Source organism: Aotus nancymaae, unplaced genomic scaffold (genome assembly GCF_030222135.1).
Source record: "Aotus nancymaae isolate 86718 unplaced genomic scaffold, 86718_ANA_hifiasm-v0.15.2.pri h1tg000059l, whole genome shotgun sequence".
Taxonomy (NCBI): Eukaryota; Metazoa; Chordata; class Mammalia; order Primates; family Aotidae; genus Aotus; species Aotus nancymaae.
In genome coordinates, this window is record NW_026988473.1 from 53,974,793 (window position 1) to 54,028,447 (window position 53,655).

The 53,655-nt window shown below is 35.2% G+C and overlaps 3 protein-coding genes across 3 annotated transcripts; 1 reads left to right on the top strand and 2 right to left on the bottom strand.

Annotated features, from left to right (window-relative positions):
• Positions 1 to 6,929: 6,929 nt before the first annotated feature.
• LOC105720124 (olfactory receptor 52N5) lies at positions 6,930 to 7,903 on the top strand. The gene is given in 2 exon segments (XM_012456425.2): positions 6,930 to 6,971; positions 6,974 to 7,903. Coding segments are annotated over 2 exon segments (972 nt in total).
• A 10,012-nt stretch (positions 7,904 to 17,915) lies between these two features.
• LOC105720125 (olfactory receptor 52N4) lies at positions 17,916 to 19,630 on the bottom strand. The gene is made up of 2 exons (XM_012456426.2): positions 19,569 to 19,630; positions 17,916 to 19,179 (listed from the first exon to the last, which is right to left on the bottom strand). Exon 2 carries the CDS (start codon positions 19,130 to 19,132, stop codon positions 18,167 to 18,169), a length of 966 nt encoding a protein of 321 aa, XP_012311849.2. The 5' UTR covers positions 19,133 to 19,179; positions 19,569 to 19,630; the 3' UTR covers positions 17,916 to 18,166.
• Positions 19,631 to 34,403: 14,773 nt separating this feature from the next.
• Positions 34,404 to 35,372, bottom strand: LOC105720029 (olfactory receptor 56B1). The gene has a single exon (XM_012456342.2). It carries the CDS (start codon positions 35,370 to 35,372, stop codon positions 34,404 to 34,406), a length of 969 nt encoding a protein of 322 aa, XP_012311765.2.
• Positions 35,373 to 53,655: the final 18,283 nt, after the last annotated feature.

Consider the following 53,655-nt stretch of genomic DNA (forward strand, 5'->3'; position numbering starts at 1 on the left):
AAATACTACAACATAGATAAATTTCAAGAAGATTATCCTGAGCCTAGCAACCCAGACACAAAATCCCATTGTATGATTTTATTTATATGCAGTCCAAAAACAGGTAAAATGAATCTTAAATTAATAGAAATTTTAAAATGACATCCTCTGAGGAGGAGTAATGACTCATAGGAGCAAGATGGAAATTTCTAGGAAGATAAAAATGTTGTCTATCCTTTTTTATGTGAGTAACATTATATAGATATTTGTGACTGTCAAAACTGATCAAATTGGTCTGAGCACAGTGGCTCACACTGGTAATTTCAGAGCTTTGGGAGGCTAAGGCAGGAAGATCGGTTGAGGCCAGGAGTTTGAGACCAGCCAGGAAACGTGGAGAAACCCCATCTTTACAAAAAAAAAAAAAAAAAACAGATAAACAAACCCCCCTGAAAAGTGGATCAAACTGAACACTTAAAAGCTGTGCAGCTTATTGTGTAAAATATACTTCAATAATAGAAAAAACCCACAAACTACTGGTCTAATAAAGGGTATATAAAATTAACAATAAGCATTATAGTTATGAACTGTTAAAGGCAAAGGCATTCCTTCCAAGTAGCTGTGATTACAGGTAACTGCCACCACGCCTGGCTAATTTTTTTATTTTTAGTAGAGATGGGGTTTCACCATCTTGGCCAGGCTGGTCTTGAACTCCTGGACCTCAGTAATCTGCTTACCTCAGTCTCCCAAAGTGTTGGGATTACAGGTGTGAGCCACCGTGTCTGGTCCCAAAATTACTGAAAGTTAAGTGGAAAATCTTCAAGCTCAGGAAGGTAATTTATTGGGAAGTTAAATCATAATTTCACCACACCAAGAAATCCAGTATAACAATGACCCCCAGTTCTGACTAACTGTAAGGTTGGTCCCACTTACATCTACTTATGACCTTTTCTATTTTACTTCCCATTGTCTGGCACCTACGGCTGGGGGAGACCAGTTATTTATAGAGAACCTTACTGAATAAGGTGGCATATATACTCGGATTGTTTTCAAGAGCATAGAGTACAGAGCTTTGGTGCAATCTTTCTGGGGGGAAAATCTAGCAATATAAAAGCTTTAAAGTTCGCATTTTTTTTTTTTTACTCAATATCTATTCAGGTCTATCAATTTCCCAATGTAATTATCATGGCTGTGTTGATATTCACCACAATGTTGCAATATATTGGAAATTAACTGAATGTTTTAAATTTTAAAAATACATAAAGGAGGCCGGGTTCAGTGGCTCACGCTGTAATCCCAGCACTTTGGGAGCCCAAGTGGGGGCAGATCATGAGGTCAGGAGATCCAGATCATCCCAGCTAACATGGTGAAACCCTGTCTCTACTAAAAATGCCAAAAAATTGGCCAGGCGTGGTGGTAAGTGCCTGTAATCCCAGCTATTCAGGAGGCTAAGGCAGGAGAATCGCTTGAACCCGGGAGGTGGAGGTTGCACTGAGTTGAGATAGTGCCATTTCACTCCAGCCTGGGTGAAAGAGCGAGACTTCATCTCAAAAAAAACAAAAACAAAAACAAAACTTTAAGTTTATAGCCATACGGTAGCTTTGCTGACTTTGACACTCACACTGTAGAAGAGTCAATGAGTGAAATATTCATGACATATTTTTTACTGGAAGTAACCATGATAAAATATCCTCTAAACTATGATGATTTTGAAAATTGTGATTTTCAAAAGAAATTTACACATACCTGGAAATATAAGCACACAAAATCCTAACAGCAAGTGTTTCTGAGTATCTGAAGTATGTACTATTCAAAAGCGCCTTGATTACTTTTTTCTCTTTTTCAACTAATAAGCATTTACTATTTTAGAATTCACAATAATAAATAACAAAACACGGTATCACACACATGAATACATCTTTTATTTATTTTCAATTGCCTTAGACAAGAATTGCCAACTTCTAGTCCTAATGGTGGGATAGCTGCGGCATGGGATTTGCTTTCCTGACTGCTCTTTTTTGGAGCCCAGCTATGGTTGGAGATGTTTTTTCTCTCAGATATAGGAATCTTTCCCTTAGGGCTCTGTGGTCTCTGGGGTCTCTGAGGCACAGTTTCACACTGGGTCTCTTGAGCATATTAGATTATGCCTGTTTCCTGTGGGAACTCAGCTGGACTAAGCACTTCCGACCAAACTCTATAAGCTGAAGCCAGGGTCCCGCCGTCACATACATTCCTGGGCCCGCTCCCTGGCATGAACACCTTTCACATCGCTTCTTGTCAGGAGCTATATTGTGGGTAAGGGATTTCTGCCTTCCAGACATTCTTGTATGACAAAGTCTTGTCTTGTCCTAGCCGGTTTGGGTCATCATAAGGATCAAAGGCACTGACTTACAGAAAATGTCCTTGGTGATTTCTTAGTCTGAGAAAATTAGGAAGACTATGTTCATTCCACATTCAAAGCAGAGATAGTACTTATAAGAGATATGTGTTCTCGGTGGACAAGGTACAGGTTAGATGCCCTCAAAAGCTCCTTTAGAGTATAAGGAACACCTCTCCTCATATTTATTCTTTTTTTTTTTTTCAAATATGCGCTGCAATACCAGAGTCAGAGAATTAGACAGTAAGAACTTTACTATCTCTTAAATAAGGAAAAAACAAATAGCTACAAACCTTTCCCTTCAAGTCACTAACCCAACCTTTTCCAGTCCCTCCCTTTTCTTCAACTGAGTCATACAACTTGGAGTCAGTCAATACAACTCCAATTTTTTTGAGTATTCTTTTTTAAGCTGGGTACTGTCCTCACTCATGGGATGAAACAGATGGCAGATTTGGCCCATAGACTAAAAGAGCTCACAGGTTAGTAAAGAGACAGGATAAATATAAATTGTTTGAGCACAGGTGCCCAAGTTATCATCATCATGAAAAACGGAGAAAATACAAGGGTAGCAGAGAGGAAGAAAGGTGAATTTCAAATAATGATTCTGGTTTGGTTTAAGAGAGATGGAGTTGTGCCTCACCATATTTAGTGTAGAGAGCACAAAATTCTGTATCTCTGGAAAGCTATTGAACAAAAAGATAAAATGATTAGATAATTTTAATTATCATATGTGGTCTAAGAATGTGATTAAATTCACAAGTTAATTTAAACATTAAGTAAATATATTAAGCAAGTAAATATAAACAATCAAATAGTACTACTACTACTTTTTTTTTGTCTAGGCATGTGGATAAATATTAGAGTTGGTATGCAAAATTATGTGCAAGGTAAATCTAAAAGCACCAGAGTAGAGACAGAGAAAGTCCTTCTGCTAAGTGCCAAAGGATACATTGGCTGGCACAGATATGGTAGATAATATATATATTTTTAATTTTACAAATGAAATATGATGTTTGATTTAATTTAGAGTTCATACACTTGAGACACTCAGATTCAATTACAGCATTTTGTGTCCTTGAGAGTTGATTTGACATTTCAGGGAAAACATTTTAGAGCAACAACAGCAGAGATAAAATAGTAACAGAGAATCTAGAAGTCTCTTTTCTGGATCCAGCTTTTTCCTGACATTCCTCTCCAGGATATCAACAGTAGATTGTTCAGATGCCTGATAGGATTTTATTCTGTGTACTGGTTCCTAAATTCCTTGAAAAAATGCTGTTCCGAGTCATCACTAGAGAAGCATAGCAAGGAAGTCAAAAGGAGGCAAAAAAGCAAGTCTCCTTGGCTTTCCTAACTTCTAAGCAGTTCCTGATTCATCCCAATTTTCTGAAAGTTAGTATAAAGCGGTAATTCAAGGAGTCTGTTTTCTGTTGTGAACAGCCAGAGGCAACCATGGGTGCTACATATGCTTCGTGTCAAATGGCTGCCCAGTGTGGGATGAGGAAACAGCATAGGATGCAACAGTGATAGGATCAATTACTGCACCCTCCTCCAGATACTGGAGGCATAGACACCTACATCAGGTAATGGAACCCATTGTCATCAAGGATGAACGAGGAATTGTGATTGACATAAGGTGGTATGTTGCAGCATAGTGTAGTATGCTGTTTTGTTATTATTATGCTTCCAATGTGTGCCTATATTCTGTTGCCTTTTTTACTTCCCCAGAACCACAAACAAGAATAAGGAAGTCAGGTAGGCTCAGGGTAAGTCTGCATAGTACTTGTAACCAAATTACCTTCTCCTTTGAAAGAAAAAAATATAAATCATCCCACATAACTCTTTTGCTATTTACCTGAACAATTACTGGAATGCTGGACAAGGAAGAAATTGTAAGAAGCGGGAGCATTAGAGGTCACATGTTAGAAACATGAAGCCTCATCTTCCTCCAGAGAAAACAAAGAAATGGGAAAACAAATACAAAAATCAAACAAATGAGAAAATAAATCACTGATCTACTACATGTTAGTCCACAGCATCTGCATTAATTGTTTTTACATGGGATTTGGTTTAATGGAACATATGTGAAATCTGATCTAAGGAAGACTATGTTTCATTCTGAGTTAATCACTAATAGCCTTGGTCAAGCAAGTTAAACATCCTGTATCTAAATCAGAGTATTTAATGACAATAGTTCTCTCTGGACTCGGGAAACCACAGTCTTCTTCAAAGAAAGTAACATCCTATCTCAGTGTTCAAAGAGTCATTACAGTAAGTATCAGGCATTGAAATCTTTAATATATTTTAAGTTGATTTTTGTATATGGTGTGAGATAAGGGTCTAATTTTATTCTTCTGAGTGTGGATATTCAGTTTTCCCAACACCATTTCTTGAAGACACTGTCTTTCCTGATTGTGTTTGCTTGGCACCTTCGTTGAAAATTTTTTGGTTGCAGACACATGGGCTTATTTCTGGGCTTTCTATTTCTCTTCCATCTGTCTTTCAGTCTTGTTATATTATTGAGTGAAATAATTAATCCATTTCTTCTACCTTATTCAATTTTTTAGTGTATAATTGTTCATAGTAGTCTCTTATGATCCTTTGTGTATCTGTTGTATCAGTTGTAATGTCTCCTTTTTCGTTTTCTGATTTCATTTATTCGAGTTTTCTCCTTTTTCCCCTCAGTTAATCTAGCTAAAGATTTGTTAACTTTTTTCTAGGAAAGCTACTCTTATTTTTGTCAATCTTTTCTATTATTTTTCTAGTCTCTATTTAATTTATTTCGGCTATAATATCTATTCTTTCCTTAGCAGAGGTATTTTCAAATAAGTGATAGAAATTGAGAAAAGTCAATGTAGACTTTAAGTATATGTGTTTTGGGGGGATTAGCAAGTACTTAAACCCGAAATGCTAAACTACGTTGACCATATAATGCATTGTCTAAGCCAGGATACTTATGAGTAGCTAGAAAATGGAAAGCAATAAAACGGAAAAGGTAAGACCAAATTTCCTTTTATTAAGTGTCATGCCAAAGAGTTTGAGCCCTGTTCTGAAAGTCATGGGAAGACATGGAAGATTATTAAGCAGTGGATTAAAACATCTTCAAAATTGTACTATAGGAAAAATGCTACAAGAAATACTAAAGAGGCAATGCCAATAAGTAGATGGATGTGGCTAGCTGGTCTTTACACTGAAAGTGGTGATAGAAAGGAAGAGCTGATACTGGAAATTTTCTGAATTAATAATTTTTTGTCTGAAGATAGACTACAGAAAATAGATGTGTTGATGTGACCTGGGTGGAGTAACAATTTGGACACTTTAAGCTGTAAATGAATTATATCCAAGATGAGGTGAAGGAATACCAGGGAAGATCATAAATATACTAGTTTAGGTAATGTAGTAGATAATGACACTATTATCCAAAAGACAGAACTTAGAAGTGAAGCCTATGTTTGGCAGAGGTCGAGGTTGAAGTGATAAGTGTAGTCTTAGACATAGTAAATGTAAAGTGTTACGGATATTTCTGATGAAAATATTTAGCATGCATTTAGAAGGACTCAACAGCTATGACATAACTTATTTATACAAGTAATTTTCTGAAAATTATCTTCGTGTTGGTTATACTCAAGGTCATAAGAGTAAAAACATTTCCCAAAAAAGAGAATAAAGGGAGCATCTAGGGAACATGCCTCTTGAGAATTATATAAAAGGAGAAAAGGAGAAGATATGGAAAGAAAATAGATAATCTCAATTACATTGAAGGATTATAGGTTATTCAAGAAAAAGAGGTTTTTTTCTTCTTGGAACAATCAAATCAGATTGATATTTGTGGTCATTATTCTTGACTTTTATATCCATTTTGTACTTATACCTGCATTTTGAATAATTAGTATATCTAATCCATCAGAATATTAACCTAGGAGTAAATAAATTTCTGATTATTTTTCAGAACTCTTTGAGGTAGGTATCACTTGCTTCCCACTATAGATGAGCAACTGAGGCTTTGACAGTGACATAAAGCTTATCAAGTCACACAGTTTGCATAGAAAAAGCTGAAATGTGAATAATGTGCTGTTTGGTAGAAATAACCGTAATCTTCCCATTGTGTATTGGCATATAACATTGATTTACTGAACAAATTTTGGGCCATGCTTCACAAGCTGTCATAGGATATGTCTTCTGTGAAGCCAGAATGCACGGTAAAAAGACTCCATGGGTGTTGAAGTCACATATGAATACTGTTTGTGTTCCTGAATCTAGTTATGTGACAGCGAATATTATTCAATCTTTCTGTCCCTCAGTTTCTACTTCTCTTTGGTTGTAAAAAATACTTATATAACTTTTTACTTATGGCTATAGAATTACATTTATACTGTTTATGACACTTTTAAAATGTTACTGGAATATAGTATTATTCAATACATTGTGTATTTTCATAGTCACTATTATTTATAATTGTTGGTGCCATTTTAACCTTAATTTTATTCTGAATTTGAGTTTGTATTTGCAAGGAAAATTTGAGTGAAATTTGTTTCTTAATTCCTTCTCCTCAGGATGAAACTTCTGGAAAAATAGAATGCCTGTATTTAATTCATTATGCTGGTTTCCAACAATTCATATGTGGCTCCCCAATTTTTTATTCTTAATGGAATACCAGGTCTGGAAAGAGTACATGTATGGATCTCCCTCCCACTCTGCACAATGTACATCATCTCCCTTGTGGGGAATCTTGGTCTTGTGTACCTCATTTATTATGAGGAGTCCTTACATCGTCCGATGTATTTCTTTTTGGCCATGCTCTCCCTCATCGACCTCCTTACCTGCACCACCACTCTACCCAACGCACTCTGCATCTTCTGGTTCAGTCTCAAAGAAATTAACTTCAATGCTTGCTTGTCCCAGATGTTCTTTGTTCATGGGTTCACAGGTGTGGAGTCTGGTGTGCTCATGCTCATGGCTCTGGACCGCTATATAGCCATTTGCTACCCTTTACGTTATGCTACCATACTCACCAACCCTATCATTGCCAAGGCTGGGCTTGCCACCTTCCTGAGGGGTGTATTGCTGATGATTCCTTTCCCATTCTTGGTCAAGCGTTTGCCTTTCTGCCAAAGCAATATCATCTCCCATACATACTGTGACCACATGTCTGTGGTAAAGCTGTCCTGTGCCAGCATCAAGGTCAATGTAATCTATGGTCTAATGGTTGCTCTCTTGATTGGAGTGTTTGACATTTGTTGTATATCTGTCTCTTACACTATGATCCTCCAGGCAGTGATCAGCCTCTCCTCATCAGATGCTCGGCAGAAGGCTTTCAGTACCTGCACTGCTCATATATCTGCCATCATCATCACCTATGTTCCTGCATTCTTTACTTTCTTTACTCACCGTTTTGGGGAGCACACAATTCCCCCTTCTCTTCACATTATCGTGGCTAATATTTATCTTCTTCTTCCACCAACTCTAAACCCCATTGTTTACGGAGTAAAGACAAAACAGATAAGAGATAGTGTCATAAAGTTCTTCCAGGGTGATAAAGGTGCAGGCTGATACAAGGCAACTTAATTCAGATGGAAGAAAGAGAAATAAAAAATAACAAAGAAGAAACTTATGTGTGATATTTTACATTTATTCATGTGTAGTATCATACATTTTTTATTATCTCTCCCAGCTTCAGGACAGAGTGAAGTATTAAAGCATATGATAAAATAATCAAACCCAAGTCACTTCCCATGAGTACCCAACCCAGAAGTAGCTGGTTAATACTATTAATTTTCCAGTCATCACAAGATAGGCTAGTGACTCCAAAGTTAGAACAAAGACAGTGCTCAATCTGATTCCGGGAGCAGTAGTGTCTCTGAGCAGCCAACACAGGCACTGAGATGGGACATAGGCTGTTTCTCAGTGCCATAAACACAGTTGCTTTGAACACAAAAGATTCAGTGATGATTGATGGATATCGCAGTGGCTGACAAATGGCTACATATCTATCAATAGCCATGCAGACAAAGATACCTGACTCCATGGCCACACAGCAATGTACGGCATACATCTGAGCAAAGCACTCCCGGAGACTGATGGTTTTAGCATTGAACCATAAGATGGCCAAAATCTTAGGCATGATGGTGGTAGCCAGGCCCATGTCCACCACAGCCAAGATGCCCAGGAAATAGTACATAGGCTGGTGCAGTGCTGCCTCTTTGTTGATGATGATCAGGATAAGGATGTTGGCACTGAGAGCTAAGAGGTAGAGCAGAGCCAGGGGCAGGGAGAGCCAGTGCTGCCAGCTGTGAATGCCAGGGAATCCCATCAAGATGAACTCAGAGACCTGGAACTTAGAGGTGTTGGAATCCCTGCGCTCCTGGAGTATCCTTTGCCAAGAGGAATAATCAACATTATTATTCTTAATTATCTTCCTGACAGCATTTGAAAGGAAATTACCCAGGATTATGACATTAAGAGAGATTGAGAGACCAGTATTTTCATATTACCACTTAGATCTATTGGACATTTATTATGAAACAGGAACTGTGCTTTGTGGGACATTCTGTATCTTAATTCACGTATCAACAGCTTTAGTGATCTCTAAAACCCTGTAAGGCAGGCCACACTTTTTTTCCACTTTCTGATAACTGAAGGATAGAACATTAGAAGAAATCAGGACATTTTTCATAATTCTCTGTTTATTTACCCAGGGAAGCAGGACAAGTTTAAAATGATCTGTTATCACAGCCTTAGTTCTTCAGTTTTGCTTTGCTAATGAGTTCGCTTTTTTAGATATTTATTGTATAGACTCAGAATAAAAGTATTTACTCATTGAGACTTTTAATGTAAAAGATTATATTGTATAATACATGAAACAAACTACAATTTATTCTTTTTTTGTTCTTCACATATTCACACACGAGAATATGGGAAATACTGGAATATATATTTAATTTTCATTGAAATTTATGTTAGTATACACATAAGAGAGGTAGAGTCTCTCTACTGTGATTCACTTTTCCACCACGCTTCCATGAAGCAAAAAGCCACCCAGAGAGCACCTTGTTTTTCCAAAGCCCTGGAGCTAACAGGGGGAGGGGCCGGGAGGTGGTGACATTGGAGAAAGCTGCAGTCATTTTCTCAGACCTGAGACTGAGAGGATGTCATTTTCAATCCAAGGGCACACAGCGTCAGTCACTGTTTGGTTACCTGGCAGCGGCAGCCAGCATAGGCATTTTAGTTTCCTGCTGGAGACTGGAGCACTTCCTCTGGAGCAGGAAAAGGAGCCCCAGAGCCAGCAAGTGTGGGCAGCAAGTGTGGCCTGTGTGCACCAGCGGTAGGCGCTCCACTTGGGCGACTAATATGGAGTGTGTGCTCCAGCAGTAGACACGGAAATCGGACTCTCTCCAGCGGCTGGCTTGTAGCCGGATGTGAGTTGCGAAAGCTGTGGTTTCGCCTGGGTAGTGTGATTTGCCACAGGACTAACGCTGCAGTCTAGAATGGTCCGTGTCTGCCACTGCTGGTACCTCAGCCTGTTCTTTTGGTCTGTCAGGGGGTTGTGCCCAACCAGTTTCAAGGACTGAGAGGGAAGCTGACCCCATTTCTCCTTGCCTGGAGGGAGTCTAGGCAACACCTTCCATCCCTTGCGAAGAACTTGGTGCGACGGTGCTCCCTCTGCTGTATACCTGGTATTTCCTCGCATTCGGCACATCCCCTTGCTTGGAATAGGGGCCTCAGCCATCCCTCCCTTTCCTGCAAGGACCTTTCTGCTGCAGTATTTACTCCACTTCTCAGCAGTTCCTCTGTTCCTCACTGAGGGATATATTTCCAGGCATGTTGATGCACCCACTTGCCTCGATTAGGAACCTAAGTAGCCCATCCTTTTCTGTGCAGCGATAATGGAGCAGCAGGGCGCTCTCCACTCAGCGCTAGGGCATAATTTCAAGCCTTCAGCAGACCCACGAGACTAGAAAAGGAGCCTGAGCTGCCCCTTTCTTCAGGTGTTTTGATGCTGATGCAGCAGCATCCTCTTCACTTCATTCCTGCCATATGTTGAGGCATTTGAAACATCCGCTGTTCTGCATTGGGAGTTTAGGCCTCCCATCCCTTCCTGGACAGACAACTTGGGGCCACAAAGGTATCTCCACTCCACACCCTGGAAGACTCTGGGTCCTTGGTGGCTGCCCCAGGATCCACCCTGAGGGGCTGGTGCTTAAGCTTCCAGCTTGGGGACATGTAGGTGAGCCTTCCAGGTCCAGTTATTGGCATAAAATAAGTTAAAATATTTGATTTTATAGTTTTCATATTTGCAGTGAGACACTAAGAAAAAGGTAGAGTGAAGTTAACATCACCTTGAACTTGCACCTGAGCTTCTATAAATCCCTTAATGAGTTAATCAGTTTGGGAGTCATTTACAAACAAAACAATTTATGACTATTTATACTGGAATGCCTAGGAAATTGGTGCAAAAAGGAAATAGAAATGAACCCAGAGATATGTTAATATGAAGAAATGCAGAAGGAAAGGAAGAAGAAAAGTCTAGGAGAAGTGTTCAGTGAGAATGAAGAATAACATAGTGTGTGGTATGCTCCAGAAGTCAAGAAAAGGTACTGTTCCTAAATGAACTAATTAATAATATTCAATATTGATGAGAGTCATTTTTCTTTTTGAAATTGACAAAAGCTATTTCAGTGGAATGATGAGATGAAAGATAGCCTGGGGAAAGCCGAAAGTGAGTAAGAATTATTTTTTCTTTAATTTTTAATGTTATTGGTGCATAGTAGGTGTCTTTGTTTATGGGGTACATGAGATATTTTGATACAGGCATACAATGCATAAAATCACATCAGGGTAAATGGGGTGTTGATAACCTCAAGCATTTGTCCTTCCTTTATGTTAACACTCCAATATACTTTTTACGTTATTTTTCAATGTACAATAAATTGTTATTGTTTGTATTCACATTGTTGTGTGAATATTAAATATTAGATTTTATTTATTCTATCTAATTATATTTTTGTACCCCAAACCATCCCTACTTCCATGACCACCCCCACTACCCTTCCCAGCATCCGGTAACCATCATTCCATTCTTTATCTCCAGCAGTTCAATTGTTTTAATTTTTAGCTCCCACAAATCAGTGAGAACATACAAAGTTTGCCTTTCTGTGCCTGTCTTATTTTACTTAACATAATGACCAGTAGTTCTATTCACGTTGGTACACATGACAGGTTCTCATTTTTTATGGTTCGAAGGTACTCCATTGTGTATATACTGCATTTCCTTTATCCATTCATCCATTGATGGACATAGCTTGCTTCCGAATCTTGGCTATTATGATTACTGCTGCAACAAACATAGGAGTGCTGATATCTCTTCAATATTCTGGTTTTCTTTCTTTATCATATATACCTAGAAGTGGGATTGCTGGATCATATGGTAATTCTATTTGTTATTTTGTGAGGAAACTCCAAACTGTTCTCCCTAGTGGTTGTATTAATTTACTTTACCACCATCAGTGTGTGAATATCCCTTTTCTCCACATTCTGACCATCATTTGTTATTGCTTGTCTTTAGGATAAAAGCCATTTTAACTGGGGTGAGATGATATGTAATTGTAGGTTTGATTTGCATTTCTCTGATAATCAATATTATTTAGCACCTTTTCATAGAGCTATTTCCCATTTGTATTTCTTTTGAGAAGATGTTCTTGTGAGAAATGTTTGTGCAGATGTTTCACCAATTTTTTAATCAGAATATTAATTTTTCCCTCCAGTTGTTTGAGCTCTTTATATATTCTAGTTATTACTCCTTTGTTAGATGAATAGTTTGCAAATAATTTCTCCCATTCTGTGGGTTGTTTCTTCTCTTTGTTGATTGTCTTCTTTGCTGTGCAGAGGCTTTTTAACTTGATGTGATTCCATTTGTCCATGCTTGCTTTGATTGTTTGTGTTTGTGGAGTATTACTCAAGAAATCTTTACTCCAATGTCTTGGAGAGTTTCCACAATGCCTTGTTTTAGTAGTTTCATAGTTTGAGGTTTTAGATTTAAGTCTTTAATCCATTTTTATTTGATTTTTCTCTATAACGAAAGATAGGGGTCTAGTTTCATCCTTTTGCATATGGATATCTAGATTTCCCAGCACCATTTATTGAAAAGACTGTCCTTTCCCCAGTGTATGTTCTCAGAATTTATGTTGAAAATGAGTTCAGTTAAGATTTATGGATTTGTTTCTGGGTTCTCTGGTCTTTTCCATTGGTCTGTGTGTCTGTTTTCATCCTAGTATCATGCTATTTTGGTTAAAATAGCTCTGTAGAATAATTTAAGTCAAGTGATTTCTTCAGTTTTGTTTCTTTTCTTAGGATAGCTTTAGCTATTTTTTGTGGTTCCATATAAATATTAGAATAGTTTTTTTTCTTTTCAGTAAAGAATGTCATTGACATTTGATAGAGATTGCATTTAATCTGTAGATTTCTTTGGGTAGTGTGGACATTTTAATAATGACCTTGTCTCTTTTTATAACTTTTTTCTTGAAATCTATTTTGTCTGATATATGTATAGCTACTTCTGGTCTTTTTTGGTTTCTAATTTCATGGAATATCTTTTTCTGTGCCTTTTCCTGCAGTCTGTTTGTTGTTATAGCTGAAGCATGTTTCTTATAGGCAACATATTGTTGGGTCTTGTTTTTTTTAATCCATCAGCCACTCTATGTCTTTTTATTGGAGAGTTTAGTCCATTTACCTGCAACGTTATTATTGATACACAAGCCCTTACTCCTGCCATTCGTTATTTGTTTTCTGATTGTTTTGTAGTCTTCTCTTCTTACTTTCCTTCTCTTGTGTCTTCTAAAAGTAAATGTGATATTCTATGGTGGTATATTTTAGTTTTCTGCTTTTTATTTTCTGTCTTTATTTCTTCTTCATTGTCAAATGATAATATCACTGGGTATACTGTTCTAGGATAAAAGTGTTTTTCCTTCAGAATTTTGAATATGTCATGTGTTTTCTGATCTGTAAGATTTTTACTGAGGAGTCTGCTATCAGATGTATTGGAACTCCTTTATATGTTATTGGTTTCTTTTCTCTTGCTGCTTTTAGGTTCCTTTATCTTTGACATTTGGGAATCTGATTATTAAATGCCTTGAGGTAGTCTTCTTTGGGTTAAATCTGCTTGGTATTTCTATAACCTTCTTGTACTTCGATATTGATATATTTTTCTAGGTTTGGGAAGTTCTCTGTTAAGGTAAGAGTTATTTAAGGATGAGAAAGTGGAGAAATGAATAGTGGCATTCATTAAATAAATTTTTCTACCAAGATAAAGAAAGAAAGAAAATATAAAGAAAGGTTGATTTTGTGATGAAATTTGCTTTATTCATTTTATAAAATGAAAAATTCTAGAATATGACTCAAAAATATGAATAAAAATTATTAAGCATAAATTTACAACATCAGAGAAAAGTATGTGAATTCTTGCAAATAGGACAGGAAGAATTGACTCTAATTCTTTTCACGGTTTCTTGACATCGCTATAATCCTGCTATTATTATTAGTCTCTCACCTCATGTTAATTTGTCAGGACCTTGATATGGAAAGTGTTCAAGTAATTTCCTCAGTTTCATTCTTAGTTCAAAAGAAGAAAAGTGGACGTCAAAACTGTCGCTGTTTGCAGATAATATGATTGCATACCTAGAAAATACTAAAGACCCCTCCAAAAGATTCCTAGATTTGGCAAACAAATACAGCAGTCTCAGGTTACAAAATCAATGTGCACAAATCAGTAGCACTGCTATACACCAATGGTGACCAAGCTGAGAATCAAATTAAGAATTCAATCCCTTTACAACAGCTAAGAATATACTTAACCAAGGAGGTGAAAGTCCTCTATAAGGGAAACTACAAAATACTGATGGAAGAAATTATATATGACTCAAACAAATGGAAACACATTCCATGCTTATGGACTGGAAGAATTAATATTGTGAAAATGTCTATACTGCCCAAGCAATCTACAGATTCAATGCAATTCCCATCAAAATACCACCATCATTTTTCACAGAATGAGAAAAAAATCCTAAAATTCAATGGAATCAAAAAAGAGCCTGAATAACCAAAGCAATCCTAAACAAACAGAACAAATGTGGAGGCAGCACATTACCAGACTTCAAATTATATTATAAGGGTATAATTACAAAACAGCATGTGCTCTTATAAAAGTAGGCACATAGACTAATGGAATAAGAGAACCCAGAAATAAAGCTGAATACATACTGTCAACTGATCTTTCACAAAGCATACAAAAACATAAACTGGGGAATGGACACACTATTTAATAAATGGTGCTGAGAAGACTGGCAAGCCACATATAGAAGAATAAAACTGGATCTCTATCTCTCACCTTATACAAAAATCAACTTAAGATGGATCAAAGACTTAAGTCTAATACCTGAAGCCATGCAAATTCTAGAAGAAAATATTGAAACAAGTCTTCTAAACAACTCTAAATGTCTAGAAGTGTTTATTTGTAAATAAAAGTTATTTATAAATAAGACCCAAAAAGCAAATGGAACAAAAATAAAAACAAGTAAATGGGACCTAATTAAACTAAAAAAACTTCTGCACAGCAAAAGGAATACTAATCAGAGTAAACAGACAGCACACACAATGGGAGAAAATATTTGCAAACTATACATCTGACAAAGAACGGGTATCCAGAATCTAAAAGGAACTCAAACAAATCAGCAAGAAAAAAACAAGCTCATCAAAAAGTGGACAAAGGACATAGACATTTCTCAAGAGAAGACATACAAATGTTCAGAAAGTAAGTGGAATAATGCTCAGCATTACTAATCATTGGGGAAATGTAAATTAAAACCACAATGAGATACCACCTTACTCCTGTAAGAATGATCATTATTAAAAAGTCAAATAAACAACAGATGATGGCATGGATGTTGGGAAAAGGGAGTGCTTGTAAATCGCTGGTGGGAATGTAATAACTAAATATATTGATTTTTTTATTTCCAGCTTTATTACACTCAGTCCGAAATGTTATTTTTATTATTTATTCTTTGTGGACTTTATTGAAGTTTGCTTTTTGATCAAACACAATTTATTTGACATCATAAATGCAAAAATTTTGTGGATTCTTATATACACTAGAGAAGAAAGAATATTGTCTATCATCGGTACATAAAACACAATTTGTTATCTTTTATTTACAAGTTTTACCTATTTTTCTATTATTTTCTATTGGTCAAAATCTCCAAAACTATCAAGTAATGCTTTTGCAGTTGTGTATATTTCCAATCTGAAAAATATAAATTCCACAAAATTTAACTTTTAGGAATGATGCTGTTTAAACACAGAAGTATTTCATACTACCAATTTACTCAGTACTATATGGTTATATTTCATATATTCAATCCATAGAAAGTGGGTAAAAGATGGCTTATTAAAGGAATTTTGAGTCTAATAAACCTGAATTCACATCTCAGTTTTACTTTTTACCATCACTATGAACAACCATTTACACTGCCTAATACTTAATTTCTGAATTTGCAAAATGGAGATAAAAATACCTTTTTAAAATAATTATTATGCAAATCTAACAAAATATACATTGTATATCAAGTGCAGGACCATAAACCCAATTTTGGTACTCAATTAAGGTTATTCTTACATCAAAACTTTTCCAAAAGTATTTCTATACATATATTTATCTAATTATTGAAATTTACACTGTATAGCATGTCTCCCCTTTATATGAAAGGTGTAGTATTTTTTTCTTGTATTTCCTTTCTTCTCTCAACCCTTTCCATTATTATTGACTTGTAAAGCTCAATTTCTTCCTTCTTGTGTTTTAACAATATTTCAAATATAATTCAAGTATATTTAGTATAATTATTGTATTAAAATTAATAACATAACCATGTACCCCATTTTTTTGAAATAGTTTATTTTTTCTCTCTCCTTTTCTCTTTCCTCTTTTTTCCCATTTCCTACTTAGCCATTTAGAAGTGCAAATATAGGCTTTACCTCCCCTTCACTAGACACTGCCCACAGGGCAAGGAAATTTCACCCACCAGCCAGTTGTCTTGAGAGATAACAGTCAATTTATAACCCAAAGTATGTCTGCCTAAGAAGATGCCAGCAGTAACCAGCTTGACAGTCCGGTAGATCAGCCACCAAGCTAACCCAGAGATCTGCCACCTGTTTGCTTCCCCCACCTGCCATGAGCTTGCCATTTATTGTAGGCCTCTTTTAAAACCGCTCACTTTCTGCTCCAAAAGCAAAGTGGTATCCTTAGGCAGGAAGCCTATGTAAGAAAAATAGTTCTCTGAACCTTAGCTTCCTTTGGGGAATCATTAGATTCATAGCCAATACTTAAGACCATGATATTAAAGGAGAACACCTAGGAAGAGAATGTAGAAAATAAATCAAAGTTAAACAAAGTGTATGACATAAATGAAATATGTAGTGTCTCTGGAGTAAATGAAAATGATAGTGTTTCAAGACATTGGAAATACTGAATTGCAATCAAAATTACTGAGAGAGTGTGAGGTGAGCAAAGAAGGAGGCCTATTTAATTTGTTAACATGGAAAAAGCATTGGTGAAGTTGACAATCGAAATTTTAGATAACAAATGGAATAAGAGAAAAACAAACTAGGAGAAGAGTGATGTCAGGCTGAGGAAGTAAAGACAATATTGACAACCTTTGGCTTTAGGATATACCAAATATTGAAATAGGGTGATACATGGAGGATAATTATATTTTAGTGGGTGCTGCTGTTTTGTCAGATTGTAAGATGCAAAATAGTCAAGAAGGATTCACTAAGTAAATAAATGCAATTTGACGACTATAGTTAACTAAATTTTAGGGAAATATGTCTCTTCTTAGCAGTTGGACATGGAAAAATAGCAGTAAAAATTGAGTTTATATTCCTTTGGCTTAACTTGTGAGATGTTAATATAAAAGTACTATCTTCTATAGTTTCTCAATTATTTTTTAATTTAGATAATTTTAAATATTAGAAATATATACTCAATTTTTCTTATTAGATTCACAATTAGAGATAAAATAAAACAAATAGATTTTGATCCCCTTTCACAGAGATCTTAGAAGAAAATTATACTTTTTTTTTTTTTTTTGGTTAGGAGATCTATCTCTCTTTCCAGACTCTATGCTTTTTTAAAAGCCCCTTTAAAGAAAATGAAATATCTAATTGTTCTGTTGTGAAATAATTATGTGACCTATTCAGCCTAATATTATTTTAGTTAGATGCTTAGAGACTTAAAACTCATTATGTTAATGACTTTATGGGATACATTCTAGATTCTTTTTCAGGAAAATGTCAATGAAGAAACAGAGGTTTTTGATCATTATGAGAAATATGTAGCTCATGTTTTCCAGAAAAAAGTAGTAACTGGCTGTTAAGCTGAAAATCGTGATACTGAAAAGAGGATCCAGACAAAAGTGGTAACTGGCTGTTAAGCTGAAAATCGTGATATTGAAAAGAGAACTCAGATCATCTCCTTCTATTTAGGTTTGTCTTTTCATAAAAAATGTACTCACTAGGCTTTGTTGAAGGAAATATGGTTTAATTATTAGACTGGTCCTTCACAGGAGTGAGAAGGTAACAAATATACAGAAATGTTGGTGGACATGCCAGTGATGTTGAGATTCCCAAGGTACTTACTGAGAATGCACCAGCCAACAAACTCCTTATTTGTATGTATGTAGTACTTCCAGAAGGATTTTATCAACTCCTGCATAAGAGGCAAATAGAAGTAATTCTATCCTTTTCTTCTCACTCCTGCCAAGTGTTCATTCACATGCTATAGGATTTGGTATCCTTAGAACCTGAAAGGATCCTTATGACACAGTCTCGTATCTGCTTGGTTTTCACCCCATAGACAATAGGGTTCATAGTGGGAGGTAGGAGCAGATAAATATTGGCTACAATGATGTGGCAAGAAGGGGGGATTGTGTGTTCCCCAAAGCGGTGGGAAAAGAAGGAGAAGAAAGCTGGAGTATAGGAGAAAACAATGGCACAAATGTGGGCACTGCAGGTATTAAAGGCCTTCTGTCTAGCATCTGCTGAGGAGAGGCTGACCACTGCCCGGAGAATCATGGTATAGGAGGCTGTGATACACAGTATGTCAAAGCCCCCAATCAGGAGGGCGACCATCAAACCATAGATGGCATTGGCCTTGACATTACCACAGGACAATTTGGCTACAGACATGTGGTCGCAGTAGGTATGGGGAAGTATATTGCCTCTGCAGTAGGGCAGGCGCTTGGTGAGGAAAGTAAAGGGAATAATGAGTAGTACCCCTCTCAGGAAGGTGGCAAGCCCAGCCTTTGCGATGAGAGGATTGGTGAGGATGGTTGAATAGCGTAAGGGGTAGCAGATGGCCACATAGCGATCCAGGGCCATAAGCATAAGCACCCCAGACTCCATCCCTGTGAAGGTGTGGATGAAGAACATCTGAACAAGGCATTCATCAAATCCAATGTCCCTGAGATGAAACCAGAAGATGCAGAGGGCTTTAGGGATTGTACTAGAGCACATGACAATGTCAGTAAAGGAAAGCATGGCCAAGAAGTAGTACATGGGTTTGTGCAGGGCATCCTCATAGCGAATGAAGTAGAGAAGTCCACAGTTCCCTACCATAGCCACAACATACATAGAGCAGAATGGGAAGGAAATCCAGAGTTGTGTGTCCTCCAGTCCTGGGACTCCACTCAGAATAAACGAAGCTGGTATTAGGTCTGTTTTATTCAATGTTAGCATGATAAATCTGGTAGTTATGAAGTCGCTTAAATTTTGTGTGGGTTTTCCTAGAGCTAAAAAAAAAAAAGACAAGAGAAAATATAGGTTATGTTTACTGTCTCCTTCTCCCCTAACTTTAAAAAATTCCCTAATGCGTTTTCATGGTCCAACAACCAAATTTCTGAACGCCAAGGAATAGTTTGGTTTGTCTGTTTATTTTTATGGATTGATTAATTCCTTGATTAAGTAAACAGTTCTTATTGGGAAGTCTAAGTTTTCATCACAGATGCAAGTCAAACATTAATTAATTTGTAAAAAGACATATTCCCAATCTCATAGATTAATAATCAAATATAATTCTAACTTTTCAATGGTATTTTTACTAGTGTATCTTACTTAACTACAACTATACTCATCTCAATATAGATGTTATTTTAAAGAAAAGTAATTTGATTACCTCACTGATGATCCAAGAGATGAGATATAGACTTTTTAATTTTTATTCTTAATGAATATCTGGTATTCATTCTTGGGTACTCAGACACTGTTCAAAGAATTTTGATATTTTAATTATTACTCAATGAAGCTTAGGGTCTCAAAAATTAGTAAACGTATTGGGTGTCTATAGTCAATAATAATTTAATTATATATTTTTAAATAACTAAAAGAATATAATTGGGTTGTCTGTAACACAAAGGATAAATGTTTGAGGTGATGGATACCCCTATTTACTTTAATCATATTATTATTATTGTCATTATTATTTTAAGACGGTGTCTCACTCTGTTGCCCATGCTGGAGTGTAGTGGTGCAATCTTGGCTCGCTGCAACCTCCACCTCCCAGGTTCAAACAATTCTTCTGTCTCAGCCTCCTGAGTAGCTGGGATACCAGGTGCATGCCACCATGCCTGGCTAATTTTTGTATTTTTAGCAGAGACAGGGTTTCACTATATTGGGTAGGTTTGGTCTCCAACTCCTGACCTCAGGTAATCCACCTGCATTGGCATCCCTAAGTGCTGGGGTTACAGGCGTGAGCCACTGCGCTCAGCCCTTTAATGGGATTATTGCACATTGTATGCTTCTATCAAAATATCTCAGACACCCATAAATATATACACCTACTATGTACCCACAAAATTTTAAAATTTAAAAAAGTCAATGAAGTTTTGATTCAGTATTTTCACTTTTCAAGATATCTTTCTTGTTCTTTATGTATCCAGTCAATACAAACTAGAAGATATCCAAATACATACATACACAAAATATATGAAGCACTTCAACAACATCAGTAAGAAAAAGTTGCGGGAAGAAACATACACTTCAAAAGAGGGATAAAAGTGCCAACAAACATTTAAAAAGGCACAAACTTCTATATTAATCAGAAAAACAAGTAATTGTATCTCTCATGACAGAGCACATTTTTTTTGGTATGTAGTGACTTATCAAACTGGACAGCGAAAATGAAAAGGACTAAAAATACCAAGCATTGGCAAAGATGTAGAATAATTGGAATTCTCATTTCTTATGGGAAGACATGTAAATTTGAACAACTGTTAATTGGATATCTCGTTATGATAAACATACATATGACCATCATTTACATTTCTAACACAACAGTGTACATGTATTTACTAGAATACATCAATTAGAATGCTTATTGCAACATGATTCATAGTGTAGCCTAAAACTGGAAAAAAACTAAGTGTTCATCAACAGCAAATGGGTAAATAAATTTTGGTACATTCCCACAATGATATACCATGTAACAATGAGAGTTAACCATCTACGACAATATGCATAATATAGACTAATCTCACAATCTGTGTTAATTTTTTTAGAAAAATTTAAAATAGCAGGTAACATTTTGTGTTCTTTCAATAAAATACAAAAATGGATCAAATTATTCTGTGCTATTAGAAATAGAAAAATATTTTTACAAAGTGAGAGAGAGTGATAACTGAAAGGCAGTATGTGGTAGAGGGTCCTGTGAGTTGCTGGTCATATTCTCTTACTTGATTTGGTTGTGAGGTATACAAGATGCAGGTTTTAAAAATCAATCAACATGTAATTGGATTAATTGTAAAATTGCATATGTATCTTAGAATTTATAATAACAAAAATTAAATTGCCAAGAGGATTAAGGGATGCTACCTCATTTTAAGTGCTCAATACCCATATTTGTATTTTCTTCTTGGGCTTGCAGCCATTTTGGCAGTGCTTAAAAAATTAACGCCTTAGGAATCACCAGTGCCACCAAATGAGCTCTCTTTTGTGCCCCGTCAGAGGAGGTATTCATCCTGCCCTCCATTAATAAAATAAACTCTTTTACGATTATTATCTGATAAGAGTTAAAGTTTCACATAAAAATTCTGCATCGAGTAACACCAAGAGGACAGATCAGATGTCTCAAAAGCCAACTTGTTTTGAAAATAGTAGAGAAACACAGGTTAAACTTGTTAATAGGCATACTCCTCAAAGATGTGTCCTTGAGTCACTACAAAATGGGGAGGGATAACATGGGGAGAAATGCCAGATATAGGTGATGGGGAGGAAGGCAGCAAGCCACATTGCCATGTATGTACCTATGCAACAATCTTGCATGTTCTTCACATGTACCCCCAAACCTAAAACACAATAAAAATATATATATATAAAAAATAAAAAAATAAAAATAAGTAAAAATGTTAGAGTTATACGAGGTGTCATAGGAGCACCCGTGTGTCTAACCTAGCTTCAGGAGATGCCCCTAGAGAAGAGGACAGATGCTCCCAGACCTGGAGCATGATTAGAATTCTGACAGGTCAAAGTGGTAGGAATAGTCTTCTCTTCTGTTGCTGTTTGCTATTTCCTACTCATATCACACTGACATTCTCAGCTTTGTGATAGGCAGGCCTCTAACTCTTTGGTGCTCCCTTTACCCACTCCCCTCAAATGTAGCTAATCCCTACACATTCTGCAAGCAAAACCGTCATCAGTAGATCTCAAATGTCCTTTAAACATGATAGTGACCCATCCTTTAAATTATTATAAGATAATGTGGCTTACCAACAGCCATGATTAGGGGTACGAAATTGGTTTGTTTAAATAATTATTCTCTTTAATTATATTTACCTCATGATATTATGAAAATCAATTTATATTTAGGAGTTCTTCAAAATTCAGTGAAATCACTGATGTAAGGACAGTGTCTGGTAAATCATCCTCAGAACTGAGCAAATCAAATCTCTCAGATAATAAATGTCAATTTTAAAACAAATAAATAAATGAATAATTGAAGAAGTGAATGAATCACCAGACACACTTTATTTTGAGAATTAATAAATTATAATCTAAATATTATTAGATTGGTGCAAACATAATGTCGGTTTTTACCGATAAAAGTAATAGCAAAGCCACAATTACTTTTGCACCAACCTAATATTATTTAGAAAATATAAAATAAACCACTAGAAGAAAAAAAAGAAAGTTTTACTTAAGATTACTAGATAAGAGAAACAAAATAATAATCCCTCTCATGAAGTAGAAAAACAAAGAGGATGCAAAGTGGGAAGAAAAAAATAAGATGACAAAGGCAGAACAAATATATTGGTTTTGGAGTAAAAATAATTTAAACATTCCATCAAGTTGAAATAATTCCAATTAATTTTTTTAAATTACATATGCAGTATAATACTTCATCAGAATGAAAACTATACATAGAGGTTTAAAATATACACAAACTTACCTTTTTTTTAGTTTAACAGTACATCTACTTAGAGATGATATATTAACAGTATAAAAAAGAATTCAAAGCAAAAACACTCAAGCCAAGATCACTTTGAGAAGGTAAAACGCTTTGCGTTGTGTGAGTGTAATTAATGTAATTGTACCAAATTGTTGTTTTTCTAGGTTTCATAAGGTTTTCTATAACACAAATGAGGAAAAACACTTAAATTAGTATTCTCACTTTGTTAATTCTGAAGGACAATGTTAATATGAGGACTTATCAAAGTTACACTTATATTACATAGCAGCTTGTAAACTAATTTTTAATTTTCTAATTAAGGAAAGTGGATGATTCAAAAACTGAAATTTTAGCTTTGGAATTTTAAGAATTGTGTGTTTTTTTTTTAAGTAGCATAAAAGATAGTCTTTTCAATACATGAAATGTTTTTCCTTGAAAACAAAAATTACAAGATTCTGTCATTCAGACAGAATTCATAAACTATGAATCTATATTTTATATATGTAGTCACCATTAGATTTTTCAGATTTCTTACACATTCCTCATTTTTCAGATGTTTTACAATATATTATTAAGCAAAAATAACTAACAATTAGTGACAGTTGTGATAATTCATTTATAAAACTACTCCCTCCATCTCACTTTAATATGTTGAACGGTATCTTAAATGTGATGCTCAATCCTTGTTTTGGGCTATACATTGCTTTGTAAATTGCAGTTCAGGATGCAATTTTGCAGCTTCTCTTGGAGTTAAAGTGACTATTTCAAGTAATGGAAAATACTATGTTTAATGTCTTCATGACTTATGTGCAGAAAGAACAATTACCTGTGTGGAGAAAAATATACTTGCAGATCTATATTGAACCTGCACATATCCATGTAGGTGTTCATGGTTCTACTGCATTTGAAACTAGTATCCATGTGTTAGAAGTAGGTAGAGAAATTAGGGGAAGTATAAATATTTCCTAAACCAAAAATAGAATATCTTTTCTTCTGAGATTACATGCACATTTTTATCCAAATGCTAGTCAAATATTTTATTAATTTTCCTATATTTTCTTGTTTTAAGTATAACTTTAGTCAGTAAAACTGGCTTTATGCTTACACAGCAATTTGGATACCATCTTCTACACACTTGCAAAGCTCTCCAAGAACTACATAGCTATCTAAGTACTATCAATAACTATAAACGTATCCAGTTTTCTTTCTAAAGCAAATTTAAAATAGTTCCTACACATCAACATTTAATTTCTTCTGCAAAGAAATTTGACTTCACTATGCTCTGGTGTGGTAAGAGTAATTGGACTGGTAATATTAATACATGTTACCTTCTATTTAACCTCATTCTTAAACTCTGCAGGCAACAATTTTTTTTTTATTAATTCAACCCTCTCCAATCTAGTAAACTCACCTTCTCATATGAGGGTTGCTTGTTCCATGTAGATTAGATTTTGCTACTGCAAATAGATGAAACAAAAGTCATGTCTCAGTCTTTCCAGGAAATAACCAAAGAAAATTATACTATGATTTGGAGGAAGTAAAGGAGAGCAGGTAAAAAGCAAGAGTAATGGGTAAATATTCTCAAGGCAGTTTCTCATTTCTCTTTCTCATGGGAGTAATCCATACTTGACTTCCACCACTAGTGAAAAAGGATTCCTATTTAAATAGAGAAATACACAGATAATAATCATCATAGTTTACACTAAATTTTAATGTTTGATTTTGGAAAATAAACTAAAATACAAAATTTAGCCAAGCCTGGTGGCAGGTGCCTGCAATCCCAGCTACTTGGGAGGCTGAGACAGGAGAATTGCTTGAACCTGGGAGGTGGAGGTTGCAGTAAGCTGAGATCATGCCACTGCACTCCAGCCTGGGTGACAGAGTGAGACTTCTCAAACAACAACAACAACAAAAAAAAAACCCTAAGCCTCACATAACACTTCTTCCTTCCAACTATGTGAATGGAATCAATGACTGAGATGGAAAAATGATAAACAACCGAGATATACCCAAAGCCTCTCTTCACTTTATCTTACTGCCTATGGAAAATAAATTTTGTCACTATCCTCTGTTTTTTTGTATTTCTGATACCTTCATTTCTGAATAGCAAAACAGTGATCTGTAAATAATCTACTCCAGGAGTTAAGAATCTTGGTCAAGAAAAGAATCATAATCCTAGAATTAATATACATGCACAGTCACCAGCCTATACATTCCTTTATATCTGAACTATTGAACTGAGCCTTAAAGAGAAACATGTGTTATGTGTCCCAAGGGGATATTTCAGACTATCAGAGACACAGGTGCTGGTGTGAGAATCAAGTTAACCTCTATGGGAAGAGGAGAAAGAACAAAAACTTTCCATTCTTAGTGTCCAAATAATGATACATATATAAGCAAATAATCCCATACATGTGTGTTTGTGTGTTAAGAGTGTGTTTATGAGTTGGTGAGAGAATGAAAATGAACACAAGTTATTTTAATAAAGACTGGGATTTAATACTTACTTCAGATTAATGTTTTCTTCTTTTCCACTACACTGTGGGAAAGATATCAAAAGCACAGAAGTAGAGAATGTTTTGTTCATTCATAAACTGATAGATTGAAAAAATTTTGTTTGTATTAATGTATCATTTTACTTCTTTCAATTTATGTTTATTTAGAACTTTCTGCCTTCCAAAGCAGGCTGGGAACTATGCGCACATGGCCCCTGGTTCAAAAAGTTTACTTTTTCAATGAAATTTTTGATTTTCAAGTGAAAGAAACAAATTATGAATATTTTGGTGTTCTAAAATGTAATCAAAATGTTAAACTTATTACATTTATATATTAAATTAGGAAAACATTTGAGGAATATACAAACCTTGAAATAATCATCATTATTATACAATAATTTAAAAATAATTATTATTGCTAAAAAACTGATTATAATTTATATCCATTTTTCAAAGACAAAAGTAATAACACATGCTGAGTAACTTGAAAAAACATAAAAGGTGTCTATAAGGAAATTAAAAAGCATCCATAGTTCTAAAACTTAAAATAAAGTTATGATATAGATTTACCTTGATTAAAATGATACATACGTATGTTATACGTTAACCATATATGTTTTAACAAAAATCATCATATTGCATTATAACATAAATATTGCTATTTTAATTTGACATTATAAAATTAATCCATTTCAAAACAGAATTACTGTAGCTGATTAAAAATTCATGTTAGATGTGTATAATTTATGTAACACAGCTTGATCTTATGAATGTAGATCCTTTCAAAACAAATGCTATGATAAATGAACATGGGTATAAAATTTCCATGACATTTCTTATCTGACTTTTTTTTCAAAATAAATTTTTGTTGCATGTTAGGGTCCTCATTTGTTTATAACAATAGTTATGTGCCAAGTTGATGAAATACTGTTGTCTAATTGTATTTAACTATGCTACCTTAGTAAGTACACTGTATTTTAAAATTTTACATTACTGGTTTTAAGGCATTGTATGGTAGCTACTTGAAGTATTTTTCTTCATGTTTCTTTACAGAACTTGTTGATGGTATTGAGTGATATCATTAACAAGAATAAGATCTGGATTGGTTTAATGTTTCACATGTGATTGAGAAGAATAAATATTGTCTACAATTGGTGTGTAGGCTCAGTATATATTCACAAGAAATGCCCAATTTATTAGCCTTACTGTTTTTTTTGTGTTCCTTTCTAAATTGACATATAAGTTGTAGATTTTTTTCATGTACAACACAATGTTTTGAAATATAAAATTATATTTATATATAAATATGTATATACACACATTGTGGAAAAGCTAAGTCAAACTAATTAACATATATGTTAACTCAGTTGTCATTGAAACTGAGTTAACTTGAAATCTCCCTTATTGTCCAAGAATAAACTACATTTTTTTCTTTATATGTATTATATATATATATATATATATATATATATATAAAATATATACATTTTAGGTTTTGGGGTGCATGTGAAAAACATGCAGGATTGTTGCATAGGTACATACATGGCAATGTGGTTTGCTGCCTTCCTCCCCATCACCTGTTTCTGGCATTTCTCCCCATGCTATCCCTCCCCAACTCCCCATCCCTCGCTGTACCTCCCCTAGTTCCCCCCGACAGTCCTCAGTGTGTGATGCTCCCTTCACTGTGTCCATGTGTTCTCATTGTTCAACACCCACCTATGAGTGAGAACATGCGGTGTTTGATTTTCTGTTCTTGTGTCAGAATAAACTACATTTCTATTACCTATAGATATGATGCTGTACAAGAAATTCCTTGAACTTATTCTTTTTATATAACTACATTTTCATTTTATCTTATTTTATTTTATTTATTTTTTTAGAGAGGAGGTCTCTCCATGTTACAAAGGCTGGTTGGCCTTGAACTCCTGGTCACAAACAATTCCTTCCCCTCCAAATCCCAAATAGCTGGAACTAATTTTGTAACCTTTGACCAGTGTATTTCCATCCCACTCTCTCACCATGAACTCAGCCTCCCCAGTAGCTGGGATTACAGGCTTGTACCACCATGCCCCTCTATTTTTTGGTTTTTGCTTTTGTTTTTTGGTATTTTATTAGAGACAGGTTTCACCATGTTGGCCAGGCTGGTCTCCAACTCCTAGCTTCAAGTGATCTTCCCACCTTGGCCTCCCAAAGTGTTGGCATTATAGGTATGAGCCACCATGCCCAGCCTATCTTACATTTTCTTTATTCAGTCATCCATTGACGGACATTTAGTTTGATTCCATATCTTTGCTATTGTGAATAGTGCTGAGATAATCATACAAATGCAGATATGTTTTTTATAGAATGATTTATTTCCCTTATTACTATGTATAAATACAGAGTAGTGGAATTGCATCAAATGGTGGTTCTAATTTTATTTATTTGAAAAATCTCCATACTGTTTTCCATAAAGTTTTACTAATTTACATTCCCACCAACAGTATATAAGTTTTCTCCATGACAAAATCTGTTTTTTATACATATTTTAACCATAGGCATTCTGACTGGTATAAGATGATATCTCATTGTGGTTTTAATTTGCATTTCTCAGATGATAAGCAATGTTCAGTATTTTTTCATGTTTTTTGGCCACTTGTATGTTTTCGTTTGAAAAGCCTCTGTTTGTGTCCTTTGCACTTTTGAATGGAGTTAGTTGTGTTCTTGTTGAGTTGTTTGAGTTCCTTGTAGATGATGGATATTATTCCTTTGTTGGATGCATACCTTGCAAATATTTTCTGTCATTCTGTAGGTTGTCTGCTTACTCTGTTGATTGTTTCTTTTGCTTTGCAGAAGGTTTTTAGTTTAATCATGTCTCATTCATCTATTTTTATTTTTGTTGCATTTGCTTTCAACAACTGACTCATAAATTTGGATGCTTCTTATTTATTTCTTTTCCCTGATTGCTCAGAGAGACCTTCCAACATTATGTTGAATGGAAGTGGTGAACATGAGCGTCTTCGGCTTGTTCCAGTTGCTAGGAGAAATTATTTCAACTTTCCCCGATTCAGTATGATGTCGACTGTTGGTTTGATGCATATGGCTTTTACTATTTTTGAAGTAAGCTCCCTCAGTGCCAAATTTGTTAAGAGTTTTTATCATGAAGAGATGATGAATTTTGTCAAAAGCTTTTTCGACATATGTTAAAATGATCATGCTTTTTTTTATAATTGTGTTATGCCCATATCCTAGGCCTCAGGAGCATATGGGCATGCATTTGATGAACCACCTTCACATTTGTTGATCTACATTTGCACCACTGGAATAAGACCCACATGATTGTGGTATATTATCTTTTTAATATCCCGTTGAATTTGGTTTGCTAGTATTTCACTGTAGATTTTTGTGTCTAATCTCATTAGGAATATTGGCCTGTCATTTTCTTTTTTGTTGCATCCTTACCAGGCTTTGGTATCAGGGTGAAACAGGCATCACAGAACAAGTTAAGGAGGACTGCTTCCTCTTCAGTTTTTTGAAACAGTGCCAGTAGGGTTATTACAAAATCTTCTTTATATGTCTGGTAGAATTCGGTTGTGAATGTCTGATCCTAGGCATATTTTGTTAGAAGATTCAATTGCAGCACTTGTTATTGGTCTGATCAGTATTTCTTTTTTCTCTCTTTTTTTAATTGCATTTTAGGTTTTGGGGTACATGTGAAGAACATGCAAGATTGTTGCATAGGTACACACGTGGCCGTGTGATTTGCTGCCTTCCTCCCCTTCACCTATATCTGGCATTTCTCCCCATGCTATCCCTCCCCAACTCCCTACCCCCCGCTGTCCCTCCCCTATTTCCCCCCAACAGACCCCAGTGTGTAGTGCTCAGTGTGTAGTGATCAGTATTTCTAATATTCTAATATTTCTTGATTGAATCTTAGGAGGTTGTATGTTAACCAGAATTTATCCATTTTGTCTAGATTTGCTAGTTTGTACCTGCAGAGATATTCATTATAGTCGCTAATAATCTTTCCTATTTCTGTGGCATCATTTATCATGTCACTTTTATTGATTTTTGACTGTGTGTGTTCAAAGTTTCTTTTTTCCTTGGTTCATCTTTCTATCATCACTTAGGTTATTTAGATACTTAATGATGTTACTAATCTCTGTCTATTTCAACGTGATTTTTAAAAATTTACTATCTTCCATTGGAGGATCAGTTTTATGGTTTTCCACATAATGTTACACACTACATTCAAAAGGCCAAGAAGCAATATAGATGCTTCTTGAATAACAATGCATTATGTCTCTAAAAACCATCATAAATAGAAAATATTGTATATTGAAAATATCTAGAATATTTCTAACATACTGAACATCACAGTTTAGCCTAGCTTATATTAAACATGCTGATAACACTTATATTAGCTTACAGTTGGACAAAATTATCTAAAGCAAAGGCTACTTTATAAAAAAGTGTTGAATGGCTCACATAGTTTGTTTAATACAGTACATTGGACAATACAAATTATTTTCATAATATCACAGTTGACTGGAAGCTGCAGCTCACTGCCACTACTCTGCATCACGAAGGAGTACCTTATCACATATTAATAGCCCAGAAAAATATTGAAATTCACCGTTTCAAATAAGGTTTTCACTGCGTATATGTTGTTTTCACACCATGGTAAAATAATCTTAATTTGAACCATTGTAAGTCAGAGACTGTTTGTGTAATAATTACTTCTGATCATATACTCAGAGACCAGGGAATGACCAAGAGATGGATCATGAGAGAACAGACCTACTGAAAACCAGACTTCAGTCAGGACTTTGTTTATTACCTGCTCTCACCTACCCCACATTTTAACAAAGTCAGGCTGCTTGTGGGAGGCCTAATGATACTTTCGGTGTCCAGTTATTAATAGTATCAAAATGCCCAGATATTCTCTTATTTCCAGGAGTTGTCACCCAAATCAATGGCCAGAAATCTTTTTCCAAAGAACTGGAACAATCATTAGATTATACAAAGGCTCCTTGATTTACAATGGGATTACATTCTAACAAACTCATCATAAATTGAAAATATTATTAAGGTTAAATTCAAAAAATCAAACACTACATGTTCTCACTCATAGGTGGGTGTTGAAAAATGAGAACACGTGGACACAGAGAGGGGAGCATCACACACTGGGGTCCTTTTGTGGGGGCTAGGGGAAGGATAGTGAGAGGGAGGGTGGGGAGGGATAACGTGGGGAAAAATGTCAGGTATAGGTGATGGGGGGATGGAGGCAGCAAACCACCTTGCCATGAATGTACCTATGCAACAATCTTGCATGATCTGCACATGTACCCCAGAATCTAAAGTACAATAAAAAAAATATTTTGTTAGAAAACGTTTCAAACATACAGAAAAGTATGGAGAATAATATAGTGAATATCCATATACTTTCCACTAAATTTTAAGAACTCAATATTTGGCTATATTTGAATTAGATATGTATTTTTAAGGAAATAAAACATTGAAAACACACACACACAAATTCCAGTAGGATTACAACATGAACAAGCTGCAAGAAATATACAGTATGTCCTGGAAGAAGCCAGGGGGTTGAAAATTAAGGGCGCTTAATCAAGAGGATAAGATCATAAGACTTAAGAACATAGAGAATAAGCAAGAATTTATTGACTTGGGAAAATTACTGTGGACATTGTGTTGAATACCCTGGTCAGAATTCTTGGAGATGGGTCAGACTCACTGTGACAGTGAAATCTGGGACAATGAAACGTGGGATGAAGATATCTGAATGGATGACCTTGAAGATGTGTTTTGCAAACTAGTTCACTCCTTTATTTATAACACAAGAGCTAACACTATCCTTATGCAGAAGATAACAAAGAAGTTTCTCCCATACAAGACTATGGTTACTGCCCTCTCTCATCTGATAGGTTTATTGTAGGGAAAATGTGAAATGTAAAGGATAAGGAGGGAGGAAAAGAAGAGAATCTTTAGACCATGATGCAGTCTGACAGCCAAGAAAAAAGAGAGAAAAGGGAAGATTGCCTAAGAAAAGTATTAGCCTTCAGTGCAGCTCTGAGAAAGTCTTAGCCAGGCCAGTTCAGAGTCTTCATGCAAAGGCTGACCATTAAAGGAGTTCTGTTTCTGGCCAGAATAACCTAGCTCTAGTTCTCTTGCTGTGTCTGGTCATTGTTTGGGAGCAGCCAAAGGAAGCATGAACTTTGTGTGAAGGTGCAGGTGCATCTAAAGGTGTAGAAGCCAGAGGACATCAGTCAACAATGCTACTCATAACAGGTTCTCAGGGGCCGGGCGCGGTGGCTCACGCCTATAATCCCAGCACTTTGGGAGGCCAAGGCGGGTGGATCACGAGATCAAGAGATCGAGACCATCCTGGTCAACAAGGTGAAACCCCGTCTCTACTAAAAAATACAAAAATTAGCTGGGCATGGTGGCACACGCCTGTAATCCCAGCTACTCAGGAGGCTGAGGCAGGAGAATTGCCTGAACCCAGGAGGCGGAGGTTGCGGTGAGCCGAGATCGTGCCATTGCACTCCAGCCTGGGTAACAAGAGCGAAACTCCGTCTCAAAAAAAAAAAAAAAATAGGTTCTCTCGAAAGGACTTGTGAAAGGTGCACATACATGTTTTAAAACTTTTACTTTTTCTAGGCTGTAATATGTAAGTTATTCCTGCTGGAATAGCATGCCATCTCTATTGAATTTCAGTGAACTGCCCAGTTATCATGTTTTTTTTTTTTTTTTTTTTTTTTTTTTGAGTCAGAGTATCACTCTTTCACTTAGGTTGGAGTGCAGTGGTGTGATCACAGCTCACTGCAGCCTCAAATTCCTGGGATCAAGCAGTCCTTCCACCTCAGCCTCCCAAGCATCTGGGACTATCAGCATGAGCTACCATGTCTGCCTAAATTTATTTTTATTTATTCCAGTTTTTTGTAGAGATAGGGTCTCACTATGTTGCCCAGGCTGGTCTCAGACTGCTGGTCTCAAGTGATCCTCCTACTTTGGCATCTCAAAGTGTTTGAATTACAAGTGTAAGCCACTGTGCCCAGCTGGTAATTCTTATTTAATATGAAGACTATGTTCTTTTAAGTCTATAGAAAATGTCAAACATAAATTTTCTTAAATTATCTTAATGTTCTCAACTATATTGTTAGTTAAAAAAAAGTAGTCTTACGAGTACACAGGGCATGAAGTCTTTTCTCTTTATTAATTTTTAAATGAAAAAAATTGAAGTTTGTGTGAAAGCCCAGACTAATGATAAGGAGACATTACATTATTTTCATTTTACCTGAGAAATGACAGATTTTACTTTTTACATCTAACTGAAAGAGAAGTTGACATGATATTACGTATAATAGACTTTCTAGCAACTGATATTCCTGCACCTAAAGTTAATACTCATATTTCAAGGAATGTCCCAGCTATTTAATGACATAATCTGAGCATGCGTTTAATGGAAAGGAGCCTGGAAATGATTGAAATACAAGACAATAATAGATTAAGCCTTGTTTTCCCCATGCATTGTTTATGATGATTAAAACAAAACAAAAACAAGAAAATTCTCAGAGTAGAAATTGCACAGGGAAAAAATTCTATACCTGCCTCCTGCCTACATTCTCGTGTGAGTGTGGTAGTAGTGGTGGATGAGTAGCTATAGCAGAGATGCTGGTGATATAAGTAAAACTGGTGAGTCAGTCAGGGTCTCCGAAATGAAAAAAAAAAGTCACAGACAAACGAGAGTTTGAAAAGAATTTAATGAAGTTAGTATTGAGTGGTAGGTTGTTTCAGGAAACAAAAATAGATACTGAAAAAATAGTGGATGCTGGGCACTCAGAGACTAATATCAGGAAGCCTTTATCAGCCCCTTGGCCTGAACAAGGAAGGGAAGACAAGCCTGTTACTGTATTTCCACAAGAGCTGTAGCTGTAGCAGATGAGTGAACAGGGAAAGGACATATCCAGTGAGAACCGTAATGTCAAAGCAGGCTGGGAGTAGAAGAATAAATAGCCCAAATGCTCTCTCTCCTCTTGAATTATAATCTCCTGTCATTGCATCGCATTGGCTCAATTCAATCGAACACCTAAAGACAAAGAGTTTGGGCTTACAATATGTGAAAGTCAGCCCTCCTGTTTACAGAGCAGTGCACAAAGGGCAGACTGCAAATCTGGGGAGGCAAATGGAACAAGCACCAGATTTTTCTAGTTAGATGAATATTTTGGGTTCTGTCTGTCTAAGCTGAGTCATCTCATATTTTACCTAAATCTTCATCACAGTCTAACTTGGCTTTGTCGGAAATATTTCCTTTTCCAGCCTCTGTATTCCATATTACTGGAGTAATGCTTGTTCAGGCAGACCGACTTTGCTCCCAGGTTACAGGTAACAGTGTGCAAGCATGACTTGTAATTCATGTCCCAATCACTCATTTCTCTGATTGAATGTGTGTGTCTGTGTGATCATATTAATTTTTATTTTAGGAGATAGATATAAATCATTAAGTTCTTTAAATCCAATTTGGTTGGGCAGAAAGTTCTTCCATATTCTCAAATATATTTATATATTTAGTTTTTGTCAATATTTTAGACTACTGTGATTTTTCTATCTTTTCTGAAGCTTTCACAATTATTTACATACAAATATTAAAAAAGAATCCCAAAGATATTTATTCACTTACTCCCCTATCCTCTTTGAAATTTTACTATACAGTTTAGGAAAAGCTGAGGTTCATGTACATCGTGGAGACGGTCTCTAGGATCCCATTTCTTTTTCTTCTTCTTTTTTTGAGACAAAGTCTAGCTCTGTTGTTCAAGTTTAAGTGCAGTGGCACGATCTTGGCTCACTGCAACCTCCGTCTCCTGGTTCAAGCGATTCTCCTGCCTCAACCTCCCAAGTAACTGCGACTATAGGCATGCGCCACTATGCCCAGCTAATTTTTGTATTTTTAATAGAGACGGGGGTTTCACCATATTGGCCAGGCTGGTCTTGAACTCCTGACCTCATGATCCAGCTGCCTCAGCCTCCCAAAGTGCTGAGACTACAAGCATGAGCCACTGTGCCCGGCCAGATCTTATTTTTTTTGTAAAGGCAAACACAACACCTTTTGGAAGCCTGCCTTAAGTTCTTTGGTCTGAAGTGCATAAACTATAGGGTTGAGGGAAGCGGGGATGATGTTGTGCAACACATTAAGTAGAACCGGAATCAAAGTAGCCTTCATCTCTGTCAGATGAGTTACTGAAATCACTACAATAACAGTGTAAAAGAAGAGAATGAGGGTGAGATGTGAGCTACAAGTGCTCAGGGCCTTGGCTGCAGCTTCAGCTGAGTTCAGTCTAAGTACAGAGTGCAGAATGAAAATATATGACAGTATGATAAGACTTAGATCACTCCCCATTCCAAGCCATGCCAGAACCAACTGGCAAATGCTGTTTGGCCTTCTATCATCACAAGCCAGACTTGTGACCCCAAGGTTAGAGCACAGGCAGTGTTCAATTTCATTCCTGGAGCAATAATCACGCTGTGCTGCAAGCACAGGCACTGGGATGACAAATAAGCCATTTCTCAGCACCATAAACAGGGTAGCTTTTAAGATTAAGGAATTGGTGACAATTGAGGGATAGCGAAGAGGGTGACAAATAGCCACATATCTATCAAAAGCCATGCAGAGAAAGATACCAGACTCCATGCCCACAAATAAGTGAATGGCATAAATCTGAGCAAAGCACTCAGGGAGGCTAATGACCTTGGCATCAAACCAGAAGATGGCCAGGATCTTAGGTACGATAGTAGTGGCCAGACCCATGTCCACCACAGAGAGGATGCCAAGGAAAAGGTACATGGGCTGCTGCAAAGAAGGGTTCTGCCAGATGATGATAAGGATGCAGGTGTTTGCAGCAAGTGCAGAGAGGTACAGTAATACCAGGGGCAGAGACAGCCAGTGTTGCCAGCTGTGAATGCCTGGGAATCCCAGCAGGATGAATTCAGAGACCTGGAATTTGGAGCTATTGGAGATTCTGAGAGATGCAGACATATGATTCATGCTTCAACATGAATTTCAACTCTCTATTTGTATTGTTCTCAGTTATCACAGGTGGGAACCACCACAGAAGTAAAATTGTAGTGTTTTTCTAAGCATTTCTTCATCTCTTTAGAAATTATATAGCTTAAATGGATGTGCTTGCTTTCTTCATATTTGTCTCAGTGTTACTTAATTTGACTCAGAGGTTTATTAACTAATAATAACTAGATTTTTTAAATGAAGAATTATGGAAGATGAAATTTATAGCTGCACCATTTCAAGTTGATATAGATGTCCATTAATGTCTTACATAGCCTTCCAAAATTTTGATATCATAGACTCGTAAAGATTTGCAGAAATAAATCATATTGCAGATTTGGGGATCATTTTCTTTCATATTCTAGCTTGTACGCACTTCTGAGGAGGTTGTGCAAGAGTAGCTTAAAAGGAAGTTAGTGATTATGCCTGTTTTTCCATGTGAGAAGTCATATAATGAAGACATACCTTAGTCAGTTTTTTAATAGTTGAATCTTAGAGAACCTATAAAAACATGTAAATACAGGATTTAGGTAAATAAGACGCTTTAAAGATTACTGTGTTAACAACACAGTATTAACCAACTCTATTCATTTTTTTTAGTGCTCTATACAGGGTTAACTACAGGTACAAGGTGGTACAGCTGGTCTCTAGAACTTTCATCTCGTACAGGAAAAACTTTCTAATTACTGAACAGTAATTTTAACTTATTTAATAAACAAGAATTATTTGTCCATAATGTTGAAGAAATTGCCATTCAATGCTTAAAAATCATGGTTAAAATTAGACCCATTATCTTTTCTAAAACTTTGTTGTTATCCTTGTACTTTCTATCCTGTATGGTGGCTCAACCAGACAAGCGTGAATCTAGAAAACTAACCTTCCGTTGGTGCAAATAACTGCTCTCTTATACTGTTGATTTCTTTTCTTTACTTCATTCATATGCACTCTTTTATTTTTTTCAGTGTTCTTTCTGCAACCTGCCAGGAGTGAATGTTTCTCATTTTCCATCCTTCTTTCTGCTAGCAGTCTGATCTTTCAAATATTAGTATTCCTTTACTTAAAATAATTCATGGCTTCACATTTATTTTCAAATATAATACTTTACTAGGACAATCCTTTATTTATTATTATTATTTTTTATTATTACAATCCTTTATTTTGTATAAAACAGTCTCAGATATAACTCAAACTGAAGTGAATATCATCTCTTGCTTTAAAGTTCTTTGTATTCTACACTGTAGATACATATAATACCTACTCTATGCTAAAATTAGTAATTTTTCAAGGCATTTTATTGCCAATATTTTTGCCATGGTGGAAGTTATTGCAGGCTTATAAGAGGAAACAAAAACTGGAAAGCTATGTTCAAAGTTTAAAATGTTATTTTTAATTTTTTTAGTTATGGGTTTATTTTTGATATAATCATTGTTAAATACCAAAAAAATCTGAAAGAAAATAAAATTCTTTTGTTATATCACCAATTCTTATTAAAAACTAAATGTATTTCCTTTCAGATGTTTCTTATTGCCTGTATAAATAAACATATACTCCCAAACGATGAAATAAATCATCCTCCTTTAATGGTGAATGTAATTTGATAAAGAGTAAAAAATTTGAATGACTAAAAAGCACAAACAATAATGGAGATAAAGCTTATTTTACTTTGAGCTTTTAGAGAATTCTGAAGGGGTTCATCACAATAGTTTTATCCTGGTTGTATGGAAGGATGTAACCCATTAGATGTACAAGGTCTGGCATTTTTATTTAATCCTCATTTATTACTTTAAATCTTAATATCACATAACATTTTATCTTTGATGCTTTCTCTATTAAATTCTTTTTCTGATTGATACATGTGTGACACAAGAGAAGCAGTATGTTTGAGCTCATAGAAAAACAATTGTTTTCTTTCACAATTATATTCTAGCATGACATAGAATATGATTCTGCTATATAAAACAGTTAATATATTAACACTATTAACTTTGAAGATAATCTGGCAGTGTTGGTTTTTATATATATATATAGACAAGGTAACTTCCAGTGCACCATGTGAGCCCTCATATTTTCTAATCCTCACCTCGACTTTTTTTGGAAAGGCCTTCTGGTCGTCTATATGCTACCAAAGCAGACAGAAAGGTCAATCTCTTTTGTAGAATGTTGCCAAAACAACATAATGTTTAGGATAAGCCATTGAATGCTCTGGAATTTAGCAAAAGTGACCATGAGAAGATTTTATTACTTACCGTGCTATGAACAAAGATTCACAATCTGGGATCCTAGCAGTGGCAGAAGCTTTCTGCTGGGCAAAGACAGAACTTTATGAGAAAGATGCTTTAACACAAGATAAAAATGTGTTGTCAGCTAAGATATGGCACAGAAATGATAAACTTCTGAAATCTATGGACAGCAGTTAAGCAGCTCAGTGACCTAAGCATAATTGACCTCCTTAGGAGACATAAAGATAGGCCTGTAGAGAAAGCTGAATTTGTAGGATATTAAATCCCACTGGAGTAGAAAGCAGATTAACTCAAAAACATGTTTCCTATTAATGTAACCTAAGAATTTACATGAACAGAAGAATATATTTATTTATTAAATAAAAATGGGCCTATAATGGTGAGAAATTTTAGAGTGTTTGAATGGTTTTTAAGCACACAAACTCAGGGTGTTCTAATTTCTGTGGCTAGCAGATATATTTAAATATTGTTAAAGGAGAAATCTTTCATTCAAAAATATATATTTAGTTCTGACTGTATTTGAGAAACATGTTAGGCATAAATTGATCAACAGACCAGTCACTGTTCCTGTTCTCATTGACATTATGGTCTAGTTGAGGTAGAGGGATAGAATAATAACTAAAACATCAAGCAAATATATAATAATAGATTGGGATTAGTGCTTTAAAGCAAAAGTATCAAGTGATAAGAGTTCACATGAAGAAAAAAAAAAAAATCTCTTGCTGTCAGAGAGGATTTCCTGAAGAAGTGTTTGTTGTGAGGACAATTGTTTGAGTAGAAGATAACTATGGTGTATGTGTTGGGATGGAGATAAAAAGTATTCCAGGAATCTTGAGGTCTTAAAATGGGAGGGATCCAGGCATAGTCAAGATAACAACAGAATGTTACAACAATGTGTCTAATAATCTCAAGGTAACAACAAGGTAACCTCAAGGTGACAACAATGTGTCTGGAAACCTCAAGGTGTGGTGGAACATGGGAGGTGATGTGAGATGGTGCTATTGAGGTCAGAGTGGTCATAAATTTTAGGCAAATTTATGCTAAAACAATATGGAGTAACTGAAAGGTTTTAGGATAATTCAGGCATAGCAGCAATGTGAAGACCAGAATAAATATAAGTTGGATGAGCATTGACAACAGTACTTCAAGGACGAGACAGCTTTGTTTTAAGCTATGAAGATAAAGAGAAATGGATGGATATAGAAGTTATACTGGATATAAATTAGATAATATTTATACCCCAAAATAACTCTAAGTTTCTGGTACATGCACTGGAGTAGAATATGTCTTTCATGGACCTAAGGATGATTGGAAAAGAACCCGATTATGAGGGAAGAAAATAAGTTCAAATAGGGTCATGACCAATATGACGTGCCTGCCTTTGAAGCTTCCAAGAGATGACTATTTAATAAAGAGATGAAAAAATAGTTACAGAGAGCAAAGAAACAATTTGAGAAAAATTGGAGGGACTAGTATTTTATTTGGAAATCACTGGAATATTTGAATTAACACTATTAGCACAAATAGATATTTTAGCACGTGAGGATACTGACAGAAGGAAGGTGATCTAGCACCTGGTTTTGATAAACTCATCATGATGTCTTGGTAAATGTTGAGAAAGGAAAAGAAACCAAAAATAACCTATATAGGAAAAAAACAGATTGATTTTGTAAAAAGAAGTCAAAGGAATTGATTCATAATCTGACTCTACTGACAGATCTAGTGAAACATAGTTTAATTGATAAATTCAGTCTCTTGGAGGTTATAAATGACTTTTTGAAACGAACTGTCTAATTTAGAGTGCATAAGAAAAAGCCATATTGGGGTGGGCTAAAGAGTAAGTTAAAGTCTAAGAAATAGAAAATTTTGTGCACATAATATTTTAAAGAAGTTTGTACAAACAAAAAAATATAGGGCAGAAGTTGGAAGTTTAGTGTTGGACATTGGGGTTGAGTCATTTGTAGTAGAAAGTGAAATGGAGTTTACCAGGAGCTGAAAAGGGGGAAAGGTGGGGAACTGGGGATGAGGAGATGTTGGCCAAAGTGTATAAAGATTCAGTTACACAGGAGGAGTAAATTTTCAAAAACTATTGTACAACATGGTGATCACAGTCAATAATAATGTATGGTATGTTTAAAAATTGCTGAAAGAATAAATTTAAAAATGTTCTCACTGCAAAAAAAAAAAACCTTTATGAGGTGATGGTTATGTTAATTAGACTGATAAAATCATTCCACAAAGTACACATATATCACAATATCACAATGCATCCCTTATATATAATTAGTCAATTGCAAATTAAAATACACATCAAAAATAAAAATTAAATTTTAAAAAGCATTTTTTGTTTTAAGATGGGAAAAATGCCAACTTCTGAAATTGAATCAGTAATCTGAATTGAATCACATTTTTGGTTTAAAAACCTGACAACCAAGAAAAGCCCTGGACCAGATGGATTCACACCCAAATTCTACCAGTTATACAAAGAAGGACTAAGGACTAGTACCAGTCCTACTAAAACTATTCCCAAAAACTCAAGGAAGAGGAACTCCTTTTTGACTCATTCTATGAGGCCAGCATCAGCCTGACACCAAAATCTCGCAGAGACACACATGCACATACAAACAAAACCTCAAGACAATATTGCTCATGAGCATAGACACAACAATCCTCAACAAAATATTAGCAAACTGTATCCAGCAGCACACAAAATAGTTAATACATCATGATCAAGTATTCTTATTCCTGGGATGCAAGGCTGGTTCACCATACACAAATCAATAAATGTGATTTGCCATATAAACAAAATTAAAAGCAAAAAGCATATGATCATCTCAATAAATGCAGAAAGGGCTTTTGATAAAATTCAACATCCTTTTATGATAAAAATCTTCAATAGTATAGACATTGAAGAAACATATCTCAAAATAATAAGAGCTATCTATGACCAACCCACATCCAACATCATACTGAATGGGCAAAAGCTGAAAGCATTCCCTTTGAGAACTGGAAAAACAATGAGGAAGCCCACTCACACCATTCCTACTGAACATTGGACTGGAAGTCCTAGTCAGAGCAATAAGGCAAGAGAAAGAAATAAAAAGCATCCAAATAGGAAAAGAAGATGTCAAACTATCTCTACTTGCTGTTGATACAATTCTATACCTAGGAAATCCTAAAGACTCTGCCAAAAGGTTCCTAGAAGTGATAAATGGCTTTAGTAAAGTTCCAGGATACAAAAATCAATGTACAAAAGACCGTAGCACTTCTGTACATCAACAACATCCAGGCTGAGTGTAAAATAAAAAAAAAAAATCTTGTAATCACCACAAACAAAATGAAATATCTAGGAATACATTTAACCAAGGAAGTGAAAGATCTCTACAAATGGAGCTAAAAAAATTCCTAAAAGAAATCAGAAATGATACAAATAAATGGATAAACATTCCATGATCATGGATAGGAATAATCAGCATCATTAAAATGGCCATATTCTGCAAAGAATTTTTTGCTAAGTCTACGAAATTAGTTGCAACAAAAACAAAAATTAACAAGTAGGACCTCATTAAACTAAAGAGCTTCTGCAGAGCAAAAGAAACTATCAACAGAGCAAACAGACAATTTATAGAATGGGAGAAAATATTCCTAAACTATGCCTCTGACATAAATATAGTTTCCAGAATCTGTAAAAAAAAATTAACAATATTAATAATCAAAAAAACAAATAACCCCATTAGAAAATGGGCATAGGACATGAATAGACAGTTCTCAGAAAAAGATATATAACCAACCAGTGAACATACGAGAAAATGCTCAGCATGACTAATCACTGGAGAAATGCAAATCAAACCACAATGAGATACCATCTCACACCAGCCAGAATGACTATTATTAAAAAGCCAAAAACAACAAATGTCAGTGAGACTTTGGAGAAAAAGAAATGCTTATACACTGTTGATGGGAATGTAAATTAGTTTAGCCACCATAAAAAGCAGTCTGGAAATTCCTCAAATAATTTAAAACCCCAGCAATCTCATGACTGGGTATAGACCCAAAGAAAAATAAATCCTTCTACAAAAAAAAAAAAAAATGAATGAACTTCTATGTTCATCGCTGTGATATTCACAAGAGCAAAGACATGTAATCAATCCACGTACCCCTGAAAGGCAAATTGGCTAAAGAAAATCTGGTATATATATACCTTGGAATACTATGCAGCCATAAAAAAGAATAAAATCATGTCTTTTGGAGCAACAATAGATGCAGCTAGAGGCCATTATCTTAAGTGAATTAACACAGGAACATAAAACCTAACACATGTTCTCACTTTAAGTGGGAACTAACATTGAGCACATATCAACATGAATATGGAAACAATGGAAAGTGTGGACTACTACAGCAGGAGGAGTAGAAAGGCGACCTAACAAGCACTATGCTTACAACCTGGGTGATGGGATCCATACCCCAAACTTCAGCATTACACAGTATTCTCTTGTGACTAACTTGTGCATGTATTCCCTGTTATCTAAGATAAAAGCTAAAATTTTAAAAAATAAAATGATTCAATGCAAAAAAAAATAATTTATGGTGAAGCTTCAGTAGAAAAATGGTATGAAAAGTTTATGGGGACCCTCTTCCAAAATAAATTAACACTTTACAAGTGGATATCTTACTTTTAAAAGAAATGAGTTGATGTTAAAGATGAATCCTGAAGCACAGCCCATCCACATCAATTTTCAAGGAAGAATTTCATCTTGTTTGTACCCTGATTGAAGAGGACCTACGATTAACAATAGAAGTGAAAGTGGACTTTTCTGCTATGATACAGGCATAGTTAACCTGCCATTGTTTCCCAGCTTGCTTTTCCATAGTAACTGGCAGTCACAAACACTGATGTGAAGCCTAAGACTGGTCTTTGAGATATTTTTCAGATTTTGCCTGCAAATGGACCAACTGATGCTAACTGGACCAGTGGCCTATGACCCCAACTGTATTAGTCTGTTCTCATGCTGCTAATAAAGACATACCTGAAACTGGGCAATTTATAAAGAAAAGAGGCTTCATTGACTCACAGTTCCACATGACTGGGGAGGCCTCATAATCATGGCAGAAGGCGAATGAGGAGCAGAGTCACAGCTTACATGGCAGCAGGCAAGAGAATGGACATGTGCAGGGGAACTGCCTTTTTATAAAACGATCAGATCTCATGAGACTTACTCACTATCACTAAAACAGCATGGGGAAACCCAGACCTCATAATTCAATTACCTCCCACTGGGTCCCTCCTGTGACACATGGAGATTATGGGATCTACAACTGAAGATGAGATTTGGGTGGGGACACTGCCAAACAGTATCACCAACCAAGGAAATGACTTGACTGGTCTTGTGGCTCCCCTACTTCCCAGAAACTGACTGAAGTCATGAAGACCAGTTTTAACACTCCTATGATTTCATCCCCAACTGATAAGCAGCACCCATTCCGTAACTCCTTGCCCACCAACCATCCTTAAAAAACCCTAGTCTCTGAATTCTTGGAGAAGCAGCTTTGAAAAATATCTCCTGTCCTCCTGGCTAGATTACCTTGCAATAATTAAACTCTTCCTTTACTGGAACACCTTTTTTTTTCTCAGTGTTTGGCTCTAACTAGGCAGTTGGTAAGGACTCTCTGGAAAAGCTCCACCTGAGAGTTCTTCTTTACCATGACAATGTTTCTGTTTATTCCTCTCATAAGACAAGGACAATTTTGCTAGAGTTTTGATGAGAAATCATTAGGTATCTACCTTATCTTCATGATTTGTTGCCTTCTAATTTACTTTAGTTTCCTAATCATAAAAAATTTGTAAAGGGCACCATTTTTCTTCAATTAATGATGGAAAAAAAGACTACACTAACATTGACATGGTTAAGTTCTCAGTACACTCAGTTCTTTAGGAATAGACTAAATGGTTGGTATTATTGCTTATAAAAGTGTTCTGAACTTGATGAAGCTCATGTTGATAAAGTGTTTTTTATTTTTATCTTTTAGTTACATTTTTCATAAACTTGTAAAAGTTTTCTTATATTTCCTGATGCTATTATAAAGAATATTCTTTTATTTTTTCTAATCATTTGCTTTTTGAATAGAAATACAATTGATTTTAAAGCGTAGACTTTGTTCACTGTTACCTTGCTAACTTCATTTATTGTTTCTAATAGTTTCTTGGCATTTTCTATATAATTATGTTACATGCAAAAAATGTTTTTACTTTATTTTGAAATATTTATACCTTTATTTTTTATGGCCTATTACACTGGCTATAAAATCCAGTATAACGTCAAATAGAAAGTGATGAAAGTGAATCTTTTTTTTTTTTTTGAGATGGAGTCTTGCTCTGTTGCCCAGGCTGGAGTTCAGTGGCGCCATCTCAGTTCAATTCAATCTCTGCTTCCGACGTTCAAGCGATTCTCCCACCTCAGCCTCCTGAGTAGCTGGGACGGCAGGCACATGCCACTACACCCAGCTAATTCTGTTTGTATTTTTAGTAGAGACAGGGTTTCACCGCGTTAGCCAGGATGATCTTGATCTCTTGATCTCATGATCCGCCCGCCTAGGCCTCCTAAAGTGCTGGGATTACAGGCATGAGCCACTGCACCCGGCTGAAAGTGAATCTTTAAGCCCGTTCATGGTTATAGAGAGAAAGGGTTCAGCATATTACCAATAGGAATAATGTTAGGTGTAGGATATATTAGAAGCCTTGCATCAGGTTGTGGAAGAACTCTTCTTTTTGTAACTACAGTTTGTAACTATAACTCCAAAAAGTTTTTGGAATGTTTTCTGGAGGTGTTTGCTTGTTTGATTTAATCAGCAGTGGTTGTTGAATTTTATCAACTTTCTACCTTTATTGAAATTATCATTTTAAATTATTCTCATTCAGTTAATGTGAATTTACACTGGTTAATTTTTAAAGTTGAAATCAACCTCATATTCCTAGAATAAAGCCTACATGATCATTAGGTATTTTCATCTTTACATATTGCTATAACTGATTTTTAAATATTTTATTGAGAATATTTGCTTCTATTTTTATAACACATTATCTCACTTTATTTCAATGTAATTATAAGAATTATGTATTCATAATATGTTCATCTCACAAAATGAGATAAGAAGTGTTCTCTATTTTTCAGAGAGAGATTGATAAGTTTTATAGTACTAATTTCTTAATCTTTGATAGAGCTCACCAACAAAGTCATTAGAAAAACTTTTATTATGCCTTCAATTTCATTTATTTTTAAGTATATTTTGAAATTTATTTTTCTTCTTTCATTGATTACTGGAGGTTGTCTCTGGCATATCTCAAAATATTGTACTACTAAAAAGTTTGCTAATGTAGTAGGATTTTGAATCTGTGTAGGATTTATCATTCAGCCCCTGGAGTGCAGGTATCTGAGTAAAACCTACAACTTTCTTGCCATTCTTTCCCTGTTTGATTTGATTACCATAGTACCTGGATAAGGGTGATGTGCTATGGGGTGCCCAATCAGTTCAGACCTCTTGGTATTATTATAATAGAGGAGCGAGTCTATGCAGTGCTAAGAAATGGCTATAAATGTGTACTGTTGTCCATGCTAATGAATGCAAATGCTTCCTGAACCTCCTTTTTGATAGATAAGAAAAATAAATTCACCAGATCAAGTCTGCATCCTAAGTGCCTGAGACCATATTAATCTGATAAAGCAGGGATAATACATCTGGAATAGCAACTGCAATTTACTCTCATCTTCTAAGATCAATATGATTTTTGTAAGGGCCAGTCTGGTGAAGTGAAGTCTACGGAGTTAAAATGGGACAACCACATGCATATACATTGATATTTAAGGAAGTTATTAACTCCTGCCTTTATCTCCACAACATGATATTGTATTTCATTTAATATATTGGCTAGTAAGGGAGAGGGGGAATTCCAGAGGCTTCCATTTGTTCTTCTTTTCTAAAAATAACTTTTACCCCAAAGACCAGGGAATCAAAATATGGGTTCTGCCAAAAATGATCACTAGGTAGATCCACAGGTTGTGGATCACATAGATCATAGATCCTATTGTGAGTCAGACCTGTTTCAGGGTTTTTGTTTTTTTTTTTTTTAAAATCTGAGATGGAGTTTCACTCTTGTTGAGCAGGCTGGAGTGCAATGGCACGATCTTGGCTTACCGCAACCTCAGGCTCCATGTTCAAGTGATTCTCCTGCCTCAGCCTACTGAGTAGCTGGGATTACAGGTGCCAACCACCACATCTGACTGATACTAATTTATTTTTAGTAGAGACATGGTTTCTCCATGTTGATCAGACTGGTCTTGAATACCTGACCTCAGGTGATCTGCCCACTTCGGCCTTCCACTTGTTGGGATTACAGGCATGAGCCACCGTGCCCAGCCTGTTTCAGAATTTTATACCAGGCTCCTTCATACTTTTACCCTAAAAGAGGATCAAATTGATGTTTCAGCTCCTTGTATACAGTAACAAGTCAGACACAGTGTACACCCATTTTTAGAATGTTTGGGCATTCCACTTTCTCTAAATAAATGGCTATAGGTTCTTTTGCATTATTATAAGCCATGCCCACAATTGTTTTTTAAACACATCTTCCTCTCTAGATCCAATCTCTGCTACTTTAGGCACATCCAGCTACAGTGGGACAACTCCCTTAATATTGCTAGAAGTTCTGTTGTATAGCTTCAAAAATCTTTTAGAAACAACCTTTACCTACCAAGAGGTCTTTGAAAAGGTTGTATTTTTTAAGCCTTCAAATCCAAAACTTTATTGAACACATTTTATATTTTCAAAATCACTGCAGGTAACAGTTTTATAAAGAGGGTCACCATTTTTATAATCTGCTGTAGCAATTTCCTTGCCATTTTTTTCAGCCTCCACCTATCACTGAAACTAAAACCAGTGCTATATACTTTAGGTTTTATTATAGGAGCAGTCACCACTAGTTAATACTTTTTGCATTAGTTACCTATTGTCACAACAATGCAGAATGAAATACTACTCCAAGATTAGTGGGTTGAACACAAAAATAAGCAAACAAACACACAAAACATGTGTTTATCTCATAAGTCTGTGTCTATGGCTTAGACTGGGACCTTATGGTACTATTCTTTGGGTTCACTACCTTATCTGGAGGGTGGGTGGGATGATAAGTGTGATACTTGCTTAGGTTTTATGGAGAGTTTAAAACATTTTTTATTAAGACAATTTCTTTCAGTTCTTAGTTTGCTGAGTTTTTTTATTAAAGGCTTTTTTGTTCTCTATTTTGTTTCTTTTTATTAATACATAATAAATGTACACATTTATGGGTTACTTGTGATGTTCTGATACATGCACATCATGTAAAATGACCAAATCAAGGTAATTAGGGTATCCATGACCTCAAACATTTGTTATTTATTTGTATTGAAAACATTCCAGATCATCTTTTCTAGCTACTTTGGAATATGCAATAAGTTATGTATTCTCATTACTGGTTGGTGAAGTCTATCAAATTATATTTCTGCATATACCAAGAAACATGTTGTTTTATCTGCAAATGTGTGGAAAAATTTATCTGTAAACACTGAACAACACAATACTTTATCACAGAGGTAAACTCAATTTGTACAGATGTATTTTGTAGAGGTAGATTTATTTCTTGATTCAGTTTTCTAATATTTTATTTAAGATATTATTGACATATGTTCTCAAGGGACATTGTTTTATTTCTGTCATGTTTTCTGTACTGACTTTAACTGTTTTGGCTATAACATAACTCCAGTTTTATATTACCAGTTGAAAAGGTTTCTCTATTATTTTCATGTTCTGAAGTTGTGTGAAAACAATAGACTAAGCATTCCTTGAAGATTAGATAGAATATTTTGAGAAAGACCTAGGAAAAGTTTTCTCCATTTTTTACATTTCCTGCAGTTGTGTGAAAGCAATAGATTAAGCATTCCTTGAAGGTTAGATAGAATATTTTGAGAATGATCTAGGACTGTGTTGGTAGTGGTTGAGCAGCAAGGACCTAGCCTTTAGTAGATCACAATCCTGACAGGGCAAAAAGTGGGTATTTTTAAGTAGTTATTTCATTTATTTAATGTTTATTGATTTATTTGCATCTTCTGTTTTTTCTGATTTTGGATCATTTATATTTTTCTATAAAAGTATTTAGTCTAAATTGTTATTTCCCTTAGTATAAATTTATTCATTGTGCTTATGAGCATTATCTGTAGTATTTTAAAACTGTATATTGGCTATTCATGGCTTCTTTGATTATTTTAATAAAAATATTTGATTAAACTCACTAATATACTACTCTTTTCAAAAATCTTTTAGCCTTGATAATTCTCCACTATTTGTTTGCTCTTTTATTAATTTCATTTATTTTTTTGACTCAAAAAAGTATTTATTGAATGTTTTTTTGTACCAGATTCTGTCATAGGCACTAAAAACAAAATAAGACAAAATCCCTGTCTCGGAGAGTAGCACAATCCAATGACATAGAAGAGTGGCCAAGGGTGCACCTCGGGTAGAATTGGCCATTCTAGTGAGTAACATGAGCAAAAGGTCAAGGACTGTATTCAAGCAAGAGAGTAATATTTCTTTTATTTTCTTTCTTTATTTCTTTCTTTTTTCAAATGGAGTTTCTCTCTTGTCTCCCAGGCTGGATTGCATTGGTGCGATCTTGACTCACTGCAACCTTCACCTCCTGGGCTAAACGATTCTCCTGCCTCAGCCTCCCAGAGAGTAATATTTATTGACTTTTGTTTTGGAAAGATATCTCTGGATGCTGTGTTGTTAACAAAGTTTTGGTGTATAGAAAAGCAGAAAAAGAAGCAGACCCATCTAGAAGACTATTGCAGTAATTCAGATGAGAAATGTTGATGATTTGGATGTACATGATAGCAGTGTAAGTGGTGAGAAGTGTCAGAGTCTGAATATATTTTGAAAGTAGAGAGAGTAAGATTTGCTGGTGGATGGCATGTGATGTGTGAGAAAATGAGAAGAATTAAAAAATGACACTAAGTTTTTCTTCAGATAGGCAATTAGAGGAATACAAATTTACTGAAATGAGCAATAGTCTGGAATAGACAGAAGCTCAATTTTTAACGTTTTATTTAATATGCCTATAAGACATGCAAGCTATTAGGCAACTGGAGAGGTCTTTCCTGAAGACAAAAATTTGTGGGTCATCAACATATAGATGGCATTTAAAAATATGGGGCTTTTTAAAACCAAGTAAGTGACTATAGATAAAGCATCAGTTTAAAGTATAAGTACTGAGCCCTCGAGTCTGTCTACTATTGAGAGAGGTAGGAGATAATAGTAAGCCCCATCAAACACTAAGAAGGAATATTCAACTGTGCTGAAAGGCAGGTACAGAAAGAATTTCATGGAGGAGAAAGTAATCATCTGTGTCAAAAACACCAATGGGCAAAGTTCAATGAAGTTTTAAAAATTATCATTGGATTAAGGAGATTGTTGGTGATCTTGGTAAGAGCGGTTTGCATAGTGTGAAGAGGTGATAACCTATTTGAAATGGGTTCAAGAGAGAAGAGGAGAGAAATAAGAGAAAATAGAGTAAATACTTTCAAATATACAAAAAACCTATACATGAATTTAAATTTATTATTTTTTTTGTCCTCTTATCTCTGGAAGCAATCTCCTTTTTTCCTGACCTCCTCAAATGGGCACATGTTCATTTGTCATGCTTTCTTTTTTCCTAGAATATATTGTAAATTATACATTTTAGCAGTATCCCATGTGCTTTGATAAGCAGAACATACGAGCTTGTTTAGCTTAACTTTTTTTTACAATTTATATTATTCCTTTTTTTTGATGACTGAATGTGTGCATTTTAAATTTTCTAATAAATATTTTTTAAAAGGAAAGTATTATTTTCCTTTTTCCTTTTTCTTTTTTTTTTTAAGTGTAAGGTACACTTTAAGTTCTGGGTACATGTGCAGATCTTGCAGGATTGTTGCATAGGTGTACACATGACATGGTGGTTTGCTGCCTCCATCCCTCTGCCATCTATATGAGGCATATTGCAATTACCTTTTTTTCTAAAGTGCACCCTCTATGATCAAGCCTTTGACTGTTCATTTGTCTTCAATTCATCTTCGTGATTAAAGTATGTGTTTCCTAGCTATAGCTTTATAGTTGAAAGTTATTTGTTTCACCACTCGGAAGTTAAAAAACTGAAATATTTTTAATCATTTGTGTTGCTAAATTAGCTGTTAGTCTCAAGTTAATTCATTTGAAAATCTTATGCACATTTCCTGACTGCTTTAAACATTTTTTTATTTGCCTTTGACTTTCAGCAATTCAATAAAGTGTGTCTAATTCAACTCTAATGTATCTAACTTGGATTTTATTTGTCTTTAATCCACTAAAGTTTGCTAAATTTCTTACATCTATGAATTAAGGTGTTTTATTAGTTTCAGAATTTTCTTTGTCATCATCTCTTAAAATATGTATTTCTGCCTAATTTTTTCTCTCCTCTCCTTCCAAAAAGCCAACTACATGTATGCAAATTTCTTGTCTGTGTCCTACAAGTATTTCATGCTTCATGTTCTGTTTCTTTCATTACTTTTTTCCTCAGTGCTTCAGTTTGGAGACTTTCTATTAATCAGTCTTTTTTTTCATTTATTTACTCTTGCTTAGGGCCTACTGTTGGACATATAAAATGGAATCTGAAGGCAGTTGTGAGTTCTGTGAGACATTTGGAAATTAATAGACTTGTATCAACACAATTCTTATCTGCTATCCCTCTAAGAATGGGAGAGAGAGTCTGGGTCTGTTTCTGCGCCTGTGGCTGAGATCTTGATTGAGTGATGGGCTCAAGAGTTCCTATTCTCCAGGGATATGTTAAGGTTGGTGCAAAAGTAATTGTGGCTTTTGTCATTACTTTTAAATGCCAAAAACTGCAATTACCTTTGCACCAACCTAATGTTAAAGTCCAACTCAAAATACTTTAAGCAAGAATATAAATTTATATGTTCTGTTAAATAAAGTACGTCGCAGTAGAAATGTCTTTAATCACTGCTGACTCCAGGTGTTCAAATAATATTAGCTATTATATTTTTACATTATTTGTTTCTGCTTTATTCTGTATTTGCCCACAGACAGATTCTTCTTAAATGATTGCTAAAAGGCAACTGACATTTCCAGATTTATATTCTACCAGCTAAGCAACACCAATGAGAAATATGCCTGTTTCTCAATATTTCTAATATAAGAGCAGACACACAGGCCACCAACTTAAGTCATGGATTTATTCCTGTGTCAAATCACAAGTCAGTAGGGTGAGCTCTGCTGCTTGCTCCTACCTACTGGGCTATGTACCATCCTTGAAGTCAAATACCCAGTCGTACCAAACCAAGAAAAAGCAGAGGAAAAAATGACGCTAAGTAGTATTATACAAACAAAAACAATTACCCACTACTTAATCTTACAAAGAACAGATTCTAAATACTAACATAATCTGAAATCTCCTTATAATCAAGTTGAGTTCAAGATAATATCATCAGAAGCAAGAGATAATGACAGTGGGAAGGAATTAGTTAAGCATGCCATCAGTCATAAAGAAATGCAAGGGCAAAAGAAGTTTCCTAGTGCAATAAGGAGCACAGAGTTTTCCATATAGATATCTACGTGCTTTCTCCTGCAGGAAGACCTCTGCCTTGACACTTCTGGGTTTTCAGCTCTTCCTTTCATAGCCCTCATTGCTAAGGACTTAGATTAGAATGAGTGAGAAATCAGTCAAAGATGAATCTCTGAGAAACATCAACATTTAAGTCAGGTTCATAAAAATAAAATAAGGAGAAGAGGCTGAAAAACATTAGAAACATGGAAGAAAAGCTGGGATTGTGTGGGATCATGGAAATCACAGTAGATAGACTTTGGAGAAGCAGGTCATAATATAACACAATTTAAGGTAGTTCAGTTAAAAATGGTGACTGCTGACTTTGATGACAGATATTTCTCTGGAAACATCAACTTCTGGTTGAAGTTAGATTGTAATGTAAGAAAACAATAGGACATAAGAATGCAGCAAAAATTAGTTCCAAAAATATGTTTCATAAACTTTCATTTAAAAAAAATCACTAAGGTTAAGTAAAATTTTTCTTTGGGGCAAAGGTGCCAGTAAATTCAAACAGGTTATAAGCTGAAGAAATGCGAGAAGTGACTGAGGGTCTGGGCTTTCAAGGGCATATTATAAGAAGCTTTCTTGAGAAGAAAATGAAATTACTAATAAATAAATATAGCAAGAAAGGAGGAAATAAAAGGGAGGGAATAATGGCTATCCACATTAAAAGATTATATGAGGATTAGAATTGGAGATTACTCCTAGTCATTTCATTTTTTATGGAATTGAAATTAATGTAATATTACAAACATGAGTGGCAGGAGGTATATAAGGGGTTGATCATGATAAAAACTTATTATTGAAAACCATAAAAGGTAAACACATACACATCTAGCATTGAGATTTAAGTTAAAGAGAGAAGTTATGAACAAGCAATGCTTACTGGTATATTGCTTACAATATACCTTAGAAATGTTCTACAAAGTATAGAAACCCATGACACAGTGTAAGATTCTTACAGAGTTGGGGTTATAGGTTTTTGTGCTAGAAAGATTGTCAATTCGGAGATCACAAAAGTAATTTAGTTGATAAACTGTAGTGTTTAGAATTGTATATAATTCTTTTTTTAATAATTTATTTATTTTACTTTAGGTACATACTATATCTGGCATTGTATATAATTCTTAAAAATCTATTAAGAATATCTCAATTTGAGGATTAGAATAAAAAAATTAGAACCAGTGACAGCCCATATACTAGTACTCTCCCTATAAAAAGTGATGATTATTTTTTCTTTGAAAAATAGACAGTGTTCAGCCTACTTTATCGAATTTCATTATTTGCACACTGTTTATCCAAACATATTTGAAGTATCCCAATAAAGCACTTATATTCCTGACAGAGACTGAGAGCTTTGAAGAGCTGGACATTGGCTTTCAACCTCAGGACTGATACTTGCCAAGGATGGGAGTGTCTGTGAATGTCCACGAGGTAGCTTTATATTCCCTCTACCTAACAGGGTAGGATGGCATACTGAGCAGTTGACAAGCAAAAAATGTGTACCATTAGCAAACTCAAAATTGAAAGTGCTAATTTGTCAAGAGAATGTGTTTGATAAATCATCTGAAGCTATTTGGTGGGATGGACAGGGCCGGAGAGTGGACAGAAAACTCAGTATGTACAGTAACTGGTTTCATACATAATGAATAATTCATACATAATGAATAATAGATGAATTCATACATAATGAATTCATACATAATAGATGAATTCATACATCATGAATAATTTAATAGTTAAGAATTCCCATTCTGAGTGGTTTGGGTAAGTGACCATTTCTTACAGGTTCAAGGGATAAGTCAATGACTTCTGAAAGGTCCTCCCATTGTATGTATGTATAAGAATGTTTGGAAACTGCTTGTGAGGGATGATATCCAAGGTCATTCAGGTTGGTTCCTAAGAGGGTGGAGACAGAACTGTATCTGTGAGACAGATAGAAAATGTCTAGAAATGAAGAGTTATTCCTAACCTCTCTTGTGCCCTCATTCACAGAAGCCCTATTGTTTTATACTAAAGGATTCCAGTTTTCAAGCACTTGTTCTGGCACTAAGTAATATTGTGGATATTGGTGGATCTTTTTTTTCCTCTTGGTTTGAAGCTCTAGTGGAGAAATACAGGGTTTATGCAAAAGCACAATAAATCTTTGGCAGCTCTAACTTCTTTAACTGTGACTATATTATCTTGTCTTCTGATCCTTGCAGCTGGTAAGATAGCTGCTGTATCATAAGGCACAAAATTAGAAATCCATGCCTAGAATATTGGGAAAGTGTCAGGAAGTGAGAAGAGATCCTATGGCTATTCAGGGTCTCTTCTAAACTGCAGCAGGGTAGAAACCCGCCAGAACATAGTGGGTTATTTT

Coding starts and splice junctions, on each gene's coding strand:
- LOC105720125 (XM_012456426.2), bottom strand. CDS start 19,132: ATGCTAACATTGAATAAAACAGACCTAATACCAGCTTCGTTTATTCTG.
- LOC105720029 (XM_012456342.2), bottom strand. CDS start 35,372: ATGAATCATATGTCTGCATCTCTCAGAATCTCCAATAGCTCCAAATTC.